The sequence below is a fragment of the Oryzias latipes genome, chromosome 3 (genome assembly GCF_053564925.1).
Source record: "Oryzias latipes strain Hd-rR chromosome 3, Olatipes_Hd-rR_3.1".
NCBI classification, from domain to species: Eukaryota; Metazoa; Chordata; class Actinopteri; order Beloniformes; family Adrianichthyidae; genus Oryzias; species Oryzias latipes.
In genome coordinates, this window is record NC_136239.1 from 10,159,984 (window position 1) to 10,222,063 (window position 62,080).

The following is a 62,080-nucleotide window of genomic DNA, read 5'->3' on the forward strand; positions in this document are numbered from 1 at the left end:
TGAACATTGTGAATCTGAACTTGCATTCTTGACTGACATTACTGGAAAACTAAACCACTTGATCTGCGAGCTGCAAGACAATGGCAAAACTATTTTTTTTTGACCAGCCTGCCTGAGCCAGTGTTTTTCTTGTGGAGATCTTTTCTGCCAGGGCTTGTCAGCTTGGTCAGTGGATGTTGCTGCAGTTGTCTCCCTTGCTGGGACAGCTGGAGTTAAACACAGCAGCTCACGGCTCTGAAGTGGACCCCGTTGCTGTCCCAGTCTGGATGGGCACTGTGGCGATGTTCCAATGGCCAGGCTGGCTCCTGGTATAAAGAGATTCCCAAATACCATTTCCTAACCGCAGAGCCAAGGATGTGTTTACATGTTTAGGTCAAAAATGTGATGGACAGCTTCATGTTGTCTAAACATGCCACCCTGTTATTAATCCAGTTGATATGGTTCTCCATCTGTGTCTAGGTGATAGAAAAGCATTATTTTTTATATTTACAGCTCTAAGCAAACAAACAGTTGTCTATATAAAAGAGCTTTTACAATTGTGCACTTTTAGCAGGTCTCTGAGTTCATGTGACCAATGTATGGTGGATTTTCACAGACCTTGTTTAAAACTGAAGGTGAGAGAGACTTAGAGAAATGGCTTCATTGTTCTGGAGTTCTTTGTTTCATCCACAGAAGAGTAGAATTGGTGATTGATTTTGAAAAGCTGCTGAAAAAAGTATCTTTTCAAATTGCAATTTCTAACTTGGGTTTTACATTTTGTGTTCCATTTTTTGTGCTTTATTTGGGAAGCATTTGTTATTTGTTTGGTGTTTTTAAGGTTCTGCAAATATACACATCATTTTTTAGAGACATTTGTTATCAGTTGTGTTTGTTGATTTGTAGTTTAATTTCATTGGATGTATAGATGTCGTGTGGGGGGAGGCTCGACAGCAGGTAGGACCCAGGCGCAGAGACGGGAGGCAAACGGGTTCAGGGCAAGTGGGTTTATTTAACTAACAAAAAGCGCTGCAGAGCAGGATGACAAAACTAAAAACAAAAACTTACTGTGGCATGGCAAGGGACATGGACGCCAGACAAGAAGACGTGATCAACATGAGCAGAAGTTAATGGACCAGCACAGGAGGAAGGCAGAGACAAGACTTATATACAGACAGGGCAGACAAGACACAGGTGAACACGATTAGGGCAGATGGGGACCAAAGGAAGTAAAACTCAAAAACATGACAAGACAGGAAACCTTTCAAAATAAAACAGGAAACAGAACCAAACAAGACAGAACAAGAACTAAAGCGAAAAAAAAGACAACAAACTGAAACCATGACAATAGAAAGGAAAAGAAGTTCAAACATTGATTATAAAAAAGGATATAAGAGATAAAAAAAAGAAAAAGGAAAAGAAAAAAGATAAAATATTGATTTAATTGCATTTTGAATGAATAAAAAACAATGATTAATAGAATCAGAAATCAGAAAAAGTTTTATTGCCAGGTTCAGTAGAGCGCACTTTACAAAATGAGGAATTTGACTTGGTGTATAGTGCAATTAAGAATAAGTTAAAAATTAAGTTAACAACAACAACACACTATATACAGTAGAGTAAGGTGAATTAAAGTGGGAGCACAGATGGGCTGGGATGGTGGGGCCTGTAAGTGGCACCGACAGTCCTTTGGTGGGCGGGGGGGGGGGGGGAGGGGGGGTCACCTGGGGGAGTTGGGGTACTGTTCAGCAGGCTGACTGCAGTGGGGAAGAAGCTGTTCTTGTGGCGCGAGGTCCTGGTCCTGATGGACCGGAGCCTCTTGCCAGAAGGGAGGGGCCGAAAGAGATTATGTCCTGGATGAGAGGGGTTGGCTACAATCCTGGCTGCCCGCCTCCAGGTCCTGGAGATGTGCAGCTCCTGGAGAGACGGGAGGTGGCAGCCGATCACCTTCTCTGCTGAGTGGATGACGCGTTGCAGCTTGGCCTTGTCTCTGGCCGTGGCCGCAGCGAACCAGACTGTGATGGAGGACGTGAGGGTGGATTCGATGATGGCGGTGTAAAAGTCTACCAGCATCTTTTCAGGGAGGTGAAACTTCTTCAGCTGCCTCAGGAAGTACATCCTCTGCTGGACCTTCTTAGTGATGGAGCTGATGTTCTGCTCCCACTTGAGGTCCTGGCTGATGATGGTTCCCAGGAAGCAGAAGGACTCCACAGAGGTCACCGGGGAGTCACAGAGGATGACAGGGGGGAGGGGGGCTGGGGCCTTCCTGAAGTCCACTGTCATCTCCACTGTCTTCAGAGCATTAAGCTCCAGGTTGTTAGCGCTGCACTATGACACCAGCCTGGCTATTTCACTCCTGTAGGCCGACTCATCTCCGTCAGAGATGAGGCCGATGAGTGTGGTGTCGTCAGCAAACTTCAGGAGTTTGACAGACAGGTGACCAGCTGTGCAGCTGTTTGTGTACAGGGAGAGTAACAGGGGTGAAAGGACACAGCCCTGGGGGGATCCGGTGCTTGTGGTCCGAGTATCTGAGACGAGCTTCCCCAGCCTCACATACTGCTGTCTGTCCGTCAGGAAGTCTGTGATCCACCTGCAGGTGGAGTCAGGCACATTCATCTTGGAGAGTTTTTAATACTAAGTCTAGACAGATTTAACACAGGTTTTTGGATGAAAAAGGATTTTTTATAAATCATCTGTTACACTTTTAAGTCTGAAAAAAATATGGAAGGCAGCAAACACAGATCCCTACCGTTTTTAATTTTTTTGTGCTGATATTTGAAAGATAAGTTATGCAAAAAAATAGGTGTTTGCAGTTTTGCCTAAAAAGACGTTTTCGGACCTTTTTGGATCAAATGTTGTCTAAAAGTTCACCTGTAACTTCAATCATTCTGAATTTTTTTAGGAAAACTAAACCACTTCAACTGTGATCTGCAAGGCAATGGTAAAACTATATTTTTTATGGAACAGCCTGCAGTGTTTCTTGTGGGGATCTTTTCTGCCAGGGCTTGCCGGCTTGGTCGGTGGTTGTTGCTGTTACCAATCCAGTTGATATGGTTCTCCATCTGTGTCTAAGTGATATAATCAGAATCAGAATCGTTTATTGTCATTGTACATGGGGATACAATGAAATTGCAGCAGCCTTGGAGTGAAGGAGTTACATAAAATAAAAATAAAAATAGAATAGAAAAAGAAATACTGTATTTACAACTCTTAACAAAAAATGAACAATATGGACAGAAACTGTTAAATATTAAATATTTGTGAATAAAATAGAATGGAATTACATGAGTTGCTGTGAGCACAGCTTAATAAATATCAAGTTATTGCACAGTGACCCGGTTAGACAGTCAGGATATTGCACGCATTGTAGTAAAATTAGAGTGAGGTGTGGTTGGTGGACGTATGTGCATTCCGTATGATAATTGCCTGTGGAAAAAAGCTGTTTCTTAGTCTGTTTGTCCTGGTTCTGATGGACCTGTACCTCCTTCCAGAGGGCAGCAGTTCAAACAGAGGGAAAGCAGAATGGGTGGAGTTAGTGGTGATGCTAGTCACTCTGCTGAGGCAGCGAGACTGGTAAATGTCCTTCAGTGAGGGGAGGGGGCAGCCGATGATCCTCTGCGCTGTCTTTACCACTCTCTGGAGACTCTGCCGTTCTGCTTCAGTGCAGTGGGAAAACCACACTGTGATGCCATAGGACAGAATGCTCTCAATGGTTGAGCGGTAGAACGTTACCAGCAGCTCCTGGCTGACGTCGTTCCTCCTAAGTTTTCTCAGGAAGTGCAGGCGTTGCTGGGCCTTCCTGATGACAGTCATGGTGTTGTTAGACCATGTGAGGTCAGCAGAGATGGTGGTGCCCAGGAGGGTGAAGCTGTGGACCCTCTCCACACAGTTTCCATCGATGTAGAGTGGGGGTGGATCTGTTCTGTTTTTTCTGAAGTCCAGGATGATCTCCTTGGTCTTGGTGGTGTTCAGGATGAGGTTATTAGCCTGACACCACCTTGAGAGTTTCAGGACTTCGTCTCTGTAGGCCGTCTCGTCGTCCCCAGAGATCAGCCCCACCACAGTAGTGTCGTCTGCAAACTTCACCACGGTGTTGCTGGTGTGGGCTGGTCTGCAGTCTGCTGTGTACAGTGTATACAGCAGAGGACTCAGCACACATCCCTGTGTGGAGCCTGTGCTCAGCGTCCGGGTGGAGGAGAGGTGGGGGTCAAGTTTGACTGTCTGTGGTCTGTTTGTCAGGAAGTCCTTGATCCACGAGCAGGTGAGTGGGTGGAGTCCTAGTTCAGACAGTTTGTTGACCAGAATGTCAGGAATGATTGTGTTAAAGGCTGAGCTATAGTCCACAAAGAGCATCCTGGCGTAGGTGTCTCTGTGTTCCAGGTGGCTCAGCGCAGTGTGGAGGGTGATGGAAATGGCATCATCCGTTGATCTGTTTGCTTTGTAAGCAAACTGGTGGGGGACGAAGATTGGAGGGAGGGAGTCTTTGATGTGTCCCAGGAGCAGCCGCTCCAGACACTTTGTGATGACAGCAGTGAGTGCAACTGGGCGGAAGTCCGTGAGGAAGGCTGTGGATGAGGACTTTTTGGGTATCGGGATGATAGTGGATGACTTCAGGCAAGCAGGGATGAAAGCCTGAGCTAGCGACAGGTTGAAGATTTTTGTGAAGACCTGGGAGAGTTGATCGGCGCAGGCCCGCAGAACCTTTCCGGGAACTCCATCAGGTCCCGCCGCTTTCCTGGGGTTTACCCTGCTGAACATCCGTGCCATCCGTGCCACGTCCATAAAGGCATTGTTTTTATATTTAGAGCTCTAAGCAACCAAACAGTTGTCTATATAAAAGAGCTTTTACAATTGTGCACTTTTAGCAGGCTGAAAAAATTATCTTTTTAAAATTGCCATTTCAAATTTGGGTTTTAAATTTTGTGTTCCATTTTTCTGTGCTTGTATTGGAAGGATTTGTTATTATTTTGTTTAAAAGTGCTACATATTGTATATACACATAATTTATTTAGAGAAATTTGCTATACGTTGTGTTTTTTGGTTTTGTAGTTTAATTTCATTGGATTTATATTAAGGAAAAGAAGTTGCAGCATTGATTAAAAAAGGATAAAAGAGACATTTACTGTCTAAGTCTTATGTTACATCTGTAGAACTGTACTGAGAGTTGGGTTTTGTTTTGGAGCACATTCATATGTTTTGTTTGTAAAAAAAAAAGATAAAATATTAGGTTAATTGCATTTTACATGACTAGAAAAGCAATGATTATTCATAAAAATCTATGAAAGACATACAAAACAAATGAAAAAGCAGTCTGCCCTCCCTCTTGTGTCTAAACTCTTGTCACCTCACTTCTGGGTTAGTTAGCATATGAACTGGCAGCTGGTGTGTGTGTGGGGGGGGGGGGGGGGGGTGAAATTTGACTCCAGCAACAGGGATGATTGAGGAGCAGGCTGCAGCATGAGGAAAAGACTTAAGCATGTAAGAGGAAATGACATCCTACAGTTGACCAGTTCATTTTATATCTGTAAAGAATATTCAAGAAGCATTTAGACAAGTTCAGCTATATGCGTGTGAAACTTGGTGTGGATATTTGAAGCATAAGTAATTTTAAAACACACTTGTTTGGAGTCCAGACGGAAAAAGCACAGGTTTTGGGATGAATCAGGATTTTTTTAAAATCATCTGTTTCACCTGGACTTCTGAAAAAAATATGGAAGGCAGCAAACACAGATCCCTACATTTAAAAAAATAAATGGTGTTGATATATGATGATTAAGTTATGAAAAAAAATAGGTGTTTGTAGTTTTGCCTAAAAAGACGTTTTCGGACCTTTTTGGATGTAATGCTCTCTAAGATGTCACCTGTAACTTCAATCATTCTGAATTTTTTTAGGAAGCAGTAGCACATAAATGCCTATGAAAGTTGAATTCTTGGTGCTGATAACCTAAACAGAATTTATGCTAAAAATCTTTGTTCAGTCCAAAATTTCATTAAAAAAATCAAGTGATGAAGTTTCTCGTAGACCCTATAGTGTTACATATCAAAGCTGGAGGTTATTAAAGGCATCTAATTCTGAAATCTCAGCTTCCTGAGACAAACGGCTGATTTATAATAAATTTCTATTATTTGGGTGCACATAATCGACCACTTCCTGTTACGCAGGCACCGTCAGGTGTACACCCATGAAACTTTACATGATGAGAGAGGACCCTTCTGAGTATCTCCAGTTTTAATTTCATGCACATCGGACAAAGCAAAGAGAAAATACAGGGCAGAATGTGCCCAATGCAATAACTAGGTGGCGCTATAGAGCTCGTCCAAGATTGTCATATCCATGGGTTCAGAATAGAAGCTTCATCATATCCATTGAATTTCAGTGAGATTGGACAAGGAATGTGCACGTGAGAGCAACTTTTGTGTGCATAGCGAGATGCCCAACTTTGCCGCTCTGTCACGACCACACCCCCGCATTGAAAGTTATGGCTTTTTATCAGAGTAAACTTCAATGGCTTTTCAACAGGTGGACGTCATTTTCAGGTGTGTCGGCTCATCCTACTCGGAGCAGTGATGCTCCAAGTCAAACATGTCATTTCCTCTTGCCAGCAGGTGGCGCTACACTTTTTCCAGATTCTTTCACTGCAGATGTGTTCAGAGTCAGACTACAATCATGCATATCAATTTTTGATCAGATTGGATTATGCATGGCTGAGTTATGGCCATTTTTCTTTTCATGGCGTGTTTTCGAAACAACGTCGAATTTCTACGCGCCGCCACGGTCACAAACTTCTGTAAAAACTTAAAAGCTTTGCAATTTAACATCGGACATGTGTCTAGTTTACAAAACCAAAGTTTGGAGTCATTATTCACAAATCTCTAGGAGGAGTTCGTTCTAGAAGGAGGCCTGCAAATGTCCAAAATAGAGCAAAAATGACATATTGACATCAATATAGCAGACTTCCTGTGCGACTGACAGCTTGGTACCTACAGACTTTTTTGTAGGTTTCCATCTGATGAACATGCCCTGAAAAAATCAAGCTTGTACGTTAAAGCGTATGCGGGGCGTCGGGACAAAAGTCAGTGTAGGTGGCGCTGTCGAGCCATTTTTGCGCACCCATGCCAATTTCTCATAAAATACGAAATTTTTCGCGACCCCTGATGTGTGTGCCAAATTTGGTGAGTTTTGGGGTATGTTAAAGGCCTCAAAAATGCGATTCTTCCGGCAGAAGAAAAATAATAATAATAATAATAAACCTAACAGATACAATAGGGTCCTTGCACTCCGTGCTCGGGCCCTAATAATAATAATAATAATAAACATTCGAATTACAATAGGGTCCTTGCACTCCGTGCTCGGGCCCTAATAAACATTCGAATTACAATAGGGTCCTTGCACTCCGTGCTCGGGCCCTAATTAAAGCTACAAGTAGCATTTAGCGGGCCCGAGCACGTGCGACCGCATGGCACGAGCGACCGCCCCGTGAGCAACGCCCTGCTCGAGCCATTCTCGTCGTTTTTTCTTGTCCATTCTGGAGCTCCAAGCTATTGTTAATACGACAGCAGCCTGGGGGGGGGGGGGGGGGGCTGTAATCTGTTGCCTTAAGGGACAAAGACTTTTGCATATAGCATGAAAAAAATTCAAGCAATGATGATAATTGCTATCACTGTCCCTAAGGATGAGAACAATAGAACTCATTCAATTTCCACTACAATGTCTAGATGAGTGTCAGCTATGTCTGATAACTTGGCCAATTAGCTGGACCGGGATCTTGCAAAGTGCAGGTGGTTAACGTCCAGTGTAATGAGTCTGTGGACGGCAACAGTACAGCATAGCTTTTGGTTTCCACAAGAGAAGAACTCCTGACACATCTGCCCTAACAGACAACTACAAGAGGAGTTGAAATGTATAACACGGTGAAGGAGTTTTTGTGCAGAAAAAGGTACAATTAGAAAAGCTGGTAGCAGTGACTGCAGATGGGACTCCTGCTATGATCAATAGACAAACAGGTTTCATCACTCACTGTAAAGCTGACCCAGACTTTCCAAAATGTCTGCATTACTGCTGCGTCATTCACCAGCAGGCCTTATGTGCAGAAGTGATTGGCTCTGGACATATAATGACTCTTATTCTGAAAATCGTAAACAACCTCAGCTGCAAAGCAAAACAGCACAGGATTTTTAAGGTGCTATTGGAGGAGATGTCTGTTGAATATGGTGAATATGAACATTGTGAATCTGAACTTGCATTCTTGACTGACTTCTTCCACTTTCGGCTTCTCCCATCAGGGGTCGCCACAGCGAACAAGTCGCATGGTAAATTTGGCAATGTTTTACGCCGGATGCCCTTCCTGACGCAACCTTCTCAAACCGGGCTTGGAACCGGCAGAGGTAGAGAAGGGAACAGGGAGCAGCCCGGAGTCGAACCCAGGTTTCACGGATGGAAGGCGCCGCAAACCAGCACGAGCTAAACTGGCATTCTTGACTGACATTACTGGAAAACTAAACCACTTGATCTGCGAGCCTCAAGACAATGGCAAAACTATTTTTTTTTGACCAGCCTGCCTTAGCCAGTGTTTTTCTTGTGGGGATCTTTTCTGCCAGGGCTTGTCAGCTTGGTCAGTGGATGTTGCTGCAGTTGTCTCCCTTGCTGGGACAGCTGGAGTTAAACACAGCAGCTCACGGCTCTGAAGTGGACCCCGTTGCTGTCCCAGTCTGGATGGGCACTGTGGCGATGTTCCAATGGCCAGGCTGGCTCCTGGTATAAAGAGATTCCCAAATACCATTTCCTAACCACAGAGCCAAGGATGTGTTTACATGTTTAGGTCAAAAATGTGATGGACAGCTTCATGTTGTCTAAACATGCCACCCTGTTATTAATCCAGTTGATATGGTTCTCCATCTGTGTCTAGGTGATAGAAAAGCATTTTTTTTTATATTTACAGCTCTAAGCAAACAAACAGTTGTCTATATAAAAGAGCTTTTACAATTGTGCACTTTTAGCAGGTCTCTGAGTTCATGTGACCAATGTATGGTGGATTTTCACAGACCTTGTTTAAAACTGAAGGTGAGAGAGACTTAGAGAAATGGCTTCATTGTTCTGGAGTTCTTTGTTTCATCCACAGAAGAGTAGAATTGGTGATTGATTTTGAAAAGCTGCTGAAAAAAGTATCTTTTTCAAATTGCAATTTCTAACTTGGGTTTTACATTTTGTGTTCCATTTTTTGTGCTTTAATTGGGAAGCATTTGTTATTTGTTTGGTGTTTTTAAGGTTCTGCAAATATACACATCATTTTTTAGAGACATTTGTTATCAGTTGTGTTTGTTGATTTGTAGTTTAATTTCATTGGATGTAAGGATGTCGTGTGGGGGGGAGGCTCGAGAGCAGGTAGGACCCAGGCGCAGAGACGGGAGGCAAACGGGTTCAGGGCAAGTGGGTTTATTTAACTAACAAAAAGCGCTGCAGAGCAGGATGACAAAACTAAAAACAAAAACTTACTGTGGCATGGCAAGGGACATGGACGCCAGACAAGAAGACGTGATCAACATGAGCAGAAGTTAATGGACCAGCACAGGAGGAAGGGAGAGACAAGACTTATATACAGACAGGGCAGACAAGACACAGGTGAACACGATTAGGGCAGATGGGGACCAAAGGAAGTAAAACTCAAGAAACATGACAAGACAGGAAACCTTTCAAAATAAAACAGGAAACAGAACCAAACAAGACAGAACAAGAACTAAAGCGAAAAAAAAGACAACAAACTGAAACCATGACAATAGAAAGGAAAAGAAGTTCAAACATTGATTATAAAAAAGGATATAAGAGATAAAAAAAAAAGAAAAAGGAAAAGAAAAAAGATAAAATATTGATTTAATTGCATTTTGAATGAATAAAAAACAATGATTAATAGAATCAGAAATCAGAAAAAGTTTTATTGCCAGGTTCAGTAGAGCGCACTTTACAAAACGAGGAATTTGACTTGGTGTATAGTGCAATTAAGAATAAGTTAAAAATTAAGTTAACAACAACAACACACTATATACAGTAGAGTAAGGTGAATTAAAGTGGGAGCACAGATGGGCTGGGATGGTGGGGCCTGTAAGTGGCACCGACAGTCCTTTGGTGGGCGGGGGGGGGGGGGGGGGGGGAGGGGGGTCACCTGGGGGAGTTGGGGTTCTGTTCAGCAGGCTGGCTGCAGTGGGGAAGAAGCTGTTCTTGTGGCGCGAGGTCCTGGTCCTGATGGACCGGAGCCTCTTGCCAGAAGGGAGGGGCCGAAAGAGATTATGTCCTGGATGAGAGGGGTTGGCTACAATCCTGGCTGCCCGCCTCCAGGTCCTGGAGATGTGCAGCTCCTGGAGAGACGGGAGGTGGCAGCCGATCACCTTCTCTGCTGAGTGGATGACGCGTTGCAGCTTGGCCTTGTCTCTGGCCGTGGCCGCAGCGAACCAGACTGTGATGGAGGACGTGAGGGTGGATTCGATGATGGCGGTGTAAAAGTCTACCAGCATCTTTTCAGGGAGGTGAAACTTCTTCAGCTGCCTCAGGAAGTACATCCTCTGCTGGACCTTCTTAGTGATGGAGCTGATGTTCTGCTCCCACTTGAGGTCCTGGCTGATGATGGTTCCCAGGAAGCAGAAGGACTCCACAGAGGTCACCGGGGAGTCACAGAGGATGACAGGGGGGAGGGGGGCTGGGGCCTTCCTGAAGTCCACTGTCATCTCCACTGTCTTCAGAGCATTAAGCTCCAGGTTGTTAGCGCTGCACTATGACACCAGCCTGGCTATTTCACTCCTGTAGGCCGACTCATCTCCGTCAGAGATGAGGCCGATGAGTGTGGTGTCGTCAGCAAACTTCAGGAGTTTGACAGACAGGTGACCAGCTGTGCAGCTGTTTGTGTACAGGGAGAGTAACAGGGGTGAAAGGACACAGCCCTGGGGGGATCCGGTGCTTGTGGTCCGAGTATCTGAGACGAGCTTCCCCAGCCTCACATACTGCTGTCTGTCCGTCAGGAAGTCTGTGATCCACCTGCAGGTGGAGTCAGGCACATTCATCTTGGAGAGTTTTTAATACTAAGTCTAGACAGATTTAACACAGGTTTTTGGATGAAAAAGGATTTTTTATAAATCATCTGTTACACTTTTAAGTCTGAAAAAAATATGGAAGGCAGCAAACACAGATCCCTACCGTTTTTAATTTTTTTGTGCTGATATTTGAAAGATAAGTTATGCAAAAAAATAGGTGTTTGCAGTTTTGCCTAAAAAGACGTTTTCGGACCTTTTTGGATGAAATGTTGTCTAAAAGTTCACCTGTAACTTCAATCATTCTGAATTTTTTTAGGAAAACTAAACCACTTCAACTGTGATCTGCAAGGCAATGGTAAAACTATATTTTTTATGGAACAGCCTGCAGTGTTTCTTGTGGGGATCTTTTCTGCCAGGGCTTGCCGGCTTGGTCGGTGGTTGTTGCTGTTACCAATCCAGTTGATATGGTTCTCCATCTGTGTCTAAGTGATATAATCAGAATCAGAATCGTTTATTGTCATTGTACATGGGGATACAATGAAATTGCAGCAGCCTTGGAGTGAAGGAGTTACATAAAATAAAAATAAAAATAGAATAGAAAAAGAAATACTGTATTTACAACTCTTAACAAAAAATGAACAATATGGACAGAAACTGTTAAATATTAAATATTTGTGAATAAAATAGAATGGAATTACATGAGTTGCTGTGAGCACAGCTTAATAAATATCAAATTATTGCACAGTGACCCGGTTAGACAGTCAGGATATTGCACGCATTGTAGTAAAATTAGAGTGAGGTGTGGTTGGTGGACGTATGTGCATTCCGTATGATAATTGCCTGTGGAAAAAAGCTGTTTCTTAGTCTGTTTGTCCTGGTTCTGATGGACCTGTACCTCCTTCCAGAGGGCAGCAGTTCAAACAGAGGGAAAGCAGAATGGGTGGAGTTAGTGGTGATGCTAGTCACTCTGCTGATGCAGCGAGACTGGTAAATGTCCTTCAGTGAGGGGAGGGGGCAGCCGATGATCCTCTGCGCTGTCTTTACCACTCCCTGGAGGCTCTGCCGTTCTGCTTCAGTGCAGTGGGAAAACCACACTTTGATGCCATAGGACAGAATGCTCTCAATGGTTGAGCGGTAGAACGTTACCAGCAGCTCCTGGCTGACGTCGTTCCTCCTAAGTTTTCTCAGGAAGTGCAGGCGTTGCTGGGCCTTCCTGATGACAGTCATGGTGTTGTTAGACCATGTGAGGTCAGCAGAGATGGTGGTGCCCAGGAGGGTGAAGCTGTGGACCCTCTCCACACAGTTTCCATCGATGTAGAGTGGGGGTGGATCTGTTCTGTTTTTTCTGAAGTCCAGGATGATCTCCTTGGTCTTGGTGGTGTTCAGGATGAGGTTATTAGCCTGACACCACCTTGAGAGTTTCAGGACTTCGTCTCTGTAGGCCGTCTCGTCGTCCCCAGAGATCAGCCCCACCACAGTAGTGTCGTCTGCAAACTTCACCACGGTGTTGCTGGTGTGGGCTGGTCTGCAGTCTGCTGTGTACAGTGTATACAGCAGAGGACTCAGCACACATCCCTGTGTGGAGCCTGTGCTCAGCGTCCGGGTGGAGGAGAGGTGGGGGTCAAGTTTGACTGTCTGTGGTCTGTTTGTCAGGAAGTCCTTGATCCACGAGCAGGTGAGTGGGTGGAGTCCTAGTTCAGACAGTTTGTTGACCAGAATGTCAGGAATGATTGTGTTAAAGGCTGAGCTATAGTCCACAAAGAGCATCCTGGCGTAGGTGTCTCTGTGTTCCAGGTGGCTCAGCGCAGTGTGGAGGGTGATGGAAATGGCATCATCCGTTGATCTGTTTGCTTTGTAAGCAAACTGGTGGGGGACGAAGATTGGAGGGAGGGAGTCTTTGATGTGTCCCAGGAGCAGCCGCTCCAGACACTTTGTGATGACAGCAGTGAGTGCAACTGGGCGGAAGTCCGTGAGGAAGGCTGTGGATGAGGACTTTTTGGGTATCGGGATGATAGTGGATGACTTCAGGCAAGCAGGGATGAAAGCCTGAGCTAGCGACAGGTTGAAGATTTTTGTGAAGACCTGGGAGAGTTGATCGGCGCAGGCCCGCAGAACCTTTCCGGGAACTCCATCAGGTCCCGCCGCTTTCCTGGGGTTTACCCTGCTGAACATCCGTGCCATCCGTGCCACGTCCATAAAGGCATTGTTTTTATATTTAGAGCTCTAAGCAACCAAACAGTTGTCTATATAAAAGAGCTTTTACAATTGTGCACTTTTAGCAGGCTGAAAAAATTATCTTTTTAAAATTGCCATTTCAAATTTGGGTTTTAAATTTTGTGTTCCATTTTTCTGTGCTTGTATTGGAAGGATTTGTTATTATTTTGTTTAAAAGTGCTACATATTGTATATACACATAATTTATTTAGAGAAATTTGCTATACGTTGTGTTTTTTGGTTTTGTAGTTTAATTTCATTGGATTTATATTAAGGAAAAGAAGTTGCAGCATTGATTAAAAAAGGATAAAAGAGACATTTACTGTCTAAGTCTTATGTTACATCTGTAGAACTGTACTGAGAGTTGGGTTTTGTTTTGGAGCACATTCATATGTTTTGTTTGTAAAAAAAAAAGATAAAATATTAGGTTAATTGCATTTTACATGACTAGAAAAGCAATGATTATTCATAAAAATCTATGAAAGACATACAAAACAAATGAAAAAGCAGTCTGCCCTCCCTCTTGTGTCTAAACTCTTGTCACCTCACTTCTGGGTTAGTTAGCATATGAACTGGCAGCTGGTGTGTGTGTGTGTGGGGGGGGGGGGGGGGGGGGGGGGATGAAATTTGACTCCAGCAACAGGGATGATTGAGGAGCAGGCTGCAGCATGAGGAAAAGACTTAAGCATGTAAGAGGAAATGACATCCTACAGTTGACCAGTTCATTTTATATCTGTAAAGAATATTCAAGAAGCATTTAGACATGTTCAGCTATATGCGTGTGAAACTTGGTGTGGATATTTGAAGCATAAGTAATTTTAAAACACACTTGTTTGGAGTCCAGACGGAAAAAGCACAGGTTTTGGGATGAATCAGGATTTTTTTTAAATCATCTGTTTCACCTGGACTTCTGAAAAAAATATGGAAGGCAGCAAACACAGATCCCTACATTTAAAAAAATAAATGGTGTTGATATATGATGATTAAGTTATGAAAAAAAATAGGTGTTTGTAGTTTTGCCTAAAAAGACGTTTTCGGACCTTTTTAGATGTAATGCTCTCTAAGATGTCACCTGTAACTTCAATCATTCTGAATTTTTTTAGGAAGCAGTAGCACATAAATGCCTATGAAAGTTGAATTCTTGGTGCTGATAACCTAAACAGAATTTATGCTAAAAATCTTTGTTCAGTCCAAAATTTCATTAAAAAAATCAAGTGATGAAGTTTCTCGTAGACCCTATAGTGTTACATATCAAAGCTGGAGGTTATTAAAGGCATCTAATTCTGAAATCTCAGCTTCCTGAGACAAACGGCTGATTTATAATAAATTTCTATTATTTGGGTGCACATAATCGACCACTTCCTGTTACGCAGGCACCGTCAGGTGTACACCCATGAAACTTTACATGATGAGAGAGGACCCTTCTGAGTATCTCCAGTTTTAATTTCATGCACATCGGACAAAGCAAAGAGAAAATACAGGGCAGAATGTGCCCAATGCAATAACTAGGTGGCGCTATAGAGCTCGTCCAAGATTGTCATATCCATGGGTTCAGAATAGAAGCTTCATCATATCCATTGAATTTCAGTGAGATTGGACAAGGAATGTGCACGTGAGAGCAACTTTTGTGTGCATAGCGAGATGCCCAACTTTGCCGCTCTGTCACGACCACACCCCCGCATTGAAAGTTATGGTTTTTTGTCAGAGTAAACTTCAATGGCTTTTCAACAGGTGGACGTCATTTTCAGGTGTGTCGGCTCATCCTACTCGGAGTAGTGATGCTCCAAGTAAAACATGTCATTTCCTCTTGCCAGCAGGTGGCGCTACACTTTTTCCAGATTTTTTCACTGCAGATGTGTTCAGAGTCAGACTACAATCATGCACATCAATTTTGGATCAGATTGGATTATGCATGGCTGAGTAATGGCCATTTTTCTTTTCATGGCGTGTTTTCGAAACGACCTCCAATTTTGACGCGCCGCCATGGTCACAAACATCCATAAAAACTTAAAAGCTTTGCAATTTAACATCGGACATGTGTCTAGTTTACAAAACCAAAGTTTGGAGTCATTACTCTCAAATCTCTAGGAGGAGTTCGTTCTAGAGCGAGGCCTGCGAATGACCAAAATACAGCAAAAATGACATATTGTCATCAAAATATCAGACTTCCTGTGCGACTGACAGCTTGGTCCCAAGAGACTTTTTTGTAGGTTTCTATCCGATGAACATGCCCTGTTAAAATCAGGTTTGTACTATAAAGCATATGGAGGTGCTCGCGAAAACAAATTTTGCAGGTGGCGCTATCGAGCCATTTTTGTTTACCTATGCCGTTCTCCTATAAAATATGAAATTTTTCGCGACTCCTGATGTGTATACAAAATTTGGTGAGTTTTGGGGTATGTTAAAGGCCTCAAAAAGGCGACTCTTCCGTCGGAAGAAAAAGAATAATAATAATTAAAGCTACAAGTAGCATTTAGCGGGCCCGAGCACGTGCGACCGCACGGCACGAGCGACCGCCCCGTGAGCAACGCCCTGCTCGAGCCATTCTCGTCGTTTTTTCTTGTCCATTCTGGAGCTCCAAGCTATTGTTAATACGACAGCAGCCTGGGGGGGGGGGGGGGGGGGGGGGCTGTAATCTGTTGCCTTAAGGGACAAAGACTTTTGCATATAGCATGAAAAAAATTCAAGCAATGATGATAATTGCTATCACTGTCCCTAAGGATGAGAACAATAGAACTCATTCAATTTCCACTACAATGTCTAGATGAGTGTCAGCTATGTCTGATAACTTGGCCAATTAGCTGGACCGGGATCTTGCAAAGTGCAGGTGGTTAACGTCCAGTGTGATGAGTCTGTGGACGGCAACAGTACAGCATAGCTTTTGGTTTCCACAAGAGAAGAACTCCTGACACATCTGCCCTAACAGACAACTACAAGAGGAGTTGAAATGTATAACACGGTGAAGGAGTTTTTGTGCAGAAAAAGGTACAATTAGAAAAGCTGGTAGCAGTGACTGCAGATGGGACTCCTGCTATGATCAATAGACAAACAGGTTTCATCACTCACTGTAAAGCTGACCCAGACTTTCCAAAATGTCTGCATTACTGTTGCGTCATTCACCAGCAGGCCTTATGTGCAGAAGTGATTGGCTCTGGACATATAATGACTCTTATTCTGAAAATCGTAAACAACCTCAGCTGCAAAGCAAAACAGCACAGGATTTTTAAGGTGCTATTGGAGGAGATGTCTGTTGAATATGGTGAATATGAACATTGTGAATCTGAACTTGCATTCTTGACTGACATTACTGGAAAACTAAACCACTTGATCTGCGAGCTGCAAGACAATGGCAAAACTATTTTTTTTTTGACCAGCCTGCCTTAGCCAGTGTTTTTCTTGTGGGGATCTTTTCTGCCAGGGCTTGTCAGCTTGGTCAGTGGATGTTGCTGCAGTTGTCTCCCTTGCTGGGACAGCTGGAGTTAAACACAGCAGCTCACGGCTCTGAAGTGGACCCCGTTGCTGTCCCAGTCTGGATGGGCACTGTGGCGATGTTCCAATGGCCAGGCTGGCTCCTGGTATAAAGAGATTCCCAAATACCATTTCCTAACCGCAGAGCCAAGGATGTGTTTACATGTTTAGGTCAAAAATGTGATGGACAGCTTCATGTTGTCTAAACATGCCACCCTGTTATTAATCCAGTTGATATGGTTCTCCATCTGTGTCTAGGTGATAGAAAAGCATTTTTTTTATATTTAGAGCTCTAAGCAAACAAACAGTTGTCTATATAAAAGAGCTTTTACAATTGTGCACTTTTAGCAGGTCTCTGAGTTCATGTGACCAATGTATGGTGGATTTTCACAGACCTTGTTTAAAACTGAAGGTGAGAGAGACTTAGAGAAATGGCTTCATTGTTCTGGAGTACTTTGTTTCATCCACAGAAGAGTAGAATTGGTGATTGATTTTGAAAAGCTGCTGAAAAAAGTATCTTTTTCAAATTGCAATTTCTAACTTGGGTTTTACATTTTGTGTTCCATTTTTTGTGCTTTAATTGGGAAGCATTTGTTATTTGTTTGGTGTTTTTAAGGTTCTGCAAATATACACATCATTTTTTAGAGACATTTGTTATCAGTTGTGTTTGTTGATTTGTAGTTTAATTTCATTGGATGTATAGATGTCGTGTGGGGGGGAGGCTCGAGAGCAGGTAGGACCCAGGCGCAAAGACGGGAGGCAAACGGGTTCAGGGCAAGTGGGTTTATTTAACTAACAAAAAGTGCTGCAGAGCAGGATGACAAAACTAAAAACAAAAACTTACTGTGGCATGGCAAGGGACATGGACGCCAGACAAGAAGACGTGATCAACATGAGCAGAAGTTAATGGACCAGCACAGGAGGAAGGCAGAGACAAGACTTATATACAGACAGGGCAGACAAGACACAGGTGAACACGATTAGGGCAGATGGGGACCAAAGGAAGTAAAACTCAAGAAACATGACAAGACAGGAAACCTTTCAAAATAAAACAGGAAACAGAACCAAACAAGACAGAACAAGAACTAAAGCGAAAAAAAAAGACAACAAACTGAAACCATGACAATAGAAAGTAAAAGAAGTTCAAACATTGATTATAAAAAAGGATATAAGAGATAAAAAAAAAGAAAAAGGAAAAGAAAAAAGATAAAATATTGATTTAATTGCATTTTGAATGAATAAAAAACAATGATTAATAGAATCAGAAATCAGAAAAAGTTTTATTGCCAGGTTCAGTAGAGCGCACTTTACAAAACGAGGAATTTGACTTGGTGTATAGTGCAATTAAGAATAAGTTAAAAATTAAGTTAACAACAACAACACACTATATACAGTAGAGTAAGGTGAATTAAAGTGGGAGCACAGATGGGCTGGGATGGTGGGGCCTGTAAGTGGCACCGACAGTCCTTTGGTGGGCGGGGGGGGGGGGGGGGGGTCACCTGGGGGAGTTGGGGTACTGTTCAGCAGGCTGACTGCAGTGGGGAAGAAGCTGTTCTTGTGGCGCGAGGTCCTGGTCCTGATGGACCGGAGCCTCTTGCCAGAAGGGAGGGGCCGAAAGAGATTATGTCCTGGATGAGAGGGGTTGGCTACAATCCTGGCTGCCCGCCTCCAGGTCCTGGAGATGTGCAGCTCCTGGAGAGACGGGAGGTGGCAGCCGATCACCTTCTCTGCTGAGTGGATGACGCGTTGCAGCTTGGCCTTGTCTCTGGCCGTGGCCGCAGCGAACCAGACTGTGATGGAGGACGTGAGGGTGGATTCGATGATGGCGGTGTAAAAGTCTACCAGCATCTTTTCAGGGAGGTGAAACTTCTTCAGCTGCCTCAGGAAGTACATCCTCTGCTGGACCTTCTTAGTGATGGAGCTGATGTTCTGCTCCCACTTGAGGTCCTGGCTGATGATGGTTCCCAGGAAGCAGAAGGACTCCACAGAGGTCACCGGGGAGTCACAGAGGATGACAGGGGGGAGGGGGGCTGGGGCCTTCCTGAAGTCCACTGTCATCTCCACTGTCTTCAGAGCATTAAGCTCCAGGTTGTTAGCGCTGCACTATGACACCAGCCTGGCTATTTCACTCCTGTAGGCCGACTCATCTCCGTCAGAGATGAGGCCGATGAGTGTGGTGTCGTCAGCAAACTTCAGGAGTTTGACAGACAGGTGACCAGCTGTGCAGCTGTTTGTGTACAGGGAGAGTAACAGGGGTGAAAGGACACAGCCCTGGGGGGATCCGGTGCTTGTGGTCCGAGTATCTGAGACGAGCTTCCCCAGCCTCACATACTGCTGTCTGTCCGTCAGGAAGTCTGTGATCCACCTGCAGGTGGAGTCAGGCACATTCATCTTGGAGAGTTTTTAATACTAAGTCTAGACAGATTTAACACAGGTTTTTGGATGAAAAAGGATTTTTTATAAATCATCTGTTACACTTTTAAGTCTGAAAAAAATATGGAAGGCAGCAAACACAGATCCCTACCGTTTTTAATTTTTTTGTGCTGATATTTGAAAGATAAGTTATGCAAAAAAATAGGTGTTTGCAGTTTTGCCTAAAAAGACGTTTTCGGACCTTTTTGGATCAAATGTTGTCTAAAAGTTCACCTGTAACTTCAATCATTCTGAATTTTTTTAGGAAAACTAAACCACTTCAACTGTGATCTGCAAGGCAATGGTAAAACTATATTTTTTATGGAACAGCCTGCAGTGTTTCTTGTGGGGATCTTTTCTGCCAGGGCTTGCCGGCTTGGTCGGTGGTTGTTGCTGTTACCAATCCAGTTGATATGGTTCTCCATCTGTGTCTAAGTGATATAATCAGAATCAGAATCGTTTATTGTCATTGTACATGGGGATACAATGAAATTGCAGCAGCCTTGGAGTGAAGGAGTTACATAAAATAAAAATAAAAATAGAATAGAAAAAGAAATACTGTATTTACAACTCTTAACAAAAAATGAACAATATGGACAGAAACTGTTAAATATTAAATATTTGTGAATAAAATAGAATGGAATTACATGAGTTGCTGTGAGCACAGCTTAATAAATATCAAGTTATTGCACAGTGACCCGGTTAGACAGTCAGGATATTGCACGCATTGTAGTAAAATTAGAGTGAGGTGTGGTTGGTGGACGTATGTGCATTCCGTATGATAATTGCCTGTGGAAAAAAGCTGTTTCTTAGTCTGTTTGTCCTGGTTCTGATGGACCTGTACCTCCTTCCAGAGGGCAGCAGTTCAAACAGAGGGAAAGCAGAATGGGTGGAGTTAGTGGTGATGCTAGTCACTCTGCTGAGGCAGCGAGACTGGTAAATGTCCTTCAGTGAGGGGAGGGGGCAGCCGATGATCCTCTGCGCTGTCTTTACCACTCTCTGGAGACTCTGCCGTTCTGCTTCAGTGCAGTGGGAAAACCACACTGTGATGCCATAGGACAGAATGCTCTCAATGGTTGAGCGGTAGAACGTTACCAGCAGCTCCTGGCTGACGTCGTTCCTCCTAAGTTTTCTCAGGAAGTGCAGGCGTTGCTGGGCCTTCCTGATGACAGTCATGGTGTTGTTAGACCATGTGAGGTCAGCAGAGATGGTGGTGCCCAGGAGGGTGAAGCTGTGGACCCTCTCCACACAGTTTCCATCGATGTAGAGTGGGGGTGGATCTGTTCTGTTTTTTCTGAAGTCCAGGATGATCTCCTTGGTCTTGGTGGTGTTCAGGATGAGGTTATTAGCCTGACACCACCTTGAGAGTTTCAGGACTTCGTCTCTGTAGGCCGTCTCGTCGTCCCCAGAGATCAGCCCCACCACAGTAGTGTCGTCTGCAAACTTCACCACGGTGTTGCTGGTGTGGGCTGGTCTGCAGTCTGCTGTGTACAGTGTATACAGCAGAGGACTCAGCACACATCCCTGTGTGGAGCCTGTGCTCAGCGTCCGGGTGGAGGAGAGGTGGGGGTCAAGTTTGACTGTCTGTGGTCTGTTTGTCAGGAAGTCCTTGATCCACGAGCAGGTGAGTGGGTGGAGTCCTAGTTCAGACAGTTTGTTGACCAGAATGTCAGGAATGATTGTGTTAAAGGCTGAGCTATAGTCCACAAAGAGCATCCTGGCGTAGGTGTCTCTGTGTTCCAGGTGGCTCAGCGCAGTGTGGAGGGTGATGGAAATGGCATCATCCGTTGATCTGTTTGCTTTGTAAGCAAACTGGTGGGGGACGAAGATTGGAGGGAGGGAGTCTTTGATGTGTCCCAGGAGCAGCCGCTCCAGACACTTTGTGATGACAGCAGTGAGTGCAACTGGGCGGAAGTCCGTGAGGAAGGCTGTGGATGAGGACTTTTTGGGTATCGGGATGATAGTGGATGACTTCAGGCAAGCAGGGATGAAAGCCTGAGCTAGCGACAGGTTGAAGATTTTTGTGAAGACCTGGGAGAGTTGATCGGCGCAGGCCCGCAGAACCTTTCCGGGAACTCCATCAGGTCCCGCCGCTTTCCTGGGGTTTACCCTGCTGAACATCCGTGCCATCCGTGCCACGTCCATAAAGGCATTGTTTTTATATTTAGAGCTCTAAGCAACCAAACAGTTGTCTATATAAAAGAGCTTTTACAATTGTGCACTTTTAGCAGGCTGAAAAAATTATCTTTTTAAAATTGCCATTTCAAATTTGGGTTTTAAATTTTGTGTTCCATTTTTCTGTGCTTGTATTGGAAGGATTTGTTATTATTTTGTTTAAAAGTGCTACATATTGTATATACACATAATTTATTTAGAGAAATTTGCTATACGTTGTGTTTTTTGGTTTTGTAGTTTAATTTCATTGGATTTATATTAAGGAAAAGAAGTTGCAGCATTGATTAAAAAAGGATAAAAGAGACATTTACTGTCTAAGTCTTATGTTACATCTGTAGAACTGTACTGAGAGTTGGGTTTTGTTTTGGAGCACATTCATATGTTTTGTTTTTAAAAAAAAAAGATAAAATATTAGGTTAATTGCATTTTACATGACTAGAAAAGCAATGATTATTCATAAAAATCTATGAAAGACATACAAAACAAATGAAAAAGCAGTCTGCCCTCCCTCTTGTGTCTAAACTCTTGTCACCTCACTTCTGGGTTAGTTAGCATATGAACTGGCAGCTGGTGTTTGTGTGTGTGTGTGGGGGGGGGGGGGGTGAAATTTGACTCCAGCAACAGGGATGATTGAGGAGCAGGCTGCAGCATGAGGAAAAGACTTAAGCATGTAAGAGGAAATGACATCCTACAGTTGACCAGTTCATTTTATATCTGTAAAGAATATTCAAGAAGCATTTAGACATGTTCAGCTATATGCGTGTGAAACTTGGTGTGGATATTTGAAGCATAAGTAATTTTAAAACACACTTGTTTGGAGTCCAGACGGAAAAAGCACAGGTTTTGGGATGAATCAGGATTTTTTTAAAATCATCTGTTTCACCTGGACTTCTGAAAAAAATATGGAAGGCAGCAAACACAGATCCCTACATTTAAAAAAATAAATGGTGTTGATATATGATGATTAAGTTATGAAAAAAAATAGGTGTTTGTAGTTTTGCCTAAAAAGACGTTTTCGGACCTTTTTAGATGTAATGCTCTCTAAGATGTCACCTGTAACTTCAATCATTCTGAATTTTTTTAGGAAGCAGTAGCACATAAATGCCTATGAAAGTTGAATTCTTGGTGCTGATAACCTAAACAGAATTTATGCTAAAAATCTTTGTTCAGTCCAAAATTTCATTAAAAAAATCAAGTGATGAAGTTTCTCGTAGACCCTATAGTGTTACATATCAAAGCTGGAGGTTATTAAAGGCATCTAATTCTGAAATCTCAGCTTCCTGAGACAAACGGCTGATTTATAATAAATTTCTATTATTTGGGTGCACATAATCGACCACTTCCTGTTACGCAGGCACCGTCAGGTGTACACCCATGAAACTTTACATGATGAGAGAGGACCCTTCTGAGTATCTCCAGTTTTAATTTCATGCACATCGGACAAAGCAAAGAGAAAATACAGGGCAGAATGTGCCCAATGCAATAACTAGGTGGCGCTATAGAGCTCGTCCAAGATTGTCATATCCATGGGTTCAGAATAGAAGCTTCATCATATCCATTGAATTTCAGTGAGATTGGACAAGGAATGTGCACGTGAGAGCAACTTTTGTGTGCATAGCGAGATGCCCAACTTTGCCGCTCTGTCACGACCACACCCCCGCATTGAAAGTTATGGTTTTTTGTCAGAGTAAACTTCAATGGCTTTTCAACAGGTGGACGTCATTTTCAGGTGTGTCGGCTCATCCTACTCGGAGTAGTGATGCTCCAAGTAAAACATGTCATTTCCTCTTGCCAGCAGGTGGCGCTACACTTTTTCCAGATTTTTTCACTGCAGATGTGTTCAGAGTCAGACTACAATCATGCACATCAATTTTGGATCAGATTGGATTATGCATGGCTGAGTAATGGCCATTTTTCTTTTCATGGCGTGTTTTCGAAACGACCTCCAATTTTGACGCGCCGCCATGGTCACAAACATCCATAAAAACTTAAAAGCTTTGCAATTTAACATCGGACATGTGTCTAGTTTACAAAACCAAAGTTTGGAGTCATTACTCTCAAATCTCTAGGAGGAGTTCGTTCTAGAGCGAGGCCTGCGAATGACCAAAATACAGCAAAAATGACATATTGTCATCAAAATATCAGACTTCCTGTGCGACTGACAGCTTGGTCCCAAGAGACTTTTTTGTAGGTTTCTATCCGATGAACATGCCCTGTTAAAATCAGGTTTGTACTATAAAGCATATGGAGGTGCTCGCGAAAACAAATTTTGCAGGTGGCGCTATCGAGCCATTTTTGTTTACCTATGCCGTTCTCCTATAAAATATGAAATTTTTCGCGACTCCTGATGTGTATACAAAATTTGGTGAGTTTTGGGGTATGTTAAAGGCCTCAAAAAGGCGACTCTTCTGTCGGAAGAAAAAGAATAATAATAATAATTAAAGCTACAAGTAGCATTTAGCGGGCCCGAGCACGTGCGACCGCCTGGCACGAGCGACCGCCCCGTGAGCAACGCCTTGTTCGAGCCATTCTCTTTGTTCTTTCTTGTTCTTTTCTGGAGCTCCAAGCTAATGTTAACATGACAGCAGCCTGTGGGCGGTGGGGGGTGGGGGGGTGGGGGGAGAACTGTATTCTGTTGCTTGTTGTTTTCAGTTTGAGAAACAATCAATGATGATAATTGCCATCACTGTCCCTAAGGATGAGAACAATTGAACTCTTCTAATTTTTACTACAATATTTAGACAAGTGTCAGCTATGTCTGATAACTTGGTTAATTAGCTGGACTGGGATCTTACAAAGTGCAGGTGGTTTGATGTCCAATGTGATGAGTCTGTGGACAGCAGCAGTACAAACTTTTGGAGTCCACAAGAGAAGAACTCTTGACACAACTGCCCTAACAGACAACTACAAGAGGAGTTGAAATGTATAACATGGTGAAGGAATTTTTGTGCAGAAAAAGGTACCTTTAGAAAAGCTGGTAGCAGTGACTGCAGACAGGGCTCCTGCTATGATCAATAGAAAAACGGGTTTCATCACTCACTGTAAAGCTGACCCAGACTTCCCAAAATGTCTTCATTACTGCTGCGTCATTCACCAGTAGGCCCTATGTGCAGAAGTGATTGGCTCTAGACACATGATGACTCCTATTGTGAAATCAACTTCTGCTGCAAAGCAAAACGGCACAGGATTTTCAAGGTGCTATTGGAGGAGCAGTCTGCTGAATATGGTTAATATGAATATGGTAAATCTGAACTCGCAGTTTGACTGATATTACTGGAAAACTAAATCACTTGAACTGTGATCTGCAAGGCAATGGCAAAACTATATTTTTCATGGAACAGCCTGCAGTGTTCCTTGTGGGGATCTTTTCTGTCAGGGCTTGGTCGGTGGTTGTTGCTGCAGTTGTCACACTTGCTGGGGCAGCTGGAGTTTAACTTTGCAGCCTCACGGCTGTGAAGTGGACCACGTTGATGTTCCAGTCAGGGTGGTTACTGTGGGGATGTTCCTATGACGAGATTTATAGAAATTTCTCTATGATTAAAAATAGACGAGAGTTATTTCATGAAGACACATATATGCACTAACATTAAAAAAGTGTTTATGTGACCTCAGAACATGGACATTGTAGGGAATCGAACCCCATCCCAGTAACTGGGAGTACCATTACCAATGTCTTTTGCTTTTTTTGAGGTCACATGGCAAGGAAAGCAAAACCTCCATCATGAATAACTAGGCCATAGGAATGCAATAGATACATAAATTTCAATTACTTTCTAAAGTACTTTTTAAGTACTTCGAATATGTTTGTACATCAGATGGTTTGAAATTTAGAAATATGCAAAAAAAAAGCATTTTGATTCTTTACTCAATTGCTAACTACAGAAAAAAAATGTAAATTTGTAATGCCTAATATGTATTCAAGATGCAGGAAAAGAAACCACATTTCCATAAAGTCAGAGGATTGTGACTTAACAGAGATAAAAATGTCGCAGATGCGTCATTTCTCCCCGCCTCCTTCGCCACAATAACTGACACCAGCATGTATTTAGTTCAACATTTGACGTTTTACATTAAGTCAGATGTTTGTGACTTAACAGAGATAAAAATGTCGCAGATGCGTCATTTCTCTCCGCCTCCTTCGCCACAATAACTGACACCAGCATGTATTTAGTTCAACATTTGACGTTTTACATTAAGTCAGATTTTTGTGACTTAACAGAGATAAAAATGTCGCAGATGCGTCATTTCTCCCCGCCTCCTTCGCCACAATAACTGACACCAGCATGTATTTAGTTCAACATTTGACGTTTTACATTAAGTCAGATGTTTGTGACTTAACAGAGATAAAAATGTCGCAGATGCGTCATTTCTCCCCGCCTCCTTCGCCACAATAACTGACACCAGCATGTATTTAGTTCAACATTTGACGTTTTACATTAAGTCAGATGTTTGTGACTTAACAGAGATAAAAATGTCGCAGATGCGTCATTTCTCCCCGCCTCCTTCGCCACAATAACTGACACCAGCATGTATTTAGTTCAACATTTGACGTTTTACATTAAGTCAGATGTTTGTGACTTAACAGAGATAAAAATGTCGCAGATGCGTCATTTCTCCCTGCCTCCTTCGCCACAATAACTGACACCAGCATGTATTTAGTTCAACATTTGACGTTTTACATTAAGTCAGATGTTTGTGACTTAACAGAGATAAAAATGTCGCAGATGCGTCATTTCTCCCCGCCTCCTTCGCCACAATAACTGACACCAGCATGTATTTAGTTCAACATTTGACGTTTTACATTTAGTCAGATGTTTGTGACTTAACAGAGATAAAAATGTCGCAGATGCGTCATTTTGTCCCCGCCTCCTTCGCCACAATAACTGACACCAGCATGTATTTAGTTCAACATTTGACGTTTTACATTAAGTCAGATGTTTGTGACTTAACAGAGATAAAAATGTCGCAGATGCGTCATTTCTCCCCGCCTCCTTCGCCACAATAACTGACACCAGCATGTATTTAGTTCAACATTTGACGTTTTATATTAAGTCAGACGTTTGTGACTTAAAAGAGATAAAGATGTCCCTTTCTCCTTCGCCACAATCATCAACAGTCACTTACATGTTTAAAACGACAAAGAATCCCATCATGATCACTAAAGTATGTTTGTACAACTGTACATTCGACTTTATATTTTGTTGTTTTTAAGTACACATGATCGATTATCGTATTTTTTAACGTTGTGTTTTCAGAAACCAGTTGAATAAAACCTTTATGTGCCATGAAATCAGTTATTGTCTTCGAGTTTACTAGATTGTCATTGAAATCACCCATTATAGCAATGGTATCACCCAGGGGCTCCAACAGATCGACTAATTTCTTAAGGTTCTCTCTAAATAATGAAATGGCATATGATGGTGGACGATACAGAACTGCCACGACTATGTTCGATGTAATAAATCTGTGCACTAAACATTCAATATCTACACTTTGTACCTCTACATGTTCAAACAGGATATTTTCAACGGTGTACATTCCAACACCACCATGTTTTAAGCCTTTAATGACATTCAGTCTAGGATCTACTCCACTATAAGACAGTGAGCGTGGCATACTATAAAAATTGTAGCCACTGATGTTCAATGCATCAGTAAAAGGGGCATTTGGAAGCCATGTTTCAGTTACAGCTATGCAGTTAGCATGTAACTGTTTTGTGCACAAAGCTAAGTCCTTTACATGCCACTCTAAATTTTGCACATTCATAAGGAAAATGCTAAAGTCACATGAACTAGAAGTGAGATTTTCTTTATTTATTAGATATTGAGGCATGTTTGCCACATATTCAGAAACTGTTTTGTTACAATAAATGGCCTGTTCCTTAAAATCTTGAATAATTAAACCAGACAAACTTGTTACGCGGCTTAATGCAACATAAGCCTGCCCAGGAGCAAAGGTTTTTTTCAAAGACACAACAACATTATCAATGGTAAGACCCTGAACTTTATGAACAGTACAAGCCCAAGCAAGTTTTAGAGGAAACTGACGTCTCAGACCACCTCTTCCTGTGAGTCGTTCCTCTTCTGGAACAATGGCTACAGAACCTGAGACAAGCCCTGGATGATTTTCATACTGTTTCTTCCGTTGTCTTCCAATGTCTTTATTATCAAAATTCACAAAAACAATTTGTGGAAAGTCAGAGTTTCTATAGACAATATCAGTCACAATTCCACATGCACCATTGACAAGACCATCTGCCACATCAACATTTTTACAAAGCATGACACGTGCATTTTTCCCCAAAAGAAGTCTTCCTGCTAAACAAGTATTGTTAGCGTTTGAATGATTACCACTTAGTAACACTTGTCTACCTGTTTCCTTACAATTTACATAATCTTGAGCTTTAATAGTTACATAATCTGGACAGGATGAATGTAGATGGGTTAAATTATGTTGATTTACTTGACCATTAGTTGGGAAAATATGTAAAGCAGCGCTGCCTTCTCCCGTTTCACGTGACTTCAATTGTTGGATATCACTTTTTAACATTTCAGTACCTTTGCATCGTGTCCTAACTCTGCCGAGTAATTTGGCAAATTCCTGATCTTTTTGGCGTACAATGGTTTCCAGGCAAACAATTTTAAACACACCACACCAAAGATCCATACCCACATTTTCTACATACAATGGTTTTCCTCTCACTGGAGGTAATTGAAAGAAATCCCCAACTGCAATAATACAAACATTTCCAAACAATGCAGAGTTACCAGTTTGCTTTATTTGCCTCAGACGCCCATGAATATATGCTAATAAATTATGATCTACCATGGATATTTCATCAATTATCAAAATCTGTAAACTGCTGTAAATGGCACGTAAAGAATTTAATTTTTCCTCACCCAGTGGTGTGTAAGGTAAGCGGACATCTTTACCAATACAGAAAGTGTTGTGTATAGTACTTGCTTGTACATTAAACGCAGCAATTCCTGTGGGAGCTGTCAACAAAACACAGATGTCATCTACATGACGACAAAGAGGAGACAATAGTCTATTTGATTCATATTGTATTGCTTTAATTAGGTGAGTTTTACCAGTCCCTGCACCTCCTGTTATGAACAGGTGGAATGGTTCTGGCTTTTTTCCCAAAACCTTTTCCACACACCATTTTCTCACTTGGTAAAAAATATCCATCTGAATTTCATTTAAAGAGCGAATTAAAGCCAAGCCATCACTACGAGGCATTTTTGTTTTATTCAGTTGAAAGAAATGGCTATGTTGAGCTGAAACTCTTAAATCAGGAATATCAAATTCCTGTTCATCATCTACACTTTTTTGGTTCTGCAACAACTCTTGACACTCAAGTCTTTCCAATTCTTGCTCAGGGCATAATTCACACCAGCCATCTTCAACTACACCAGCATTATCTATCCCTTGCTGAGCATTAACCAATTTATCACCATCAATTTCAAATTTACTTCTGTTTAATGTTACCACGGACTTTACCAACTGCAGACCTGAATTACCAAGTCTTATCGTGCCCTTATGAAAAAAGTCTTGATACGTTTCAAAACCTTGAGGTTTCAGCTGGCTATCGCTGTAGTATGGCAAAAACAACTGCAGATTGCTTTGATAAAACAGTTCAGGCTGTTTTGTTTCAGAGAACTTAACGTAACGTACAACAGCAGGTTGTGTGCGGGTTCTTTTCACAACATATCCAGTGTTGTTGTTCAACTTTATTCGCTTAGCAGCACTTTCATTTTTTGACAACACACGAAATTCGGAAGCAAATACTGCTAAACACATTGAAGGAAAATCATCACTCTTAGGTCTGTTCTTATATCTATCCACAATGCTTGTCATCCACATATCATCTGTACTAACAGAATGCTTTGATGCTTTTTCTTTTAGTACTTTTAACGGTAAACTCATTTTAACAGTATTTTCACCAACAGGAAGAAACACAACTTTCCGAGAGCACTCTTTCAAATGTGCATTTGTCAGTCTATAAACACTTTCTTGAGCAGATACATCTCTGTTGTGCAAATATGTACTGCCTAATGTTTTTAGACTCTCTTTGGCAGAAGCATTTCCATCCCTGCTTGCTTCCTTTTGTGCACACTGCAATAATAAACCCATTTCCTTCTCTGATTTAGAGATGTAAGAAATGATGTACACAACACATGCATATGCGTCGACAACAAACTGTATATCCATATTAGCATTCCAGCATTTTAACAGTGGCTTGCTATATTGATTAATCCAAACTTCATTGATCTGACGTTTCAGCACAACATGGGTTTTCCGAGCACAACAGTTATATGCAGTTTCAAATGTGCTTTGGTTTAACCCAACAGATCCAAACAAATCTTCAACATTGTCATAAGTTGGCCCATCAGCTGAGAGAGCAGCTTTAATGTGTGCAATCAATGCAGAAGCCTCTTTTTTCTTCAATTGCTGTGTCTGTGCATTTTCTTTACAGTTGCAAGACTCTTTCTCTGATAACACACATTGACAAGACTGTGTCTCTTCAGCACTTGTGCTACGTGATATGAACGTACGTGCAGAAGGTGGTCTAGGAAAATTAAAACGACACACAGTTCCTTTTTTTTTACATGTTTTCGCATGTGTTTCAGAGTGTTTTTGCACAGATGTAACAATTTCCAGTAAGTCAATATTTGATGGTAACTCACAAGTCACATAACGATCAATAAATGCAATCACTTCAGCATCTGTATTTCTGTCAATTACAGGTGCATCCTCTATCCAAAACAGGCAATGAAGATGTGGTGAGCCTCGTTGCTGAAACTCCACCCTATAAAAAAAATCCTTAATTTTTCCTATAGGACATGCAGGCGACATAAGAACCTCTTTCAGAAAACAATGCCAACGAAAATCAAACATCCGAGCAGCAGTGACAGGATTACGACGCAAAAGCTCACATCTGTCTGCCCATTCCAACTGCTCCACAGTTTCAGTTCTACCTTCGTGCTTCAGAATGCAGGAAAGTAAATTCTTCCACCGCATATCAGCTGAAGAAAATGAACAGAACCATGTGGGGATTCCAAGCTGCCTCACACAAGCCATGAGGTCTTTCTGGGCCGCCTGCCAAAATGCTGGCGTACCTCTGATTGGTTTTAAAAATCTGTACCCATCATCAAATTCCAACATCCTTTTAATAGAATCATCACTATTCAACAACTCTCCAGTAACTACTCGTTTATTTTTAAAATCATACTTACCTTTTCTTACTGCAATCGAAACATTTGAAACGACCTTTTCTAATTCTGTCATATATTGGGCAAAAAAAATATATTCCACATTTTGTGCAAAACGACAATCAGCATTAAGAATCCTGTTGTTAAAATATCGTGATAGAGTTAAAGGATGTTGTCTTCCATCATGAAATGTTGGTCCACCCTTAGGAAACAACACAGGAAAACATTTAGCCTCATTTGTAATATCGGACAACAACTTCACCGGACTATTGCCTTCAGCGGGAGCTACATTCAAAATGTGATCAAAATATTGATCCAAAGCCTCTTGACCAATGTCTACTGGCATTAGACAAGTGTCCTGGAACATGCAATGCTGCTGTCTATCATGCAGAAGTTCATCTCCTAAAACATTTGAATCGTCAACATTTGCAGTGCATTCAACATCTTTTTCTACCACATCAGATGTTTCTTTACAAAAACCATTAATCCAATCATTATTAAATTTCACGTTGTTATAATAAGAATTATGGCTTTGTAAAAACTGTAAAGCCTGCTTAACACGTTCCGAATCAACATACTGATATTCATAATGTCCTTTATAAGTAAGCTTCCGTTTTAATTTCACAGGCACAAGAGAACCCTCAATAGACATGCGTGGTAACAAATAAGTTGTTTGTTCAGTATTTGCAGGAACACAAGTAATAGGTCCATGCACGCCATTCTGCCCACCTTTGGGCAATGCCAACAGTTTCATAAATGGAATATGTAATGCTATTAAATGTTGTTCTAATTGATTTAAACATGCCAATTCTGCTGGTATAGGTTCAAGTTCTAAGTTATTTTTAACACTCTCAGCTGGTATTTTACCTTTTTTGATTTTAGCATGGCACGTGTAACAAATCCACAATTTACTTCTTGATGTTTTCATCCATTCACAATTTTTTGAGCAGTTTCCTTTACAGATATGCAAATAATCAGACGTGATACATTGATCAGCGATAAGTCCAAGTCCTGCATTACTGTACGACTCTTTTTTACAATGTAAGACTTGATGTTCAAATAACAACCTATGACATACACAACAAACAAACCCAGGTCCATCTTTAACTTTATCCAAAAATTGTTTCATAACAACATCAAACTCTTCCAACTGTTTTTTATTCAATTGTCGCTTATATTTGATCCCATCCACCACACTTTTCCTAAAGTGAGGATCTTGATGATATTTTCTAGAACTCAGTGCTTTAACATTTTCTCTATGAGTATCATTACTCTGATATTTTCTAGAACTCAATGCTTTAACATTTTCTCTATGAGTATCATTACTCTGATATTTTCTAGAACTCAATGCTTTAACATTTTCTCTATGAGTATCATTACTCTGATATTTTATTTTACTCCTTTCCTTAACATTATGTTTGTGTAACAAATCACATTTATACTTGTTTTTACTCAAATTTTTAACACGATCTCTGTGTAATACATCAGTTCTATATTTTGCAGAACTACGTTGTTTAACACACATTCTATAGATAGCATTTTCCTTATTTATTTTACTCAATTCCAATGCTCTGGATCTATGCAAAGAATCAGATGCATATTTCCTTTTACTTATATCTTTTTTCTTCTGTTTATGCAGTTCAATTATTTGATACTGCACTTTCTGGTAAAACGATTTACTTTTTTTTAGATACTTTGAAAAAGAAGATTCAGCAACTGAATCACAAGTAACATATGGTTGAAAAGAACGGCGTCTAAGCAGTGGTTTCTCAGAACAAATACTATTGCTTTTACACCAATTGGCACATCCAGCTTTACCACTACAATGAACACAAACAACAACCTCAAAATATTTATCACATTCCCGCAAATAAATTGCTTGATTTCCAAGTATTTTGTTCACAGGATTATACTTTCTCCATATGCTACCATTGTGTACAAAAATTTCTACTCCCAAAAAATTTGAAGTAGCTTGAATATCAATCTCAGATACAAAACTGCCAACATATTTCATACGTGACTTCAGAATGTACTCAGACACTGTGGCATATCCTTGACAAAGCAACTTCATATGAATGTCACTATTTTTTAGCATAAACTTAACAACAGCCAGTCGAACTCTTCTATGACACTTTTCAGAACCACTAATGACTCGAGAAATAGCTCGGAAAAAACTATTGCCATCATTTAATAGGACCTCTGTCTTACAAATAGAACCAAGCGTAACATTATTAGTTGGAATGTCTTCATTCTGCTTCACAAAATCCAAATCCAGATGTTTTGACAACAAAACTGCAGACTCGAATGACAATGGATGAAAACTGAAAACACTTTCAACTAAATTATTACTTTGCACAATTTCACTGTTTTGGTGATCATTGTTAACCAATGCACTACACAAAACATCGTTACAATCACCAACTTCAGACCTGCTATGTTTAACACTCTTGCAATCTCCTTCTGAAAGCATTTCTGAGTTCCTTTTACATTGCCTCATATGACCCAAAATATTATTTTCCATAGATTTACAAAACCCAAAACAACGCTGCTGCTGAAAAATTTGAACGCAAGTTACAACTTCATAATGACACTCATTTATATTTTGCAGATATATGCCTTGTTTAGAGATAGCTTTACGTTGACAGGCATATTTCAACCAACGTTCATTGTGATACGTATACACACTCACACCCAAGTAGTCAGCTGTAGCTTGAATTTCAACCTCTGTAGCCCAACTACCAGAAAATCTCATTTTAGAAACATTGAGATATTCATCCACAGACATATTTTCAGATCTCAAAAGAGAACTATAATTTCCAACATTTTTTTGTAAATGTGTAACAACTGAACGTCTTAACTTTATGTGATTTTTCTCAGTACCACTAATAACTTTGGACAAAGCCCTAAAAAAGCAATTGCCATCAGCTACTATATGATCAGTTTGACATGGAATTCCCAACATGCCAACCTCTAGAGGGTTAGCACATGCAGTGTTTTCACAATGCACATTCAGTTGTTTACACAATGCTTGTGTAACATCAAAATCAACAGGATAAAACTCAAGTTTCTTTGATGAAACTTCACCAATAAACTCAACATCCAAACTAGCTTCATTAGCATCATACCATTTTGTCTTCTTTGATTCACATTGCCCAGTTAAAAGCTTACGCTTTCTGTTACTTTCAGGCAACGGTAAGGAACTAGTTTGAACATCTAAACTGCACCCAAAACCAAACTGTGACTCAGTATTTAATCCAGTTTTACAATCCTTCTCAAGCACACTTTGTTTATTTTTCTCACTATGATCATTGTCAGTCGCAGCAACGGATGCAATTTCAAAAGCCATTTCTTTCCCTGCAAGTGAAATACTCAAGCAACAAATATAATTGTATAAATCATTAAGACTAGGAAGGTACATGATAATACTTCTTCCATTTACATCTGCCATTCCAGTACCACTGCGTGCATGTGAATCCACCACAGCATAATGGCCGTTTTCTGAAATAACAGCACAAGTACTACTGCCTATGGTCAAAAAACATGTTTTATACTTGACAAGCATGTGCTCCAGTCCCTTTTTAAGAGTTATCACTTCACCACTGTCAACAAATTTACCATTACTCACATTAACAATCCCAGAAACATATTCACCATATTCAAACTTAAATAATTTACCATCAATTTCAGAATCCATGGGCAAATCAGGTACTGACAAAAACTTCAAATTTCCAGGGATGATTTTGTTTTCACACACCGAGGAGTACAGCTGATCACCAAGAAACACAACATGGTCCAAGTCTGTTGCCTCCCACTCAAAAACACTACGATCCGTGTGTTTAGCCAAACTCACCAGGGCTATTGCCATGCACTGCACACCTCTGTTTTGAAGCTGCCGATCTCCTTGATGAAAAGATCCCCTTACACAACGTTCTGTGTCAAATCTGTTACAATTGTTTTCATTTAAAATCACTGAAGATGATTTTTTTTTAAATTATTGCCCTTTTTTCCAATTTTCAATGAATTTTTGCATTCCATTAACACTTTACATTGTTCGCCAACCACAATTTTGTCATTTAACTCCTGAACATGTTCTTTTATAAAACCAGTCTGTCTTTTGCCCAAAACTGACTGATTCACACGTGCATCCTCTGCTCCCAAACCAAATGTATTATTACACCCATCCCAAGAAGCTTCTTTCACAAACATTGAACTAATGCCAAACCATTCTGCATTCAAAGACTTTTTCAAGTTCCAAATGTGCAACATCAAGTCATTAAAGCAACTGTTGAAAACAGCCACAGATGTTCCAATATTAGAAAACATTCCAGATGAATCTCGTGCACCACAATCAACCACAACAAAATACTCTTTGTGATGAATGACAGCACAAACGAAACCCTGCAAATCCAACAAACACAGATCTTCCTCCATCAGTCGCTCCTGCATCATTTCATACAACAGTGAAAAATCTTCATTCTTTGAATCACTAGAATACACAGGCTCATTGATAGCAACATCCCAAATTCTTCCAAACACACTGAGCTTTTCAGAAACCTTGAATAACTTTTTGGAATTGTTTATACATCCATCACTTCCATTAAATGAACAAACCAACTGCACACCTTCATTTCTAATATTATCAACATCAGCGTCCCTCCATGTACACACTGGAGCAACAACATGGTTGATTGCAGCCACAACACAACATGTAAGTGATGTTGTACTATCACTTGAATTTGTTAATCTTACTTTCATTCCAGAAATCAAAGGCTTCTGTATTTGCTCCTGACACACACAACCAGAAGTTTTACCTTCTTCCTGAACCTTGCACACTTTGGTGCGACGCATATTAAATCCCTTCTTTCGTGGCATCTAAAAAAAAGATATAAAAATGAAACCACCATTAAAATAAGATTCTCATTTCTATTATGTATACATAAAGCAATACATTTATACAACACAGACCCATAATCAAAAACATAAAACAATATATTCAGACTATTGGAAAATAGTTCTACACAAATAAATGTAACATGTGTCCTATAATAGATTATTAAACACTGCAAATTTAACTTACCTTTACCAAACTCTTTAATGGCTTACAAAAAAAAGGTGCTCTGGAAAAACCAGCAAACAGCTCCTCTCTCTTTGTTGTCGAGACAAAGGCTCAGTCACTGGTGTGGAAGATCCCTCAGAGGAAAACTCTGGAGTTACAAATAAAATGTAAAAGAAATAACAAAAATTAACATTTATTAAAAAAAAATAAGTACATAAACTTTAATAGACATAAAATGCTAAATGCTCTTTGGGAGGCTAATCCATAGAGGAGGTCCATTACAACTGAATGAGGCCTTGCCGTGTGTGGGATAACCAAAAGGCCTGTATCAGAGGACCTCAGGGTCCACAGGGGCTCATACTTTAAAATCATATCAGATAAATATGAAGGCCCAAGACCATAAAAATATTTATAAACTACTAAGAACTTTAAAATCAATCAGCAGGCCAAGCAGCCATTTTAAGATCTGTGTGTGTTCCTGCAAATATATTCATAGTGGCTGCCATACACTAATAATTGACTATTTGAAAACATTTATACACAAATAAATTTAACATGTGTCCTATATGAGATTATTAAACACTGAAAATTGAACCTAAAACCTAAAAAGTACAAAATAGGTTGGAACTGATCTTCAGTGGAAATACTCACGGGTCAGCAGGCATTTAAAAGGTATTATATGTGAACTGACATGTATTTAATCAATTAGAAAGGAGTTTCGCTTGTTAATGTGGTTTAAAAACCGTAAAAACAATGTTCGAATAATTCAACGAGAACTACAAAGATGGTGGATAGAACCGCGGTCAAGTGAGCCGACATCTGTGGAAGTGCGGTCACGCCAGCCGTCACTGACTCTTTGCATGCGCGTTTACATCATAGTTTACGGTACACACGTCCAGCGAGCTGGAAAGACGGCATAAGCGCTGATATCACCTATATCAGTTACCCATTATAGAAATGACATGTACTGTACTCTGAAATAAATGAGAGTTATTGCATGCCCTGTATGGTTATTTAATGTAAAAATGTTTTCATTTGGATTGCATGTCTGTTCATTCCATAATAAACCACCAGAAATAACGTGTTTTGTCTGAAATATAATCAATCAGACACATTCTAAAAGTGAGATTTAACACTGACAAGAGTGTTTTGTGGGTTGTTGAGCATGACATGGAATGGAATCAAGCAGAAATGAAGAAACTCCAAGTAAATTCACATCTGGTCCTGTCAACTCTTTCTAAAGTTGCTACATTTAAGGTGACGCTAAACTTTCACTGGATTATTATTGGTAATAATGTTCATGATCATTACAGCAAGTTTGAAGGAAAGTGACTGGAGAAAATGAAAGATATTGACATTATAGTCTAATACAGGCTCCGTCAAATGTAGTTAAAGTGTAATATGTGAACCATACAAAAGGGCTTTTTATCAAAAGGTGACGCAAAACTTCCACTGGATTATGGTTGGTAATGATGTTCACTAACATCACAGCAAGTTTGAAGAAAAATGACTGGAGAAAATCAGAGATTTTGACATTATAGTACACCTAAGCATCCTGCTTGTATAGTTAAAATAAAACTTGTGAACCATTCAAAAGGGCACTTTATCAAAAGGTGACACAAAACTTTCACTGGATTATTGTTGTTAATAATGTTTACTAACATCACAGCAAGTTTGAAGAAAAATGACTGGAGAAAATTAGAGATATTAAAGTTATAGAACAATTCGGGTCTCCTCATTCACAGACAGTGTGTAATATGTAAACCTTACAAAATGCTACTTTTTTGTAAGGTGACGCTAAACTTTCACTGGATTATTGTTGGTAATAATGTTTACTAACATCACAGCAAGTTTGAAGAAAATTGACTGGAGAAAATTAGAGATTTTGACATTATAGTACACCTAAGCATCCTGCTTGTATAGTTAAAATAAAACTTGTGAACCATTCAAAAGGGCACTTTATCAAAAGGTGACGCAAAACTTTCACTGGATTATTGTTGGTAATGATGTTCATGATCATCACAGCAAGTTTGATGAAAATTGACTGGAGAGTATTAGAGATATTGACATTATAGTCTAATTCATCCTCCCTCATACATAGTCATAGTTGAACATTTGAACCATTCAAAATACCACTTCTTTCAAAGGTGACACAAAACTTTCAGTGGATTATGGTTAATAATGATGTTCATGATCATCCCAGCAATTTTGAAGAAAAAGGACTGGAGAATATCAGAGAAATTAAAGTTATAGTTCTCCTAAGCATCCAGCCTTTGTGGTTAAAGTAAAACATGTGAACCATCCAAAATACCACTTTTTTCAAAGGTGACGCAAAACTTTCACTGGATTATTGTTGGTAATGATGTTCATGATCATCACAGCAAGTTTGATGAAAATTGACTGTAGAAAAGTAAAGATATTGACATATTAGACCAATTCAGGCTTCCTCTTACATAGTCATAATAGAACATGTGAACCATTCCATGTCATGCTCAACAACCCACAAAACACTCTTGTCAGTGTTAAATCTCACTTTTAGAATGTGTCTGATTGATTATATTTCAGACAAAACACGTTATTTCTGGTGGTTTATTATGGAATGAACAGACATGCAATCCAAATGAAAACATTTTTACATTAAATAACCATACAGGGCATGCAATAACTCTCATTTATTTCAGAGTACAGTACATGTCATTTCTATAATGGGTAACTGATATGGGTGATATCAGCGCTTATGCCGTCTTTCCAGCTCGCTGGACGTGTGTACCGTAAACTATGATGTAAACGCGCATGCAAAGAGTCAGTGACGGCTGGCGTGACCGCACTTCCACAGATGTCGGCTCACTTGACCGCGGTTGGATAGACTACAAAAAAACGATCTCTGAAACGGATAGAAACTTGTTGTTTGTCGATCAGAATCGATTCTACATGTCATTTTGTACGTTTGTGTCCGTTTAAAAAGAAAATTCGTCGGTTGGTTTGCTTTAAAAAGTCTTTAAAACTTACGTTCGCATCATAATGGAAGCGATCACTCCCGGTTCAACGAAGTAAAAGGTCAAATTATTTACGTTCGTCTTATCGATTTTAAACAACTTTTACGGTTTTTTATTCAATAAAATTGATTATCAGAAGGTGAGTAGTCATTGTGGCCATGTAAAAAAGGTTCGATGGTCGATTTAAAGTAACGGTTCGTTTACAAGTCGCGGGGAAATTCAAAATGGTGGTGACAAACCTACAGTCAAACTGAAGGCGTCCTGGTGCGGCGCGTCTAACCGGGTCGAGTTCTTCTCACTGGGGGTCCGGTAGTCTTCCTTGCTGGTCAGGGGCGTCGAAGATCGAAGTGTAGAGGAAATGAGGAAGTTCTAAAAAGAACTGATTTGCTCAAATTCGGCAGGCTTCAGCAAAATACTCTGTGGGGTGTGATTCTCCAGTCGTCCAGCAGGGGTCGAGCAGAGGGACGGCTGAGATGAATACACCCTGAGATCAATGTCTTGACCAGCTGCTTCACTCATGGTTTCCCAGCATGCCTTTTATCGTTCGTATTTGATGAAGTAGGTTGATTACATGTTATTGTTTTCATGAAATAATAGATGTTCTACTTCGTTTAGTTCCGTATGTATGTGTAGAACATTTTATAGTAATTATTGTATTGATCATTAGTCCGTTAGGGAACATTCTGGCTGTTGGGTTTCTGCCCCATTGGCATGAGTTCTCCCATGGACCAATCAGACAGCTCCGTTTTTAGTTTGATTCCAAAGGGTTAAAATCTAATAAAATTACATTCCAATCCCAAAGTGGTGGTGTGTTGTCTTCTTTGTGTTATGTCTGTGTTAAAAAAATGTTTTGTGGGTGATTCTGTTAGATAATTCTCACAAGAAACTTTTCCCAATCAGGGGTTGTGACGTCATTGCTTCAGGCAAGCAGGGATGAAAGCCTGAGCTAGCGACGGGTTGAAGATTTTTGTGAAGACCTGGGAGAGTTGATCGGCGCAGGCCCGCAGAACCTTTCCGGGAACTCCATCAGGTCCAACTGCTTTCCTGGGGTTTACCCTGCTGAACATCCGTGCCATCCGTGCCACGTCCATAAAGGCATTGTTTTTATATTTAGAGCTCTAAGCAACCAAACAGTTGTCTATATAAAAGAGCTTTTACAATTGTGCACTTTTAGCAGGCTGAAAAAATTATCTTTTTAAAATTGCCATTTCAAATTTGGGTTTTAAATTTTGTGTTCCATTTTTCTGTGCTTGTATTGGAAGGATTTGTTATTATTTTGTTTAAAAGTGCTACATATTGTATATACACATAATTTATTTAGAGAAATTTGCTATACGTTGTGTTTTTTGGTTTTGTAGTTTAATTTCATTGGATTTATATTAAGGAAAAGAAGTTGCAGCATTGATTAAAAAAGGATAAAAGAGACATTTACTGTCTAAGTCTTATGTTACATCTGTAGAACTGTACTGAGAGTTGGGTTTTGTTTTGGAGCACATTCATATGTTTTGTTTGTAAAAAAAAAAGATAAAATATTAGGTTAATTGCATTTTACATGACTAGAAAAGCAATGATTGTTCATAAAAATCTATGAAAGACATACAAAACAAATGAAAAAGCAGTCTGCCCTCCCTCTTGTGTCTAAACTCTTGTCACCTCACTTCTGGGTTAGTTAGCATATGAACTGGCAGCTGGTGTGTGTGTGTGGGGGGGGGGGGGGGGGGGTGAAATTTGACTCCAGCAACAGGGATGATTGAGGAGCAGGCTGCAGCATGAGGAAAAGACTTAAGCATGTAAGAGGAAATGACATCCTACAGTTGACCAGTTCATTTTATATCTGTAAAGAATATTCAAGAAGCATTTAGACATGTTCAGCTATATGCGTGTGAAACTTGGTGTGGATATTTGAAGCATAAGTAATTTTAAAACACACTTGTTTGGAGTCCAGACGGAAAAAGCACAGGTTTTGGGATGAATCAGGATTTTTTTAAAATCATCTGTTTCACCTGGACTTCTGAAAAAAATATGGAAGGCAGCAAACACAGATCCCTACATTTGAAAAAATAAATGGTGTTGATATATGATGATTAAGTTATGAAAAAAAATAGGTGTTTGTAGTTTTGCCTAAAAAGACGTTTTCGGACCTTTTTGGATGTAATGCTCTCTAAGATGTCACCTGTAACTTCAATCATTCTGAATTTTTTTAGGAAGCAGTAGCACATAAATGCCTATGAAAGTTGAATTCTTGGTGCTGATAACCTAAACAGAATTTATGCTAAAAATCTTTGTTCAGTCCAAAATTTCATTAAAAAAATCAAGTGATGAAGTTTCTCGTAGACCCTATAGTGTTACATATCAAAGCTGGAGGTTATTAAAGGCATCTAATTCTGAAATCTCAGCTTCCTGAGACAAACGGCTGATTTATAATAAATTTCTATTATTTGGGTGCACATAATCGACCACTTCCTGTTACGCAGGCACCGTCAGGTGTACACCCATGAAACTTTACATGATGAGAGAGGACCCTTCTGAGTATCTCCAGTTTTAATTTCATGCACATCGGACAAAGCAAAGAGAAAATACAGGGCAGAATGTGCCCAATGCAATAACTAGGTGGCGCTATAGAGCTCGTCCAAGATTGTCATATCCATGGGTTCAGAATAGAAGCTTCATCATATCCATTGAATTTCAGTGAGATTGGACAAGGAATGTGCACGTGAGAGCAACTTTTGTGTGCATAGCGAGATGCCCAACTTTGCCGCTCTGTCACGACCACACCCCCGCATTGAAAGTTATGGTTTTTTGTCAGAGTAAACTTCAATGGCTTTTCAACAGGTGGACGTCATTTTCAGGTGTGTCGGCTCATCCTACTCGGAGCAGTGATGCTCCAAGTCAAACATGTCATTTCCTCTTGCCAGCAGGTGGCGCTACACTTTTTCCAGATTCTTTCACTGCAGATGTGTTCAGAGTCAGACTACAATCATGCATATCAATTTTTGATCAGATTGGATTATGCATGGCTGAGTTATGGCCATTTTTCTTTTCATGGCGTGTTTTCGAAACAACGTCGAATTTCTACGCGCCGCCACGGTCACAAACTTCTGTAAAAACTTAAAAGCTTTGCAATTTAACATCGGACATGTGTCTAGTTTACAAAACCAAAGTTTGGAGTCATTATTCACAAATCTCTAGGAGGAGTTCGTTCTAGAAGGAGGCCTGCAAATGTCCAAAATAGAGCAAAAATGACATATTGACATCAATATAGCAGACTTCCTGTGCGACTGACAGCTTGGTACCTACAGACTTTTTTGTAGGTTTCCATCTGATGAACATGCCCTGAAAAAATCAAGCTTGTACGTTAAAGCGTATGCGGGGCGTCGGGACAAAAGTCAGTGTAGGTGGCGCTGTCGAGCCATTTTTGCGCACCCATGCCAATTTCTCATAAAATACGAAATTTTTCGCGACCCCTGATGTGTGTGCCAAATTTGGTGAGTTTTGGGGTATGTTAAAGGCCTCAAAAATGCGATTCTTCCGGCAGAAGAAAAATAATAATAATAATAATAAACCTAACAGATACAATAGGGTCCTTGCACTCCGTGCTCGGGCCCTAATAATAATAACTCTAACAGATACAATAGGGTCCTTGCACTCCGTGCTCGGGCCCTAATAATAATAATAACTCTAACAGATACAATAGGGTCCTTGCACTCCGTGCTCGGGCCCTAATAATAAACCTAACAGATACAATAGGGTCCTTGCACTCCGTGCTCGGGCCCTAATAATAATAATAACTCTAACAGATACAATAGGGTCCTTGCACTCCGTGCTCGGGCCCTAATAAACCTAACAGATACAATAGGGTCCTTGCACTCCGTGCTCGGGCCCTAATAATAATAAACCTAACAGATACAATAGGGTCCTTGCACTCCGTGCTCGGGCCCTAATAAACCTAACAGATACAATAGGGTCCTTGCACTCCGTGCTCGGGCCCTAATAATCCGAGTAAATACAATAGGGTCCTTGCACTACGTGCTCGGGCCCTAATAAACCTAACAGATACAATAGGGTCCTTGCACTCCGTGCTCGGGCCCTAATAATAAACCTAACAGATACAATAGGGTCCTTGCACTCCGTGCTCGGGCCCTAATAATAAACCTAACAGATACAATAGGGTCCTTGCACTCCGTGCTCGGGCCCTAATAATAATAAACCTAACAGATACAATAGGGTCCTTGCACTCCGTGCTCGGGCCCTAATAATAATAATAATAACTCTAACAGATACAATAGGGTCCTTGCACTCCGTGCTCGGGCCCTAATAAACCTAACAGATACAATAGGGTCCTTGCACTCCGTGCTCGGGCCCTAATAATCCGAGTAAATACAATAGGGTCCTTGCACTACGTGCTCGGGCCCTAATAATAATAATAATAATAATAAACATTCGAATTACAATAGGGTCCTTGCACTCCGTGCTCGGGCCCTAATTTATCCTGCCTTATCTTTATTTGGTCCTGATTCAACTTCCAAAGAAATAAATAATCTCTTAGTTAATTTTGCATGGAAAAATAGACGTCACTATCTCCAGAAAGAACAACTTTATGCCCCCTCATGTAAAGGGGGGTATAAACTCATACATTTTTCTGATTTGAATTATACATTCAAAATTAACTGGATTAAAAAATGCCTTCAACACTCAAATTCAATTTGGTACTTCATCCCTTTCCATATTTTTAATAGAATTGGTGGCCTTCAATTTCTATTAAAATGTAATTATAATATCAAAAAGATTCCTGTCAATCTTTCGAATTTTTATCAGCAGGCTCTTCTTTCTTGGAAGTTATGTTACAGTCATAATTTTTCACCACACAAAAGTATAATCTGGAACAATGAAGACACAACAATACAGAATAAATCTTTTTTTAAACAAAACTGGGTAGATAAAAAAAAAAAAAATTCTCATTTTTGATGAGAATGGGACCCTTTTGGATTATGGCAGGTTTCTAAATAAAATGTGTTTTCCAGTAACAAGCAAAGAATTTAACAGTGTAATGAAAGCTCCCCCCTCAGGATTAATTCAGTTGATGACCTCTCACCTTAAATATCAGGAAGCCTCTAAAATTGACTCTCCTTTATTAATCAATGGTATTGATATTCTCAATAAAAAGTGCAATAACAAATATATTCGTAATACCTTAAGTGAAAAAAGAAACATCACATCAGAAGGAGAAATCTTTTGGAATAATCTTTTAAATGATATAAATTGGAAACAAGCTTGGCTACTGCCAGATACATTTTGTATAAATAACAAGATTAAAGAAATACATAAAAAAATTCTACATAACATTTACCCCACAAATATGGTTATATCCAAATTCTCAAATATACAAAATAATTGTAGTTTTTGTAATGATTTGCCTGAATCAGTTCTTCACCTTTTCTACTTTTGTAAATTTTCCCGTGAGTTTTGGAACCAATTAGAATGTTTTGTAAACATCATATTTTTTTTTCCAACAATATGTTTATTGTTTTTTTCTTTTGTTGTATTTTACATTCCAACACACACAAACACAAACTAGCACAAAATTAAAGACAAAAATAAAAATATATAAAGACAAAAGAAATAAACATTTTCCTCTCAGACACCGTAGGCTGTTTGTCTTATCACATATTCAATATGAGTTTGAATACTTAAACACGAAACCTTGATATGTTTCCTGCAGAGACTTTCCCAGAAAAAAAATAGTAAAACAGTAATAAAACAGTAATTCAGCTTATAGTTCACAGTACAGGGTACATGCTAAAGTTTCAAACATCACTGTCTGACAGATCAGTCCCCTCAACAAATGTAATAAATGGTCTCCAAACTGCTTCAAACGAGTTCTTTTTTCCTTTTATGAAAAATGTTATGCGTTCGATCGGCAGTACAGTTAACATCAGTTTAGTCCATTGTTTTAGTGTTGGTCCTGAGCAGTTTTTCCAGTTAATTGCTATTGATCTTTTAGCCTGCAGTAAACACATGTCTATAAGGGATTTTTCTGATCTGGAATATCTATTGTCTTTGGGATAGATTCCCAAAATAATAAAGGCTGGTTCCAATGATATTTCTTTTGAGATTATTTGTTTAATGGTTTCTCTGATTACAGACCAGAACTGCTTTATTATTCTACAGTCCCATATACAGTGAAAAAGTGTACCTTTTTCCTCATTGCATTTTGAACAGGAGTCTGGTATGTTGGCATTGAATTTATTTAATTTAACAGGCGTAATATAAACTCGCATCAGCCACTTGTACTGTAATAGCCTCAATCTTGAGTTAATTGTTTGCTTTTGTGCCTTTGTGCAGGCTATTTGCCATTCTTCTTCTGATATATCTGTTCCTAGGTCTTTTCTCCATGCATCAAGTTTCATTTTTGCATTTTCTTTTGAGTTTGTAAGTATTAAATTATAAAATTCTGAAATAGCTCCTCTCTTATTGTCCTTGGTAACGAATTCTTCTAGTTGAGATTTTTGTGGTTTTAAAAGGGTTCTTTGTTCTGTTCTAATAAAGTTTCTTAATTGTAGGTATTTGTAAAAGTGTTTTCTATTAATGTAATATTTTGATAGTAGCATTTCAAATGACATCATGTCTGAGGAGCTATCTGGATACAGATCTTGTATTTTTTCCAAACCCTTCATTGCCCATTGTTTGAACACCGCATCTGTTTTGCCCGCTGCAAATTGCTGGTTTGCCCAAATAGGACTAAGCTGTGATAGCGTATTTTGTTCTTTTATTGCTTTTTTTACACTATACCAAACATTGATCATGTTTTTAACCATTGGATTATTAGTTTTCTTGTTCAAGTTAGCTTCCAAGTCTGAAAATATAAAAAGAGACAAAGGTGGGGTTAAAGTTTGGTTTTCCATTTCTGTCCATTGTGGGGCATATTTTTTTGTAAAATAGTATCTTATTGACCTAAGCTGTGCAGCCCAGTAATACCACATTATATTAGGGCATTGTAGTCCTCCTTCACTGTAAGGCAGATGGAGGAGTGATAACCGTATCCTAGGTTTTTTGTTTTTCCATATAAAACACAGAATCATTTGTTTTATAATTTTGAACCAACTGTCAGGAGGTGGCAGAGGGATATTTTGGAAAACATACAGTAGTTTTGGTAAAATGTTCATTTTGTAGACATTAATTCGAACGATTAGTGACGTAGGAAGTTGCATCCATCTATTAATACTGTCGTTTATTTCTTTTGTTATGGAATCATAATTATTTTGAACTATTTGTGCTATATTCGGAAAAATGTTTATACCTAAATATGTAAACGACATGAGTTGAAATGCGTTATTACTGTTGGTGACCCTTCTCTTTGATTCTCGTTCAGCAGTAAAATGGACGATTTAGTTTTATTTATGGTGTAGCCAGATATGTGACCATACTCTTCAATTAATTGCAGTAGAGCAGGTATAGATGAGTCTAAGTTTGAGAGATATAGAATTATATCATCTGCGTACAGTGACAATTTATGTTCCACGTGATTAATCTTAATACCAGAGATGATTGGATGAGCACGCACTGCTATGGCGAGTGGCTCTATTGCGAGGGTAAACAGCAAAGGTGACAAAGGGCATCCCTGCCGACACCCACGTTTAATTTCGATATGAGCAGAGATATTTCTATTTGTTAAAATTTCAGCAGTTGGATTTGTATAAAGTAGTTGAATCCATTTGCGGAATGTTTCACCGAAGCCGAGTTTTGCCAACACATTAAAAAGAAAAGGCCATTCTACCTTATCAAAGGCCTTCTCTGCATCCAAAGAAAGCAGGGCCTGGTCTGCAGTGTCTTCCAACCCATGGATGATATTTAACACTCTGCGAACATTGTGCAAGCCCTGGCGTCCTAAAATGAAACCATTCTGATCCCTATGAACAACATGAGGGAGAGTATTCTGCAGACGCATAGCCAAAATTTTACAGATTATTTTTAAATCAGAGTTTAGTAAACTTATAGGTCTCATGTTTTCACATTTATTACTTGGCTTTCCTGGCTTAGGTAGGATGATTAGAGCACAGGTCATAGATTTAGGAAGGGCTCCATTATTAAATGATTCTTGAAGCATGTCTAACATTGGCTTTAGAATTTTATGTTGAAATGTTTTATAAAAGTCTATTGGAAACCCGTCCAGTCCAGCCTTCTTTCCAGAGCACGTATTTTCTATGGCCTTTTTAATTTCCTCTACAGTTATATTATCTTCTAGCTGCTGTTTGAAATCCCCTGGAATTACCGGAATAGGTAGTCTATCAAGAAATGCATTTTGAGCTTCATGGTTTACTTTATCAGAAGAGTTATAAAGATTGCAGAAAAAGTTTTTAAATTCTGTATTTATTTCCTTTGGGTCCATTATGGTCATGCCACTTTTGTTAATTATTGACGTTATGTTTTTTTGGGCCTCCAATTGTTTAATTTGCCAGGCTAAGATCTTTCCAGGTTTGTCTCCCTGTTCATAGAAAGTTTGGTTTAACCTCAAGATATCTGAGGCTGCACGATCTGTTGATTCTTTATTGTACTCAGCTCTCAAAATTTCTAATTCTTTTTCAGCTTGCTGATCTTTTTCTTTATAAACTTTCTCCTCAGTTGCTTTTATTTTTTCTTCCAATTGTATTCTTTTTTTGCGCAATTCTCTTGATTTTGATGAAGTAAAGGAAATTATATGCCCTCTTATAAAAGCTTTAAATGCCTCCCATCTTACACTGGCTGAAGTTTGAGTAGTGTTTATAGTAAAATATTCATCGATTTTATTACCTATAAATTCAACAAAATTTTCATCTTTAAGCCATTTTAGGTGCAGACACCACCTGGGTGGATCCATTTTAAGGTTATTATGAGAGTATAAAATGTTACATGGGGCATGGTCTGATATTGTTATACTATCGAAAAAACATTGTTTTATATTGGATAATAATTCTGCTGAGATTAGAAAGTAATCTATGCGAGAGTATGTGTTGTGAGTTTTAGAATAACAGGAATACTCAATATCTTTGGGTCTTGTGTGGCGCCAGATGTCTACAATTTTTAATTCCTTCATAAAATTCTGGATAATATTCCTACTTCTTTGGTGAGTTTGGTCACATCCAGATGATCTATCCAAAGAGGGATCCAAGACACAATTCCAATCTCCTCCTATGATATTATTTCCTGGGAGTGAAGAAATGGTTAAAAAAAGGTTTGTAAAAAATTTGTCATCATCTGTGTTAGGCCCATACACATTCACCAGATTGATAGTCTCTTTTAGGATGGAACCCTGAAGAATCAGATATCTGCCAAGTGTGTCCTTAATAACATTTAGGACTTGAAAAGGAACAGATTTATGAATTAGTGTGATAACGCCACGTGCTCTTGAGATATGAGATGCTGCATATAAAGACCCCTGCCATCTTCTGCTTATTTTGACATTATCCTCTTCCAGAGTGTGAGTCTCCTGGAAGAAAACAATTTTGGACCCAATATCTTTTATCCTATTCATAACCTGTTTAATTTTTTTTGTTTTGTTCAAGCCTCTGCAGTTCCAAGATGTGCACTTAATTTCAAAGTTGTGTGTCACTTAAGCGCTGTTAGATAAACTTTGCTGCATTTATTAACAGGTCTGAGAGGTAAAAAAACACATGGACAATATCTCCTAGGAGATGAACAACATAAAGAACAAAACCCCTTTTTTCCCAGCTAACTGGGCGCCCCCCAGATACATTCTGCTTCCAGCCGCAGTCCATTACGAACTTATTTGTTTGTAGAAACAAACCCCTAACCCCACCCTCCTCTGCTAGTTTCATGAGCAAATTCTATCCTTTAGAAACACAATCAACTGCTCCTTTAACAATTTTGTGTGAAGTATATTGTTAGTATTATTGTATATACATACATATATACAATATTATAGTTTTCTAAATGTATTTACGATAGTGTTGACAAATGTTTTAACATAAAATAACTTTTCCTGCATAGTAATATCTTTCCCTGTACTTGCAAACATGGTAAAATAAACTTCAAACCCAAGTCCACACTCTTAATACTTAAGGTCAAACTGTATTTATTATTATTGCAACCAGCTGTCTCCTTTACACTTTAGTTAAGAGTGGTAGTAGTAAAAATGAACTTATCCTATGTATTAAACCGTTACCATATATTTACTTTGTCAGGCAAAATTTCCATTTAGTAGTTCTTTATTTTACCCCTTTGTCTTCTTGGATCTTGGATATGAAGCTCTGGGCCTCCTCTGCGTTGGTGAATTTGTGCACAGCGTCTTTGTACGTGACCACCAGTGTAGCTGGGGATAGGATCCCATGCCTCAATCCAAGCTGGCGCAGATGCTGGACTGCGGTGTCGAACTGCTTACGTTGTTTATGTACTTCTGTTGCGACATCGTTGTAGATTCTCACACGCTGGTTCTTATACAGGATTTCCTTTTTGGATCTTGCTGCTTTGGACACCAATTCCTTATGACTGAAGTTTAGAAACCTCATAATCAGCGTTCTTGGAGGTGCATCTGAACTCCTTTTCGGCCCAACCCGATGTGCTCTTTCAATGGTTAGAGGCTGTCGCTGTTGAGCAATATCCAGGGCTTCAGGCAGCCAGCTTTCCAAAAATCCACATATGTTGGAGCCTTCTGCACCTTCAGGCAGATTAACAAGACGGAGATTATTCATCCGTGATCTTGTTTCCAAATCAATTATTTTCTCCTCCAAATACTTGTTGCTTTTCACCAGCTTCACAACTTCAGCATTCATGCCTGTTTGTATATCCTCCACAGAAGAGAGACGCACCTCTGCCTCATTCATGAGTTGAAATGCGTTATTACTGTTGGTGACCCTTCTCTTTGATTCTCGTTCAGCAGTAAAATGGACGATTTAGTTTTATTTATGGTGTAGCCAGATATGTGACCATACTCTTCAATTAATTGCAGTAGAGCAGGTATAGATGAGTCTAAGTTTGAGAGATATAGAATTATATCATCTGCGTACAGTGACAATTTATGTTCCACGTGATTAATCTTAATACCAGAGATGATTGGATGAGCACGCACTGCTATGGCGAGTGGCTCTATTGCGAGGGTAAACAGCAAAGGTGACAAAGGGCATCCCTGCCGACACCCACGTTTAATTTCGATATGAGCAGAGATATTTCTATTTGTTAAAATTTCAGCAGTTGGATTTGTATAAAGTAGTTGAATCCATTTGCGGAATGTTTCACCGAAGCCGAGTTTTGCCAACACATTAAAAAGAAAAGGCCATTCTACCTTATCAAAGGCCTTCTCTGCATCCAAAGAAAGCAGGGCCTGGTCTGCAGTGTCTTCCAACCCATGGATGATATTTAACACTCTGCGAACATTGTGCAAGCCCTGGCGTCCTAAAATGAAACCATTCTGATCCCTATGAACAACATGAGGGAGAGTATTCTGCAGACGCATAGCCAAAATTTTACAGATTATTTTTAAATCAGAGTTTAGTAAACTTATAGGTCTCATGTTTTCACATTTATTACTTGGCTTTCCTGGCTTAGGTAGGATGATTAGAGCACAGGTCATAGATTTAGGAAGGGCTCCATTATTAAATGATTCTTGAAGCATGTCTAACATTGGCTTTAGAATTTTATGTTGAAATGTTTTATAAAAGTCTATTGGAAACCCGTCCAGTCCAGCCTTCTTTCCAGAGCACGTATTTTCTATGGCCTTTTTAATTTCCTCTACAGTTATATTATCTTCTAGCTGCTGTTTGAAATCCCCTGGAATTACCGGAATAGGTAGTCTATCAAGAAATGCATTTTGAGCTTCATGGTTTACTTTATCAGAAGAGTTATAAAGATTGCAGAAAAAGTTTTTAAATTCTGTATTTATTTCCTTTGGGTCCATTATGGTCATGCCACTTTTGTTAATTATTGACGTTATGTTTTTTTGGGCCTCCAATTGTTTAATTTGCCAGGCTAAGATCTTTCCAGGTTTGTCTCCCTGTTCATAGAAAGTTTGGTTTAACCTCAAGATATCTGAGGCTGCACGATCTGTTGATTCTTTATTGTACTCAGCTCTCAAAATTTCTAATTCTTTTTCAGCTTGCTGATCTTTTTCTTTATAAACTTTCTCCTCAGTTGCTTTTATTTTTTCTTCCAATTGTATTCTTTTTTTGCGCAATTCTCTTGATTTTGATGAAGTAAAGGAAATTATATGCCCTCTTATAAAAGCTTTAAATGCCTCCCATCTTACACTGGCTGAAGTTTGAGTAGTGTTTATAGTAAAATATTCATCGATTTTATTACCTATAAATTCAACAAAATTTTCATCTTTAAGCCATTTTAGGTGCAGACACCACCTGGGTGGATCCATTTTAAGGTTATTATGAGAGTATAAAATGTTACATGGGGCATGGTCTGATATTGTTATACTATCGAAAAAACATTGTTTTATATTGGATAATAATTCTGCTGAGATTAGAAAGTAATCTATGCGAGAGTATGTGTTGTGAGTTTTAGAATAACAGGAATACTCAATATCTTTGGGTCTTGTGTGGCGCCAGATGTCTACAATTTTTAATTCCTTCATAAAATTCTGGATAATATTCCTACTTCTTTGGTGAGTTTGGTCACATCCAGATGATCTATCCAAAGAGGGATCCAAGACACAATTCCAATCTCCTCCTATGATATTATTTCCTGGGAGTGAAGAAATGGTTAAAAAAAGGTTTGTAAAAAATTTGTCATCATCTGTGTTAGGCCCATACGCATTAGCGGTTAGCTTTTCCGTCATTGGCGACCCGAAGTCCGTCAATTTAGATTTTGCGGATGGCTTTGGCTTGTCTTTACCTCCTTTGCCTGTGGCGGGCATTTTCACAGATCTATCTTGCTGTTTGGAGCAATTCAAATCGTCTGTTTGACGGATAGTTCAGTGTTTGTTAGAGAGCAGAGTCGAGCGTGACTTTCTAGTTACCGGCCATTTCCGGAAGTCCGTAAACATCATATTTAATTGTAATATTATTATAAAATTTAAACAAATCCTCACATATTTTAATTTTGATGATAAGAAAGTGGAAAATAGTATTAATTTGTTACTTCTCCATGCTTAATTTTACATACATAAGTGCAAAATAAAGAAAACAACTCCTAATTTGACTGTTTTTAAGATCGAGATGCTTCAGTTTTATGAATACGTAAAAAAATTAACACACTGCAGCCGTGCAGTTTAAGAATATGGGGTTGCTCGGTTAGAAATGCGCCTGCACGGTTGTGAGGTTCACTCACTCAGTTCCTGAAAACGCCTGCTCAGTTGTTTTTACGCCCTTTCACTTTATGGCAGAGATGAAACGCCATAGATATGAGGTATTTTTTTTTAAATGTGCAGGATGCTGTTCATTTATCGGGGTTAAATATATTTACCTAAAGCACAAACCACAGTTTTACTGAGTTTTTAGTTATAGAATATTTTATTAATCTACGTAATGCACGTTTTACCTTCAGAATCAAAGGGCTCTGTGTCTAGACAGGTTTAGCACCCCTCATTGTGCGTGTTTATATGAACAACTACCTCATAATCTCATTTTTGTAGTCTTGAGAAGATACTCCTTCTCGACGTGTGTCTTTAACAGATTGTCTTGTTTTTGTAACTACGTGATGCCCACTGATCTTAATTTACAGTCCATTTCCATAACATTTCGTTTTCAGCCTTCTCGTCATGTAACGCCTTCTCTCTTTTTATCATCTTAATGGTTAACAAACACTCTGCATACGACGGGGCTCCGTTACTGAGACATCCCCTTTCATAACATTTAATACAACACCACACAGTTTTTGTTATTCTGTATCTGCGCTAGTTTAAATAAAGCTCAGGAGGTGGAAGTCACGTGACACTCCAGGGTAGCATTGCGTCTCCATGGCAACTGCAGTTTTGTCTTCGAGGAACAGAGAACCACAGCATTGTGTTGACTATTTTCAAAGCATGTTAGCACCCACGACTATTGGCCCTGCTACAAACTTTACAGTTTATTATTATTTTTAATCTAAGTCTGGGGTTTTGAAAGTACCGGGATGCTTGAATGTTACGTCATTACATACGTAGTTCTGCAGAATAGATGACTGGCCCTTTGCAGTCTACTATTTTTTCTCAGGTGGTTTTTCATAGCCATAGTCATAATCACAGTTGTCCAGTTTTAGTGGGCAAATAAACGGGAAACAAGTACATTTATGTCAAAGGTTTGCACATAGCAAGAAAGAAGCTCGAGTTATCACTTTTGCAGTGACATAGAGTAAAATTCATTTACTGTGGATGACACCTGATTATAAGCCGCAGCCATTACATTTTCAAAGGATAAACCATTTTGTACATACATAAGCAGCTGTCTTTAAGCCGCATGTGTCCACATTGAATAATGTGTTGTAGAATGTACTGAATGTACTGAAACCGCGGGCGTGTGTAAGAAAGAGGACGGAGCGCATGCAGCGGAAGGAGGCGAGAGCCCGCAGCGCACGTGTGTTGGGGGTGCACATAGAGCAGTGGCAGTGTGGGATTTTTGATCACAGCGGTGATGAAGCAGCACGAGTCGCAGTGTCTGGACTCTTGCAACCCCCCTCCCCCAACCCCAAACACAAAATCCTCGGCCGTGTCGCGAACGCACGCAGCTTGTAATGGAAATTAATACAATGGAAATTCCCCCAGAAGCCCTTGAAGTTTGAACACAGGACTTGGAGAAAAAGTAAATTATTAGCAAAGATGAATGTGTTTATCATAGTTCAAATCACGCACCATATGCAGAACTTTAAAAAAAAATCAAAATCAAAATAAACAAGTTGATGAGATTCTCCTCATGATGCGGTTATCATCACACCCCTAGGTGTGCGTTCATGTTTGATATACAGAGTGAAGGGGAACTGTAATAAAAGGTTTCCCCCAGGAGAACAGTGAAGGATTCTATATTCTCTCTGGAGGGCTCTGAGGGTCCAAACGGGGACGTGAACCCCGAAGGAAGATCCGCCTTCGGCTGAGAGGATCTCCCCTTCATTTTCCGTTCACGGTCAGAAAGAAAAAAAGTCATTGCAGGAAAGGTTCAACACATGATATATTTACAAAGAAAGACGGTACACAGAAAGAGTTTTCAAAGTTTTAATAATATACCTGAGCTTTTCTTTCCAAACAGTGCTAAAAAAACATACCGGTAAAAGTCACTGAGAAAAAAAAAAGTCACTGAGAGCAGCAGTAACTTATAAGCACGTGCGCCTCTGCGCGGCACATGCCTTTGCGCAGAGTGTGCGCCTGAAGTTTTCTTCCACACCCACTGTAACACAGCACTAACAGGGCTGGTTTAGAAAACATAAACGTAAAAGTCACTGAGAGCTTTCTTCATCTTCCTCCTGTGCACCGCAACCATGGAAGTCTTCCTCCTCAGTGTCGGATTGGAATTGCGTCAGATATTCTTCGCCACACACTCTCTCAGTGTCTCCGTCGCTGTCACTCAGTTTGTCACTGTCATCCTGAGGCAAACTCACTCCTGAGCGTGCGCTCTCCTCTCCGTCACGCAGCAGACTGGCTTTTCCGAACCCGTTGGTGATGGTGGATTTTTTTCACACTGTGTTCAACAATTGCTTTTAACTTGAAAGCTGCGTCATATGCGCTTTTTCATGCATTTTCCATGATGAGGGCCTGTTCGTGCTTTTCATTCACAAAGCGGGAATTTACATTAAACTTGTGTCTTCCTCGACACATATACCATGTTCCCCCTATCTCACTCTTACCCTTTCTGATCAACTGCCCCTAGTGGCTGTTAGAAAAAATGCATTAAAAAAAAGAAAAAAAAATGCATAAATTAGCCGCATCATTGAATGAGCCGCAGGGTTGAAAGCATGTGACAAAAGTAGTGGTTTATAATCCGGAAATAAGGGTTTATATTTTTTTCTTCTGTGTAGATTGACAGTGATGTGGGAGCCAGTTTAGCTCGTGCTGGTTTGCGGCGCCTTCCATCTGTGAAACCAGGGTTCGAATCCAGGCTGCTCCCTGTTCCCTTCTGTGCCGGTCCCAAGCCTGGATAAATTGAGATGGTTGCGTTGGCGTAAAACATTGCCAAATTAGCCATGCGACTCATCCTCAAAAGAGAGGTTGTTTCGCTGTGGCGGCCCCTGATAGGAAAAGCCGAAAGTGAAAGAAGGAGGAGATTGACAGTGATCTCATTGCTTTGGAGGATGATGCAGCTCTGGGAAAGAGACAACACACGCAATCACCATTCACATACTTTAGATTAACCCTTGTGCTATCCTATGACCCCACCCTTACTTGACGTGTTCTTCCTACCATGACAAAGGTGGATCCATGGACACCAGTGAAGATCACAAGTGCACTGCCTAGTGGGTCTGGATGTCAGAATCTCAGAATTCTGAGATTAAAGTGAGAATATTCTATGCCCTTTTTTTGTTTCTCCATGGCCCTAATCCTATTCCGTACAACTAACATTACCGGTACAACAAAAAGGGAAAGCAATATTGAAGCTATCTAGCCGTACAGTTTAGATCCTGGTGCCAGCTCGAACAAGGAAAACAAAGACATGGATGTAGTTGTTTGCAAGTGGATGATGCATCAGAATAGAGTGGAGCAGGGAGCTTGTGGCCCCACCCTCTGTATTTTCTGCAACACAAAAAAGATCTTATTTAAAGTGCCCTTTTTCATCTGCTAAGTCACAACAATTTGAATCAAGAAATACTCTGAAATGCAATTTTAAGCTCAATTCCTTAATTATTTGTTCTCCATCATCAGAAAATTGCCATAAAAACATGTTTACAACAAAAAACAAAAGACAAAAACAATTTTCATTGCAATGGGTCTTTTCTAACAAATAAGAGTAATCAGATAGCCAAGTCTGTAGCCACAAGAACAGGCTATAATGGTGTGAAATGAATCTGGTGCGAACATGGTTTTTACAGGGTAAAGACAGCAGGGAGAGGGGGAAAACATGCTGACATGTGCATGAAGTCACACACACTCACTGAGATCCATGTTAATGGAGGACTTTGTGGCTGGTGGCTTTTGGTCTTTTTGTCTACATGAACATTGGAGAAAGCAGACATTTCTTTAGCTATGTAAAATCCAAAGAGCTCACTGGCACTGTGTTGCAGCTTTGTTTGAGGCAGCTTGTTATTGGTCTAAACAAACTTTTTACTGGAAAGAAGCTATTCTTTTTCATTATTCATATCCAAAAAGTATCTAAGGAGACTCTAGGTGAGGTTAAGAAGCTGAAGTGATGCCTCACTTCCTGCAGTTTCCCACATGAGATGTGCTTTCACTTCTTGCTACAACCATGGAGACCCGAGGACTGAGAAATGTTTCAATAAATATACAACATTCTATGACAACAGGGTAACATTAAGAGATCATGTAAAGACATAATCATTGATGTGGTTTATTTGTGGGATGTTTCATTGAGAATTGGTTGACATATTCTCCCTCTTTCTATCTGTCATATGCAGTGGTAATGTGGGTTTATACCATACTGGCTTGTGGTTGCAGTAATGGCATGTGTAGGAGGATGATGGCGCCAGACAGCTTTGTAGACCCCTACCACACTTAAAATTTAAAAAGAGAACAGTTTGACACAGCAACTTGAATAAAAACCACAAGGTCAATCTAAACTAATGTGGTGTAGGCTAGAATGCTTACAGATGAGATTTTCAGGAATTCAGTGCATCTCGCTTTTAACATCTGGCACATGTCTTTCTGATAAATTCAGATGTCATGACATTGAGGCCAAGGGGCAATAAAATGATAACACTGTAATTAGTGTAATTCTTTTTATAGATGTTTGGGGAAAAGAGAACAAATGCAGTACTTTATAGTTATAGGGCTTAGCAAACCTCCAGAGCCTGCAGCTGTTCGTTCCACTTTTGTGAAGTCAGCACTCTGCTTTTCTTTATTACCATGAAACTCCATCTACCTTTAAGTTTTGGTTTAAAGACCCACTCAGGTGAAAATAATTGTGGCTTTTTTCTCATGTATGAGAAAAAAAATTTGTACATAAAATTACCTTTCAAATTCTATTTCTGAGTATTTCTTTATTAAAATCGTTGTGAATCAGTAGCAGACCGAAAAATGCTGTTGGAAAAAGAGGCTATATGTTGTGTAGAAAATATGCTGGGAGGGCTACAAGCTGCAATATTGCTCTCCATTTGTGCACCAGTAATGTTAAGTTGGCAAGTAATGTTAAGTTGGAGGTATGAGCCGGGGGACAGTCTACCAGCTGTCCCCAACTTACCCCCTTCCTCATATAATCTCATATTAGGGTGAGGGGGTGGGGGGGTTTAGCCTGCGATGCACCTTGGGGGGGGGGCTACTTGGCAGTGGTCCCCCTCCCATGGTTGCCGTATGGAATGGGCCCCCCTCTCTCGGTATTATTTGCACCTTTGACATGTAGGGCCCTTGGTATGGGGGTGCTTGGACATCACTGCCAGCAAACAGCATATCTCCTCCTAGCACCCTACCCGCCAATTTTAACCGCATCTTAGACATTTAGGGCCCCTTGGTGGGGAGGGTGAGGGGACATCACTGTGAGTAATCAGGAGATGTCCCCTCAGTGCCCTGCCCGCCAATTTTAACTGCACCCCTTTAGTACACACACCCTTTACTCCTCAAAATATACATTCAAACATAAACACAAACACATGCACACACACACCCTCACAAAAACACACACACTCATTTTGCAAGGAAGGTGGGACCTAGGAACATCTGTCCCCTACCCCATCCCTGGTGGGGGGTACTGGACCCTTGGCAACGGCGGCCATGTCCCCTGGGTGCTGGTTTCCTGGGCTCGGCGGTGCTCTCCCGTGCAGGGAGAGGGTTCACATTACACCTGAGCCGGGGGTGTCCGTATCCCTGTGGGGTGGGTGCTGGCCCTTGTCCCTGAGTGCTGGGCCCCGCCAAAATTCCAACTGTGGCCGAGCCTTTTCCCCGGGGTGCCCCCTCCTGGGTGGGGACGGCTGGCCCCTGCCTTGCTCCTTCCTGGACCAACCGTGGGCCGGGTGGGTGGCTGCCTTGGGTGCGGAGCGGGTCTCCCTTGGGGGGTCCTGGCTCGTACCTGGGGTTGGGGCAGGGGGATGCCCAGAACTCCTGGGTGGTGATGGGGTGCTCTTCTGGGGCTGTGGGCACCCCTCTCGGGTGGGGCCCTGCGTTGGGCTCTCCCGGCGCAGCGGGGGGGCTGCTCTCCTGGTTGGGTGGGGCTGCACTCTCTTTCCCCCTGTGCCTCCCTGCTCTCTGGCTCTGGGGGCCTCGCGGCGCTCCTGCTGGCCCTGGCTTGGGTGGCGGATGTGATCACCCGGGGGGCGGTTGTTGTCTGCCTTCTGCCGTGTGGCGTTGGGGGGTTCTGTCTGCCGCTGCAGCTGCCGCCGCAGCAGCCAGAGAACGCCAAACTTTAGCCATCTGGCTGGGCACTCTCCCTCCTTCTTTTCACATTCCACCATCCATTTTAGAAGAACATAAACACTCAATTGAGCACAGGTGTTAGCTCACCTTTGCAATAATAGTTTGCATGATTGAATGAATTAAATATTTCACACTAGTAGGTTTGAAGGCATAAGTATGCGTGTGTGAACACTATCTGTTTTGAGTACATGTTGACATGTGGACATTTTTGCAGCTAGCAGGTGTATTGATAACATTTGAGTGTGTGTGGACAGGCCCCGCCCTTTGAGATTTGTACTACATTTGAACCTTACCGTAATGATAAACATCCAGTAAACTTGTTGCTTTATGCTGCTTCATGGTCTAATCCCACCCCCCCCTATCATAACCCTCCTACCCCCCCCCCCCCCCCCCCCTCTAACATCCCTCTCTCTTCTTCCCTCCTTTCCTTTTCCGTCCGGTCCAACACCAAAGATTTTCAAATATGACTGAAATTAATTAAGTTTGGCCTCAATTACAAATGGGGTTAATTCAGACATACCTCTGGTTTGTTTGACGATTAATAACCCCTGTTGTTAAAGTAAAATATGTCCAACACAAGAGGCCTTCAGTTGGCATTTGTCTGCCCAGCTGTTGGACAGGACAAGTTTAAAAAAAATAAAAATAAAAGTTGGAGGCATGAGCTGCCGAAAGCAACAGCTCACAATAACGGGGAGAGTAAAGGTAGGTGGGGTTGCTCTGTGCCTTTAAATGTTTGATTTTAATTTAAAGCCCCACTCCGATCATCTTTTGATATACGTAAAAGGGTTCCCAGTGGTCTTTTCATTATTATTATGCAATTTTTAGCAAAAATAGAAATAAAACCTGTGTCCTTTTCTAAAACCTACTTCTGAAGAACGGCAGGAGTTTATAATAATAGTAATAATAATAAAACCAAAAGGAAAAGATGACTGGTAGTGATTTTACAACAGATCAAAAGCTTATAGATGTTACACATGGTGCACAAATGTTGTTTATCTGATTTTGGTTGGAATGTCGCTGTTATTTTAAACATTTCTTTATTGAGTTTATTTGTTTAGATTTTCTTGGAGCCACAAGTTTTCCATTCTGGTGAAATAAAAACTGTAAATGTTTCTTTTGAATGCACAGAATATTTATCAAGAAGCTTCCATGTTCTTCAAAAAGCCAGAGGCAAAACGTTTTCTGAACTATGCGTCATTTCATTGGTGTGACCCCACCCAGTTTTTGTGCAGTGCAGCTTCATAATCATAATTAATAGATAGACATATAGTTGGAGTGGGACTTGACCAGTGTGTCTTTTCTATTTTAAAACTTTTTTTAAATTACAAACTAGTTTTTCATTTTTTTAAGATGATCCTTACTTGACCCCATTAATAATCCCAAAGAATTTCATAGAACATGTAGACATTTCAAGACATTATAAAGACAATCTATTGACAGGTTTTTAAATTTTTAAAAACCAGCCTGGCTGGTAGGTATATTTTTTGACCAAATGGAAGGACTTAAATGTTTTTGCTCGGGATAAGCCATTGAGAATGTCAACAAATATTTTAAGGGTTTTATTCCCAATGCATAGGTTAATTTAGAAGATTACTAGAATCAGTTACACTAAATACTTGGATCAGTGTCTGTTGGGTGAGTTTGTGGCCAACGGAGCAAGCTGGAAAACAAACACAGCCTTAACTTAGCATTAGTTAACCCTGCAAACCTTCAAGGTTTTGCTATCAGAGCCTGAATGCTAATTTTCTTTGTCAAAGAGGTTTTAGAGAAAGCGTGACGTTATTTTGTTCTGGAACTCACAGCCATAAAGAAGAAGAAAGAGGGGGAGGAGGGTCCAACGGAAGAGAAGCTAGCTGCTCCAGGCTCCCCCAGAATTTCATTTGGTCCTGTTTCTCCTCACTACTTGCTCCCACCACCCGCCCTGACAGATTGGAGGAAATGAATGTCTACAAATTGGCCTCGGTGGTGAGGCGAGGGTGACTGTGAGACCACGTCGGCTCTATGTTCCAACCAGCTAAGCTGCGGTCTCTGCCCAGTGTCTCTGCTTCCAGCATTAAATTTGCATAAGAAAACAGCCTGTTTGGATGTATAGCTCATTATAGTCTTTGTGTTTATATTGGACAAGGTAAGAGTCTCTATTAATAAAAATAGAACACATGTGAAAGGCTGCTGTGTGAAGCATTTCATGTTGTTGGCATGGTTGCCTGTGAGGGAGCTTCTGCTTCTCCAGTTTCATGTGAGTATGTCAGGTTTTAAAGACCAACTCTGATGAAAATGGTGTTTTTGGTGTTCTTGTAGCATTTTCTGATAATGGAGGACATATGTGAAGAAATATAGGTTATAAAGTTGAATTCCTGAATATTTATTTATTGAAGTTGTTGGGAATCAGGAGCAGATGAAAGTATGCCGTTGGAGAAAGAGCTTATCTGTGATGTAGAAATACACTACGCAACGGAGAGCGGAAGGGAGGGGGATTCTCCATGCCCATGAATTTTTAATGAACCACTGCTGTTCTGCAGATACCATCTCCTAGAAAACAACACAGGATTTTTTTTTGGGCTAAAGTGTAATCATAATAATCATAATAATAAGCACAATCATAATCTGGGAACACTTTTTACGATAAATCAAAAGAGGATCGGAGTAGTTCTTTAAACTACTACTATTCCACTGCGTTAAAAGGTATTGTCAATGGCTTGGGACCTTCCTACCTATTGCGAGGTAGTCCCTGAGGTATTTTTGATGTTTACTGAGTCCCTTTGACCCACGCTTGAGGTTGTTCTTTTTGTTTCATTTTCCAATTCAATTCAATTCAATTTTATTTGTATAGCCCAAAATCACAACAACAGTCGTCTCGATGGGCTTCGAAGTAAAACATGAAATCAAAAGGATCACGAATACAAAGAGTTCAATAGAAAAATACTAAAATGAACTAACAAACTGACTAAGCTACACTGGCATCCCTGCCCTTAGACCCCCCTTCGCGGTAAGGAAAAACTCCCAAAAAAAATGGAAAAAACGAAGAAACCTCAGGGGTGCCCACATGAAGGAGGGATCCTCCCCCAGGACGGACAGGCGATTTACCAGAAATCTTAGAGAAGAATTAACTTATCTAAATCTACAACTACATATATAAAAGTCCAGCAGACGAGCTTCATCCAGCCGTGGTTGTGGGGACAGTCAAAGGCGCGAGTCGAGCCGGAGACAGGAACCACAGCCAGGTGTAGGAGCTAGGACCTGCTTGACTTTCCCTGCATGGGTTTTGCACCGGCACTAACCCTAAGGGAGGCTCAGAGGAGCGTTTTACACTGCTGCTCTGCGCCCGGGTCTCGTCTCTGGATTGTCAGGTTAACAGACTAAGGCTAGCAGAAATGTTTCTAGAAAGAAGAGCGGCACCGTCCCGGGTGGGATGGACGCCGTCTCTCCGCATGAGACCGGGCTTCCCCCAAAACGCGCTCCAGTTATCCACAAAACCAACGCCGTTTTCTGGGCACCATCTAGAAAGCCAGCGGTTAAATGATGAAAAGCGGCTGTACATTTCATCACTGACTAAGTTCAGCAGGGGACCAGAGAAAATTACAGTGTCGGACATCGCCTTAGCCAGTTTACACACCGAAGTTACGTTTAACTTAACCACCTCTGACTGTCTCCGTCGGGCATCATTACCGCCTGCGTGAATCACGACTCGACGGAACCTGGACTTATTCTGAGCTAACATCCTAAGGTTCCCCTCGATGTCACCAACTCTGGCCCCCGGATAACACCTGACTGTAGCCGCTGGGAGCTCCACGTTTCTGACTTCAGAAGAGCCTATAACCAGAGTTGAGTGTTCAGCGGGTGTGTCGCCGAGGGGGGAGAACCTATTACTAACGTGGAGTCTCGGGTGCTCTAAGTTTTTGCGTTTAGCACTATGTTTCCTCCCAACCGGTACAAACCCCTGACTGTCTCCCGGCTGTTGGGAGGGCGCTGGGGTGCTAGCTAAGTTAGCCCTGGTAGCGCGGCCCGCGCTACGAGTAACGACCTGGCTAGCCGGCTTAGCTTCCACTGTGCGGAGCCGCGCTTCTAACTGCTCCAGCCTGGCCTCCAAGTCTAACGCAAGACTACACTTAACACACCTACCGCTATCTTC

General features: G+C 40.6%; 1 long non-coding RNA gene across 1 annotated transcript; it reads right to left on the bottom strand.

Moving 5' to 3' along the window:
• Positions 1–31,866: 31,866 nt before the first annotated feature.
• On the bottom strand, positions 31,867–38,995 carry LOC144991165 (uncharacterized). The gene is made up of 3 exons (XR_013655104.1): positions 38,775–38,995; positions 35,557–35,683; positions 31,867–35,351 (listed from the first exon to the last, which is right to left on the bottom strand). It is a non-coding gene; the product is annotated as an uncharacterized LOC144991165 (long non-coding RNA).
• Positions 38,996–62,080: the final 23,085 nt, after the last annotated feature.